The sequence below is a fragment of the Electrona antarctica genome (assembly GCF_951216825.1).
Source record: "Electrona antarctica genome assembly, chromosome: 16".
Taxonomy (NCBI): domain Eukaryota; kingdom Metazoa; phylum Chordata; class Actinopteri; order Myctophiformes; family Myctophidae; genus Electrona; species Electrona antarctica.
In genome coordinates this window covers 35,502,974-35,575,062 of record NC_136797.1, presented here as the reverse complement: position 1 = coordinate 35,575,062, position 72,089 = coordinate 35,502,974, and the positions used below count along the sequence as shown (strand labels likewise).

Here is a 72,089-nt window from a genome sequence, read left to right as displayed (position 1 = left end):
TTCAGACGTATGGAGGGCAGACGGGGTAGCCTGGCTAATAAGCCAGACCGAATCAGCCGTTGGCAAAAAAAATTGCCTGCCGGCGGATTACGGTCTGGAGAGGCTCAATTGTACGCCCATTTCCTACACCAGAGAACTGGTGTGGCCAATCGGGACACGGTATGCAATATGGGCGGGCTTTGGTACAGTGATGTTCAATGCTTGAGACCTTTGACTGACAGTAGCTCTGACCAATTGCGTCAAAGAGAAAATGTTTGAACCCGCCCCCCGGGAAACAAGATCCATACACAGCATCTCCAGACTCAAATACCACACGACAGTGTGATTTGAGTCTGGCTTATTAGCCAGGCTACAGACGGGGAGCATCTGACGTGCCTTGGTAATTCAATTTCAATTAGAGGACGGGCGATTATTTTGGACGTGCGGAAACGTTGAGGGCCGTTGACGCAAAGGCGGCGCCGGGGCGCGGCCCCGTGAAATTGTCGCGCACGGGCTCATTTCATGCACACGCCGGCGGGCGACTATAGACCTGGATTGTGGTCAGATTTTTGTTTTTGCGCGATACGCCCCACCCCCCCTCATGTGCAGACGCATCGCTGATCCAGGCCAGAACGCCTGCGTCAGTCGCTTCCCGTCTGAAATGACCGTCTTTATACTGTATGCTGGTTTCTGTTGAGTGAGAAAACAATGTTGCACATTAATCATCTGGGGATCCTCCCCCAAGACAATATATTTGGAGACCCCCAGTTTGGGAACCACTGCTTTAATCCATTGAGACCTGGAACGCATCCATGTCACGTTAGCGTTTAACCACATTAACCATTAACCCATTTTGGGGCGGGAACCCCTTTTGGTGTTTTAAACATTGTTATAATTTAGCTATTGAAAAATAGCAGATCTACAAGCTCATAGCGCGCCACCGAGTGGCGCGCTATGAACTTGTAGGTCTGCTATTTTTGAAAAATCGTTAAAATGTGCCTCAAATCTTTCCGAAAATTGTCATGATTTAGAAAACTTTTTTTTTTTAATTTCGACGTCAGGCCTGAATGGGTTAAGGCACTTAACTCTGGCCTGCAGGTGTGCTGTACTGACTCTGTAAGGTTATTGTGTTACTGAACAACATGCCTCCTCAGCAAGCCTTCCCTGGGTAAAGAAATCACACCCGTGTGTATGAAGTGAGGGGCGCTCTTATCATCGTACATCATTATGACAACATGTCGATTTGCTCAGACACATATGACGTAAATTCTTCATTCATTGTCAATGGGAATTTAATCTTTGTGTAGGCGGAAAATAGCCGATTTGCTCAGACACATATGACGTAAATCCTCCATTCATTGTCAATGGGAATTTAATGTTTGTGTAAGACGAATATAGCTGATTTGCTGAGACGATTTTAATTTCACCTGAACATGTAGGAAAAAAAACACACCCGTGTGAACTGAGTGGTGCAAGGTCTTATATAGCCTGATCAGCTGTGGTCTGACGTAATGTCAGTGACCATAGTAACCATGCTCATTTTGGGTCCCACGTACAGGTACACACACGTACAGGTACACACATAGACACAAACATAGATACAGACAAAGCTGGTTGTTGGAGTGGTTTTCACCACTCAAAAAGAGGGATGTGGGCAGGGAAACAAAACTGCCTTCTATGATGTCACTGAGCATCATGAAGGTACTGAAAGACCTATACCCACCTCAGACATCAGGAACATTATGATGTCACTGAGCATCATGAAGGTACTGAAAGACCTATACCCACCTCAGACATCAGCAACATTATGATGTCACTGAGCATCATGAAGGTACTGGAAGACCTATACCCACCTCAGACATCAGCAACATTATGATGTCACTGAGCATCATGAAGGTACTGAAAGACCCACCCACCTCAGACATCAGCAACATTATGATGTCACTGAGCATCATGAAGGTACTGAAAGACCCACCCACCTCAGACATCAGCAACATTATGATGTCACTGAGCATCATGAAGGTACTGAAAGACCTATACCCACCTCAGACATCAGCAACATTATGATGTTGATGAGCAATATGGGCAATACTGAAAAGTTTGTTTCTGTGTTGGTTATATTTGTACACCGTCAGAGTTGTTCAAGTTTTGATACTCTATTGATACTTTTACTTAAGTAAAACATTTGAATAGCTTAGTTTTTCCACGACTGCTCTCTCCTCCTGTTTCCTTCCCTCATTCCCAGAGCCTTGAATTAAGTGTCAAATGTCGTATCCACTATATCCAGCTTACTCTGTTACATCTGTTACAACTTAAACCTATAATTCTTCAGCTGACCGGCGGGAACCCATGGGTCTATACGTTTTCCCCCTCTTACATAATTATTGCATAATCTCTGCATTCCGATTCTGAAGTAGAACACAAAGTTTCTGTATAGAAACTGCGTGGGCTAGTAGCTGAACTGTTTAGTTAGAGAATTAGAGAAATATAATTAGAAATATAATTAAGTGTTATATAAATATCCTGGAAAGGATTGTTTCATCTCCCCTATACCCTCCAAACCACCACATGTGTTTGTTGAATATGGCCAGTCACAAGATAACAGCTAACATGCCCAAATAAGGATGCCAGGGTGACAGACGAACAGCTTTCCCCCCAGGTGGTCAGACTCTAAAAGTCACAGGAAATATGACCCCCACCTCTCTCTCTCTCTCACACACACACACACACACACACACACACACACACACACACACACACACACACACACCAAAAGCACTTTATGGACATTAAAAAATCAAGCAAGGTGCACTTTGCGGACTCCAGGGACTTTGGGGGGGTTTTATGGACTTTCATTTTAAGTCATAATTGTTTTTATTGTTTTATGAACCCTATTATTGACCCTTTTATCCTCGATTGACCATTTATTTAGTTTTATTTTATTTCACACACACACACACACACACACACACACACACACACACACACACACACACACACACACACACACACACACACACACACACACACACCTGGTCCTTTCAGCAGTTTGATCTTCGAGATTGATAGCTTCCCCTTTGTGATTTCAAGCCAAGTTATTCTGCACAATTTGTTTTAATTCGTATTTTACTGTAGCTATTCTGTTTGGTTGTTTTCTTGGGAATAATATGAAATTGAGTAAGAAAGGTTGGATTGTAATTGGCTTGTGGTGGACATTTTTGTCAAAATGCAGTTTTTGCCATGGACATACAGAAATGATTGGGCAATAATACCTACACATGAAGAGAGCCCTGTATGTCCATAACAATAATACCTACACATGAAGAGAGCCCTGTATGTCCATATCAATAATACCTACACATGAAGAGAGCCCAGTATGTCCATAACAATAATACCTACACATGAAGAGAGCCCTGTATGTCCATATCAATAATACCTACACATGAAGAGAGCCCTGTATGTCCATATCAGGTGTGTAATACCTACACCTGAAGAGAGCCCTGTATGTCCATATCAATAATACCTACACATGAACAGAGCCCTGTATGTCCATATCAATAATACCTACACATGAAGAGAGCCCTGTATGTCCATATCAATAATACCTACACATGAAGAGAGCCCTGTATGTCCATATCAGCCCTGTATGTCCATATCAGCCCTGTATGTCCATATCAGCCCTGTATGTCCATATCAGCCCTGTAGTCCATAACAGGTGTGTAACTCTGAGAGACGAGAGTGTACAAATGGCCCCTTACGGGCCCATTTGGTTCCATTTGTACACTCTCAGAGTTAAGGGGGTCTTTGAACATTTCAGAACCACTAGTTGGACTCCAAATGTGTCATAGTAAATCAGTGTCATACTGTACATATTCGGAAGAAAACCTGGAGACTTGACATTCACTAATTCACTAATAAGGACATTATAATGGTGTGTTAAAAATAAAATCAAACATTTGCCACGGACACATTTTGTCCATGTACGGACATATTGATGACCCCCTGATTGTAACCTTGTCCTTGTGCTCACAAGGTCTGCCTGCTCTGTGTACAGTACACTAAACCGTTTATAGCTCAAGACCCAAAAGAGACATTAGGCATTTGCCCGGGACCCAAACTATAGTGAAAAGAGCCGATCTACAAGCTCACAAGACGTCGCTTAATGCCGCTTTGTGAGCTTGTGGATCTGCTATTTTCACTACTTCTTAAACTTTATTTATTTATTTATTTATTTATTTATTTATTTATTTATTTAAATTATTTGATTTGTTTTTAAATAGGCCTACTATTTTTAATGTAGGAAATGGAAAGAATATTTACTCGCCGCCCCAAAACATGGGCTGAGCCACCAAGCACCCCGTCATTCGCCTCTCTTGCCGCGGCACTGATTTGTCTGACAACAAGGAGCAGGTGAGAGATGCCCAGGTGTCAAAACCAGGGGGAACCGGAGAGTTATGGCAGCGAGGAGCGTGGACATGAAGGTCAGACCATATGCTGACACACGTCCAAGGTGAGCACAGCACAGCATAGCTGAGCAGCTTAGTGGGACTATGAACATGTTCACTGCAGTCCAGTGTTGATTCCGTCGACTAAAACTATGGTGAAATAATAATAAGCTATGATGACTAAAACTATGGGTAAATATACTGACAATTTAGTCAACAAATCAAAACTATACTAAAGGAGGGACTGGAGGAGAGATCCAGTAGAACTAAAAGACACGTCATTTTGTGTTCGTTTGGGCTCGGGTGTTGTGCTCTGAAAGTAGCAGATCTACAAGCTCACAATGCGACGCGTTGATCTGCTATTTTCAGCAAGTGTAAAAATCAAGCATTATGACACCATCAAGGCCTATCAAAATACATTTTTGTTAACTCAACTGTAAAATTGAATTAACTTTACATGTACAGTATATGTTTGACAGACACGCCATGTCTTAAAACCTCAGTCCTTTTTCTTATGTGTGTATGTGTGTTCCAGCATGTTTGTGTGTGTGCTGGCATGTGTGTACACATGTGCGTGTGTGCATGCGTGCGTGTGTGCGTGTGTGTGTGTTGAGGGACTGATGGCAGTATAAAGGTCAGTGATGATGAAATGCCAGCGGTCATTACAGCCAGTGTAAAGGAGCCTGCAGCTCCCAGGAACACGGAGAAGTACTCACATATATCACGTATATCAATACTGCAATGTAGAAATATTATTATTATTATACAGGTAATAGTACGAGTAAAGTTCAAAATTTCTTTGAGTAAAAGTACAAAAGTATTGGTATCAAATTGTACTTAAAGTACCAAAAGTAGAAAGTGCTCATTATGCAGAATCACATGTTCAAAATGTATACAACATATTTTGAAAATAGCCAATCTACAAGGGGGTCCCCAGGAAAAGTAGTCAATATAGCATTACAATCATTTTATCTATTTCAATGTTGGCTATTCAAAAATAAAATAGCATACAAGCTCACATTGTATACATTGCTATTTATTATTGAATCTTTTGAAAGGTATCAGGTATATATATGTTTTTTACACACAAATCTTCTCCTCGGGGTCCCTGACACAAGACATTTTCAGATGGTCTGTGGCCAAATACATACTGTATCAATTTGGTGGTCCTGGACGAAGAAGTGTGTGAACTATAAAGCTGTCTTTTTCATTATTTTCACATTTCTTATTTTGAGTGTATTATGTTTATTTTACATAATCTTTTGTCTTTTGATAGTGTCCGAAATAAACAAATCATTCCGAAGGTCGCAACATATGTAAGTTGTAATTGCACTGAAGTCCCCCAGTCCCCCCTGCTCCACTCCCTGCACTGCATGGCGCCCGGTCGCTGCCCGCACAGAATACAAAACTCTGATGCTGGCATTCAAAGCAACCAAAGGTATGGCTCCCCCATATCTTGCAAGCATGATTGAACCCTACAAACCCTCCCGCGCACTCAGATCAGCCAACGCAGGGAAGCTGGAAGTACCCTCACTAAAAACGCCGGGACAACGCTCCACACGTCCCAAACTCTTCTCCCTTCTGGCCCCAAAACTGTGGAATGCACTTCCCGTTGCAATCAGAACTGCAGCATCACTCCCAATCTTCCGCTGTAGTCTGAAAACCCACCTTTTCAGACTCCATCATGGCCCATAGCACTTACCCTACCCCCTTAGATAGCACTTTTTAGACTTGGATAGCATTTTAAACAGACTTATAGCATGTCATGTAGACAGCACAATAATTGCATTGTATGTAGTCATAGCACTTCATAGTACATAATGTACAGCATAGTATAGTATATATGTATAGTTTATATGTATAGTGTCATTATATAGATATGTTCTAGTTAGCTTACGCATGTTTCATGATAAATGCATTTTATATGTGATGTATTCCTATGCTTTTTTGTTCTTTCTTAATGTAAATCGCTCTGGATTAAGAGCGTCTGCTAAATGCCTAAATTGTAAATTGTAAATTTTAGCATAGCATATATGCAAGCTTGAGAGATATTATTCATTGTGTAGTTTTGACCGTGACCTTGATTGCGACCTTGACCTTTTCGGCCCAACAGTTTATTATTTGTACAGATTGCTCCCGACAAGTCTCAGGTAATGTGTCTCCGTCCAAAAATTACTACCCATATAAATATACCTAACTATACCCACTGAGTTATAGTACACATTATTTAATATTCTAATAAAAGACAATCGTAAAAAATGTAATTAAATATGACACACAACCATATTACATGGAGGCCATCAGAGCAAATCACCCACTTATGTTTTATTATCACCAGTTATTTCAGTGTAAAAAAGAATAACGGTGTGAATGTATGAGTGCACTGTGCAGTGCTGTAAATGTATGTTGTCCAGGGATCAATTTGTTAAAAAGAAATCACACCTGTGTGAAGTGAGTGGTGCAACTCCATGTGGGGGTCCCCGGGCGGTCCCCAAGAAGTTCCAGACCCACAGGAATGCGCCCAGGGTACCGGGCCGGTTCCGGCGAGCCGCCCCGCGTCCGAAACAGTCAAGAAATTACAGAGTTACCGTGTGGGGAGTCCCCCCAGGGGGTCCCTCTACTGTACTGTACTGTACTGTCACTGTCACACACCCGAAATCATCATATATACAGTTTGTGTGTGTGTGCGCGTGCGCGTGTGCGTGTGCATGTGTGTTAGGCTGCGCAACAGTGACACTTGGTGGTGAAAACCAACCAAACACTATTTTCAGGCTCAGACAGACACAGCCAGCCAGCCAGGGACACACTATTTTTGAGTGGTTGCACCACTCAAAGATATTTTACAAATTTTGCAATCAGTGGGTAGGGATCCAATTTTGGGTGGGGGTCAAGTAAATATCCCCTTATTATTTGGTTTCCTATTTTTTCTTTTTCTTTTTTTAAACAATTCCCCGAAATTCAATTACAAAAAGACATTTCATGAATGTTTTTTTAATTCCCAAGAAATTGCATGAATTAGGAAAAAAAAAAAAGACATTTAAGAAGTAGTGAAAATAGCATGAGTCTTCCCTCCTGAACATGCATTGTTCCAACTCCATTAAGTGTCCAATGATTTATAGGCTCACAACCTGCCCGTTAATCAGCTAATTATACAGGTCAATACATTGAACAGGGGGCAGTTTGCAAGGATCAGAACACATCCATCACCTGCACTGTGTGGGTCCGGTGAGAATCAGGATATACATCCATCAACTATACACCAGTTGTTCCCAAACTTTTTCATGTCAAGGACCCCCAAAATTGACACTAATTAGCCCGCGGACCCTGAAAAGATATGCAAGGGACCCCCATAAGAGAGGATTTTTACAGCCCTAGCAGTGATTCTCAACCCGTTCAATTTCAAGGACCCCCAGTTTGACATGCATATAGGCTATAGGGATCCCCATTTAATGGTATTTCTATCTCTGAGACCCCAATTCATATTGTAAAATCAATGTTAATTTAACTCTGATAGTGTACCAATGGAACCAAATGGACCTAACGGGTCCATTTGGTTCCATTTGTACACTATCTCAGAGTTATAGACCCATAAGGGTCCATTTGGTTCCAAACTATCATTTCACTGTATGGGTCTAGTGATGAGTCTGATGACATCACCTATACCTACACTGTATGGGTCTATGATGAGTCTGATGACATCACCTACCTACACTGTATGGGTCTACGATGAGTCTGATGACATCACCTACCTACACTGTATGAGTCTGGTGATGACAATATCACCTACCACCACCTATTGATGTTGTCAATCGCCAATATTCTCCAAAAAAAAACACGCCACGGAGGGCTTTTTCAGCTCTGTTATAGCAATTTCACACCAGCAAACGAGCAATAAATGCACAGCTATGTTTCATTAATAATAATATTTTTGGTTGAGCATTTCTTGGGGGTGCTACGGGCTTCTTTGAACACCTCCAAGCGGCCCCCCTAGCGCCGCCACTGCCTGGTGGAGAACCATCTGGCTGCGTCCTATTAGCTAGACTGGTAGACCACATTTGACACAGTTTCTGCAGAACAGTAGGCCTACATATATACGATATAGTAACTGCATCGTAAAATATCGAATAAATAAAGACGGGGCAAAGCAATAATAACACAAAAACCCGTGTGAACTGAGCGATGCAGGCTGCTCAATAACACCGCTGGCTGGCTGCAGTTATAGTTATATAGTGCTCATTTTGAATGGCCCTTTTAGGCTGCTCAACAGTGCCACTTTAGGTCGTCCAGTGGTATTACAGCTGTCCGTACCCCAAACAGACCGCAAAAAGACCCGCTTATTGTGCGTATTGCATACAGTCAGACAGATGTGTTCCGCATGAGTCAAGGCACTTGTGTAAACAAGTTCCATGGCTTTTGGCCAAACGAAAGAATAAGTCTGCACACCGTTTTGAAAGCTCACAAAAACTTTATTTACCAAGGCGGGCCTCTGTGGCCTTCGTCAGACGCCTTGGTAAATAACGTTTTTGGGGAGCTTTCAAAACAGTGTGCAGACTTATTCTTTCTTTTGCAGTCTGTTCTTTTTTGTTCCAGCACCCGTTGAATTAGCCCGTGATGTGCGTGCACCTCCTGACCATTTTGGCCAAACGAGACATGAGTTTTGCCTGTTCAAAGTGCTCGTTATCGCTGCTTGCATCTACATTTATTTTACAAATGTTCACATACAAACTTCTCTTCAACTGGGATTTCAGATAATGGTCTATAGATTGTGTGTAGAACGTTTCACGCAAATTGCTCAAAAATCCATAATCCCCATTGCCATAATGAACCAATATCGTCCATGTATTGTATCATCAACCATGTATCGTGATTTGTGATACACATCGTATCGCTGATAAAACTGTATCGTCACTCCCCTAGTACATACTGTATACTCTCCATTTGCTGCAAAGCTTTGGTAACATTTTTGTGTCAGTAGGTGAGGTTATCCACATCATGTTATGGTGAACAGCATTGTCCCAAACTGCTCTGTGCGTGCGTGCGTGCGTGCGTGCGTGCGTGCGTGCGTGCGTGCGTGCGTGCGTGCATGCGAGAGAGAGAGAGAGAGAGAGAGGGGAAATTTGAAGGATAAAAGTGAGCAATCCCGTTATGATTGCTGTCCAGCAGGCAACAAATCTTGAGTGTGAATGTAACTCTGAATGTAAAAGGTCCATTCATACCGTGGGTTCCTCTGTGAACCATCCATCTGTCACACTAGCAGCACCGACCAACACCTTTACATAAACACTGCTGCTACCGCAGTCTGCCTGTCCTACATATCTGGCTTACGAAACACACCGGATGTAAACATGACCTCTCTGTGTCCTCTCTCTCTCATCATTAACACAAAAAAGACAGAAGAGATTGAAGCAAAGAATCTACTTCCTTCACCGTCTAAGATCTTTTGGTGCTATAGTAGACAGATTCTTCTTTTGTTCTTCACTTCTGTTATTATGAGTGGTATGGATGTTTGTCTGCAGCCCTAAAGTCACAACTGCTGCAACTGACAACCACTTCAGAAACTTTATACATCCATGTATGATAACATCATCCTAAGGTTAGCAAGGAATATCACCTCAAACACTAGCCATGTGTTGTATGAAGGATATAGGTTGCTACCTTCAGGAAGGAGATATGGTGTACCAGCATACAATAAGGTCAGACTACGGTCCTTTGTCCACCAGTCAACTTTGAGGCTTAATCAGGAGTTGTAGTAGCCATGGTACTATATCATATCATACTCTCTCTCCCTCTCTCTCTCTCAATTGTCTCCGCCAGGCCGAAAGGCATTGGCCGAGACTATGTTTTGCACGCTGTCCGCCTGTCCGTCCGTCATCCGTCATTCTGTCTGTGTACAGCTAATCTCTGACACCGTTGGCTTGATGGAAGCAAAACTGTTCACACACACTCCCTGGATGCCAGAGTAGAACCTCTGGCCCAATTAATTTATTTCACATGGGCCTGTGCACCAGGAGGCACATTTTTTAAAACACATTTCTACAGATTTTGTCCAAACATCACGCAAATCTGTACACAGTATCTCTATAGTCATTCAAACGGGTCGTTCAGATTTGTTATACTCCATCATACGCCAGTGTCGATTCTCTCCCTCTACTGTACATCACACCCTTGCAACCTCAATGCACTTTAGATGTGAGAGACGTTGGCATTCAATATTTCATATTATAGTTGAAACTTATACATCACCCTCTCTGTGTGTGTGTGTGTGTGTGTGTGTGTGTGTGTGTGTGTGTGTGTGTGCGCGTCCGTGCGTGCGTGCGTGCGTGTGTGTGCGTGACACCGTTTCTCAACCAGGAATCAGCCCAGCTCATATTATTATATCCAGACCTCAGTCATATGAAAACTTGACTACTGTAACTCCCTCCATACTGGCCTCCAGGCATGTGCACATACATAAGCCCCTCCAAATGATCCAGAATGCCGCAGCACGCATGGTTCCCGTACAGAGTACAAAACACTGATGTTGGCCGTACCAAAGGTACGGCGCCCACATAACTTCAAAGCCTGATCCAATCCACAACCCCTCCCACTTGCTCAGATCAGTTAACCAGGGACTGATAAACCCCCACAAGGGCCCCTGGGCAGGTAATTATGTTGGGCCCCCCATATTTTCGTGTTTTTGAGGGGCAGGTTTAATGTTTCTCTTTAGTTCAATGTTTGTTTTGTAAACGCCATAAATGTACATCATAATGTGTCATTTACGTCATATTGTCTCTTTATTGTTAATGGCGTTTAAAGTTTGTGTTTACACCGTTTGTTTTACATCACCATTACATCACCTAATCAACATGAGTTAGACTTTAATATATTAGCACCCCTCACTTCACACAGGTGTGATTTTTATCATCTTTTTGAGGGGCTCTAGTTGACAAAACTACATTTAACAAAATCAACAGCCAATGAAGGGCCTCAAACCCAGTTCCGTGTGGTCCAATTTCACCGAAGGACCCCTGAGAGACAAGGGCCCCTGGGCCACGGCCCCACTGGGCTAATTTGACCCTGCCTGAGCTAACACAGAGAAGATGTCAGAAGAACCTTCCCTAAAACATCAAACAATGCTCCACACTTACCCTAAACTCTTCTCTCTGGTGGCTCCCAAACTGTGGAACGATCAAACTCACTGCAGACTCACTCCCAATCTTCCGCCGTAATCTTCAGACTCCACTTTAGCCCGGTGCATAAGACCTTGCAGTTTTATGCAAAGGTTAAAATGTAAAGATAGCTTGTTGTGTAGACAGATGCCAGATTAATTGTTGACTATCATATATTTTGTATAGTTTCAACGTTCAGATTAGTAATTTTGTTAATATTGTTCAGACTGTTGATATAGGTTTAGTTATGATCCTAGATTACTAACGCATTTGATGTATTAACTCGTATTTACCTTGCTTACTTGTAAATCGCTCTGGATTAAGAAGAGCGTCTGCTAAATGCCTAAATTGAAATTTGTGAGTGAGAATTTAATGCACTTTGGATATAGATGTTGTATTGTGCACGGTTTACTATGCAGAGCAGCAGGCACGTTCTCCCAGGAGATAGGGCAAAGAGTGTCATTTTATTTTGTGACAGAGTTGACATATCCTGTCCTCTCTGTGTCAGCCTATTCCTAATGCTAAGGCTATTCTTGATCATGGTGCTTCAGTGTTAGAGTGGGACAATGTGTGTGAGTTGAGTGTCAGGAGCAGTTCAGTAGCGGATTGTGTTCTTGGCATGAGTTGACTCTGCAGGGCTTTTTAATACCTGTACCGGGTGTCTGTTACTGAGCAGGTGATTCTAAAATGGCTTTGGCCTCTTTTGAATTTTAATAATTCATGGGTATTGGCCTAATTCTATTCTACGTGCATTGTTTGCAGCCTTCCTCTGAACTTGTGGGAGGATCGTTCTTAATGTGGGGTCCTTTAGGGGGTTCCAAAGGGGGTTCCCCCAACTAAATGATTGATGAACCAAAGTGGACCCCGTTCGGGTCTGTAACTCTGGAGTGGAGTTATGATGCCAAAGATAAAAATCAAAAGAGGGTGCTCAACATTTAAACGTTTGAGAACCCCTGCTCTATAAGCACTTACCCGGAAAGAATCTGTCAATAAGATTTTTGCGTTGGCTATTCATAAATATTCATTAATATAGGCAAATTTTGAATTATTTTAACATAAATCTTCTCTTCCGGGGGTCCCTGGCACAAAATATTTTCAGTTGGGGGTCCATGGCCAAATATATCAGTTTAGAGATCCTTGGCACAACAAAGTTTGAGAACTACTGATTTAGAAGGCATTTATTTGTATTCGGGCTTCGGGTCTTAATGGGTTAAATAACCACCCGCTTCGAATGTGATCAACCGATAATCACCAGTAGGTTACTTATCCACCGATATTCACCAGTAGGTTACTTATCCACCGATAATCACCAGTAGGTTACTTATCCACCGATATTCACCAGTAGGTTACTTATCCACCGATAATCACCAGTAGGTTACTTATCCACCGATATTCACCAGTAGGTTACTTATCCACCGATAATCACCAGTAGGTTACTTATCAACCGATAATCACCAGTAGGTTATACTTATCCACCGATAATCACCAGTAGGTTACTTATCAACCGATAATCACCAGTAGGTTACTTATCCACCGATAATCACCAGTAGGTTACTTATCAACCGATAATCACCAGTAGGTTACTTATCAACCGATAATCACCAGTAGGTTACTTATCCACCGATATTCACCAGTAGGTTACTTATCCACCGATAATCACCAGTAGGTTACTTATCCACCGATAATCACCAGTAGGTTACTTATCCACCGATAATCACCAGTAGGTTATACTTATCCACTGATAATCACCAGTAGGTTACTTATCAACCGATATTCACCAGTAGGTTATACTTATCCACCGATATTCACCAGTAGGTTACTTATCCACCGATAATCACCAGTAGGTTACTTATCAACCGATAATCACCAGTAGGTTACTTATCCACCGATAATCACCAGTAGGTTACTTATCAACCGATATTCACCAGTAGGTTACTTATCCACCGATAATCACCAGTAGGTTACTTATCCACCGATATTCACCAGTAGGTTACTTATCAACCGATAATCACCAGTAGGTTACTTATCCACCGATAATCACCAGTAGGTTACTTATCAACCGATATTCACCAGTAGGTTACTTATCCACCGATAATCACCAGTATAGGTTACTTATCCACCGATAATCACCAGTAGGTTACTTATCCACTGATAATCACCAGTAGGTTACTTATCCACTGATAATCACCAGTAGGTTACTTATCCACCGATAATCACCAGTAGGTTACTTATCCACCGATAATCACCAGTAGGTTACTTATCCACTGATAATCACCAGTAGGTTACTTATCCACTGATAATCACCAGTAGGTTACTTATCCACTGATAATCACCAGTAGGTTACTTATCCACTGATAATCACCAGTAGGTTACTTATCCACTGATAATCACCAGTAGGTTACTTATCCACTGATAATCACCAGTAGGTTACTTATCCACTGATAATCACCAGTAGGTTACTTATCAACCGATAATCACCAGTAGGTTACTTATCCACCGATAATCACCAGTAGGTTACTTATCCACTGATAATCACCAGTAGGTTACTTATCAACCGATAATCACCAGTAGGTTACTTATCCACTGATAATCACCAGTAGGTTACTTATCCACTGATAATCACCAGTAGGTTACTTATCAACCGATAATCACCAGTAGGTTACTTATCCACCGATAATCACCAGTAGGTTACTTATCCACTGATAATCACCAGTAGGTTACTTATCAACCGATAATCACCAGTAGGTTACTTATCCACCGATAATCACCAGTAGGTTACTTATCCACCGATAATCACCAGTAGGTTACTTATCAACCGATAATCACCAGTAGGTTACTTATCAACCGATAATCACCAGTAGGTTACTTATCCACTGATAATCACCAGTAGGTTACTTATCAACCGATAATCACCAGTAGGTTACTTATCAACCGATAATCACCAGTAGGTTACTTATCCACCGATAATCACCAGTAGGTTACTTATCAACCGATAATCACCAGTAGGTTACTTATCCACTGATAATCACCAGTAGGTTACTTATCAACCGATAATCACCAGTAGGTTACTTATCCACTGATAATCACCAGTAGGTTACTTATCCACTGATAATCACCAGTAGGTTACTTATCCACTGATAATCACCAGTAGGTTACTTATCAACCGATAATCACCAGTAGGTTACTTATCCACTGATAATCACCAGTAGGTTACTTATCAACCGATAATCACCAGTAGGTTACTTATCCACTGATAATCACCAGTAGGTTACTTATCCACTGATAATCACCAGTAGGTTACTTATCCACTGATAATCACCAGTAGGTTACTTATCCACTGATAATCACCAGTAGGTTACTTATCCACTGATAATCACCAGTAGGTTACTTATCCACTGATAATCACCAGTAGGTTACTTATCCACTGATAATCACCAGTAGGTTACTTATCCACTGATAATCACCAGTAGGTTACTTATCCACTGATAATCACCAGTAGGTTACTTATCCACTGATAATCACCAGTAGGTTACTTATCAACCGATAATCACCAGTAGGTTACTTATCCACTGATAATCACCAGTAGGTTACTTATCAACCGATAATCACCAGTAGGTTACTTATCCACTGATAATCACCAGTAGGTTACTTATCCACCGATAATCACCAGTAGGTTACTTATCCACTGATAATCACCAGTAGGTTACTTATCCACTGATAATCACCAGTAGGTTACTTATCAACCGATAATCACCAGTAGGTTACTTATCCACCGATAATCACCAGTAGGTTACTTATCAACCGATAATCACCAGTAGGTTACTTATCCACTGATAATCACCAGTAGGTTACTTATCCACTGATAATCACCAGTAGGTTACTTATCCACCGATAATCACCAGTAGGTTACTTATCCACCGATAATCACCAGTAGGTTACTTATCCACCGATAATCACCAGTAGGTTACTTATCCACCGATAATCACCAGTAGGTTACTTATCCACCGATAATCACCAGTAGGTTACTTATCCACCGATAATCACCAGTAGGTTACTTATCCACCGATAATCACCAGTAGGTTACTTATCCACCGATAATCACCAGTAGGTTACTTATCCACCGATAATCACCAGTAGGTTACTTATCCACCGATAATCACCAGTAGGTTACTTATCCACCGATAATCACCAGTAGGTTACTTATCCACCGATAATCACCAGTAGGTTACTTATCCACCGATAATCACCAGTAGGTTACTTATCCACCGATAATCACCAGTAGGTTACTTATCCACCGATATTCACCAGTAGGTTACTTATCCACTGATAATCACCAGTAGGTTACTTATCCACTGATAATCACCAGTAGGTTACTTATCCACTGATAATCACCAGTAGGTTACTTATCCACTGATAATCACCAGTAGGTTACTTATCCACTGATAATCACCAGTAGGTTACTTATCCACTGATAATCACCAGTAGGTTACTTATCCACTGATAATCACCAGTAGGTTACTTATCCACTGATAATCACCAGTAGGTTACTTATCCACTGATAATCACCAGTAGGTTACTTATCCACTGATAATCACCAGTAGGTTACTTATCCACTGATAATCACCAGTAGGTTACTTATCCACTGATATTCACCAGTAGGTTACTTATCCACTGATAATCACCAGTAGGTTACTTATCCACTGATAATCACCAGTAGGTTACTTATCCACTGATAATCACCAGTAGGTTACTTATCCACTGATAATCACCAGTAGGTTACTTATCCACTGATAATCACCAGTAGGTTACTTATCCACTGATAATCACCAGTAGGTTACTTATCCACTGATAATCACCAGTAGGTTACTTATCCACTGATAATCACCAGTAGGTTACTTATCCACTGATAATCACCAGTAGGTTACTTATCCACTGATAATCACCAGTAGGTTACTTATCCACTGATATTCACCAGTAGGTTACTTATCCACTGATAATCACCAGTAGGTTACTTATCCACTGATAATCACCAGTAGGTTACTTATCCACTGATAATCACCAGTAGGTTACTTATCCACTGATAATCACCAGTAGGTTACTTATCCACTGATAATCACCAGTAGGTTACTTATCCACTGATAATCACCAGTAGGTTACTTATCCACTGATAATCACCAGTAGGTTACTTATCCACTGATAATCACCAGTAGGTTACTTATCCACTGATAATCACCAGTAGGTTACTTATCCACTGATAATCACCAGTAGGTTACTTATCCACTGATAATCACCAGTAGGTTACTTATCCACTGATAATCACCAGTAGGTTACTTATCCACTGATAATCACCAGTAGGTTACTTATCCACTGATAATCACCAGTAGGTTACTTATCCACTGATAATCACCAGTAGGTTACTTATCAACCGATAATCACCAGTAGGTTACTTATCCACTGATAATCACCAGTAGGTTACTTATCCACCGATAATCACCAGTAGGTTACTTATCCACTGATAATCACCAGTAGGTTACTTATCCACCGATAATCACCAGTAGGTTACTTATCCACTGATAATCACCAGTAGGTTACTTATCCACTGATAATCACCAGTAGGTTACTTATCCACTGATAATCACCAGTAGGTTACTTATCAACCGATAATCACCAGTAGGTTACTTATCAAGACGATCTTATCGACCTACTGCCTGGCTGTCCTCTGCAGTGGTGGCAGAAGTACTCAGATTGTGTTTACTTACAGTAGGCTAAGTAAAAGTATCATACCACAAAATACTGTTGCAAGTAAAAGTACTGTATTCAGAACTTTACTTGAGTAATGGTATAAAAATATACTTACAGTGATGCAATTTAACAATTTGTCAAACGTTTTTGAAAATAGCGTCAGTAGTGTCATAGTGTCATACATATTCTGAAGAAAACCTGGAGACTGACAATGGGGGTCTTGTGATCAAAATAAGGACATTATAATGTGTTTAAAAAAATCGAATTTGCCAGAGACAAGGACACATGCATGTCTGTGTACACTACAGACATATTGATGACCTGCATTGACCCCCCCACTGGCCTCAGGTCAGCCTACTACTAGTTACTTTACAATATTGTCTGTCTCTCTACTGATGCGACTGATGGCTGCTCAAAAGGGGCGGGGCCTGTCTCCAGTCTCTCCACACTGTCATGGAGTGTAATATAATAACCTTTTAAATATAGCAGCTCTTGACACAGATAAACTATCAAAAATAGACGCCACTTAACAACTTTCTGTTTCTGCTGGCTCCTGCCAATCTCTCTCTCTCTCTCTCTCCTCTCTCTCTCCCTCTCCCCAATTCAAATGAGCTTTATTGGCATGAGGAAAAAAATACGTTTACATTGCCAATGTGCCAAAGCAAAATTGGAAGAATCAATTTAAAAAAAAACAATGTGTGTAGTGTGTACAAATAAATATTGAATGTGAATGTGAATGAAATGAAAGGGCATTAAAACAGAGAGCTGTGTTGTTAGGCTACATTGCAACTTTGAGGAAAGACTATCTTACGAAAAATAGTTAGGCTACCGTATATACAATTATACATAGGAAATCTCTCTCTCTCTCTCTCTCTCTCTCTCTCTCTCTCTCTCTCTCTCTCTCTCTCTCTCTCTCTCTCTCTCTCTCTCTCTCTCTCTCTCTCGCTCTGTCTGAGTCACTGACTGTAAAATCTGAGTATCTCTCTCTCTCTCTCTCTCTCTCTCTCTCCTCCACCGCTTGATAACATCCGCTACGTAAACTCCGTAAGTCAAATGCGTTTTTTTTGCGCATTTTCTCGAATCTCGTCGTCCTTCCTCCGGCGTACGTCCTCCCCTCATGTAGTCATTTTGTGTCCATCCCCCCTCTCTCCTCCATCTGTCTTTTATTTCCAGCCGGCGTCTGTCTCTCTCTCTCAGCTCTGTCCTCCAGCTCTCACGGTCTTTTAATAAACGCGGTCGGTCGGTCGCCGGGTGTACAGTGCTGCTGCTTGCAACTCGGTCCCGCTGTGTCCTGATCGTCCGTCACCATATCGTATCATTCTCGCCTTCTCTTTTTGGATGCGGTTCCTGTCCTCGGTGCTGTCCTCTGCCTCCTCCACGTCCTCCGCGCTCCTCGCATTCACGCGCCGGGGATGTCAGCGGCTCGGCCCGGCTGTGCAGGGCTGCAGCTCGGCTGGCTCGTCCTCCGGCAGGATGGTGCGTCTCGCCAGCGCCCTGGGGCTCGTCATGTTCAGCGTGGCTCTGCTCATTCTGTCGCTCATCAGCTACGTGTCCATCAAGAAGGATTTCCTCTTCAGCACGTCGCCTAGGTATGCCGGAGCTGGCGGGGGCCCCAGGATGTACATGTTCCACGCGGGGTTCCGGTAGGTGGATTGGACGAAGTGGGTGTGTTTGATTGATTGATTGATGCATTCTGTGCCTTTTGGTTTACTGTAGGTCTACTTGTCTCGACTGGGGGTTCCAGGGGGTCCCCAGATACATTATGGATAGGAAGGTAACAAGATATAGGTGGGGGTACCATGCAGGGCAGGGCTTCTCAGAGTGGGTGCCGTGGTACCCTAAGCCTAAAGTGACACCAGTCCAGGGGTCAGGGGGTGCCTCAGAATACTTTGATAATATTTGGAATGAATCAGTGTCACTTCAGTTTAACCACTTAAACCCTATAGGCCTATACTTAGTAAAACCGACCTAAGTTGCATTGCACTTGGTGTGATCTTTTTCAGCTTACATCACACATTATTTTCTGCCTGTCCTAACGGAAACAAATATTCTCTCCAGTTTTCATTGTAACACACTGTATCTTTTGGGGATTTAAATATTTACATGCCGTTAATATGAGAAAAGGTGCTAATGTCATTCAGGCCAGGGTGCCGTGGATGGAAGAAGTTGTTTACGGGGGTGACCTGAGCCAGACATGTTTGAGAACCTTCACTAGGGACATCTGGCACCTGTAACTGTGTTTATCAATGTGACAGATCCTACTGGTTAAAACAAGTTTCCTTTTAGTAGTTGCACACAAGTGTGTGTGTGTGTGTGTGTGTGCGTGTGTGTGTGTGCGCGTGTGCGTGTGTGCACGTGCGCGTGTGTGCGTGTTTGTGTGTACAATCTGTACTGTAGCTCTACTGGACTGGTTACAGGCAGCGAGTTGCCATGCAACTCCTTGCAACATGCAACTATTAAATGGACCCTTATGGTTATTTAACCTGGACGTCACATTGATGATAAACCTTGACAAGCTATAGAGACCTAGCCAAAGCAGTTCTCAACAGGTACAAACAAAACAAAAACAGAATAAGAAAGAATCACTCTCTTTTGAATACCTTTTTTTTAATTGCCTATGTAACAATCACTGCTCCTTCCTTTACAGAATACCTAATTATATGACCTGACTTCGAAATAGAGAACATATAGGCTTAGGACAAATGGCGAGCATTCTGCTAGCTAGCCTTTTGCTGTGATGATTTGACTGACATATATCCAAAGAAGGCCTTAGTTTGTATTGTCGCCTGAGGGGCTCTGTCCACAAAATAAGGTTTGTTTTTAGCTACCAGCTCCACTCTGCCATGCATTTCTACGGTAAAACTCGCTAAGAGCGCTCTTCTTCCCATCAACGTGCCTTGTGTTTTGGTGCTCTCAGCAACTGGCATTTTTAGGCGGAGCGCCCTGGGTGTGTTAAGTAGAAAACAGGTTGACCTAGTATTTTTGAGGGACGCTAGCCCTGCCCCTCTAATACGTGTCATATGGCAAGTCTATGTCATTTTAATGTTTGCTTAGAGCACTTAAATGATGTTTTTCGTTTGCCAGCCAAGTCTATGGACTTTAATGTTTGTTTATGGCACTTGTTAGGATGTCATTTGTTTGCTAGCCAAGTCTATGGACTGTAATGTTTGTTTATGGCACTTGTTAGGATGTAATTTGTTTGCTAGCCAAGTCTATGGACTGTAATGTTTGTTTATGGCACTTGTTAGGATGTAATTTGTTTGCTAGCCAAGTCTATGGACTGTAATGTTTGTTTATGGCACTGAATGACAACGTAAGACGTCATGTGGCCAATGTAAATAGTGGGCGCCCTCACTTCACTCACACAAGTGTGGTTTTTCAAACCTTTATTTCCGTCTATCAGCCACTGGAGTAGTGTGGTGGTGTTTACCTGGAGTAGTGTGGTGGTGTTTACCTGGAGTAGTGTGGTGGTGTTTACCTGGAGTAGTGTGGTGGTGTTTACCTGGAGTAGTGTGGTGGTGTTTACCTTAAGAGTAGTGTGGTGGTGTTTACCTGCAGAGACAGATAGCTCTCTCGCTGTATTTTGATGTTTTCACTGTGGTTTTTTGGTAGCCCCCCAAAAACTCCCTATGTACCAAACCAAAGCACCAACATACAGCAGTGTGTTTCTGCAGGTAAACACCACCACACTACCAGTGGCTGATGACTGCAAATTCATTCAAAGTTAGAAAGTTAAAGTATACTCACAGCGCTTCACTTTGTGCCTCGCTGTGAGCTTGTACTCAGTACATCTGCTATTTTGAACATTTTTGAAAAATCTTGAAAGTGTGAGAACTCTTTGATTTAGAAGCCATTCATAGAATCGGCCTCATGTCTTAATGGGTTAAAATGCAATGGAACGCGGCCTACCCATGGGTCTACCCATGGGCCTACCCATGGGTCGGCTGTACAGGCATTTTCAAGATTTTCAACTCAGCCTTGATCCACAAACGGTTGGCCGATTTAGGTTATTTGTACAAATAGCACTGATTACACTGTGATTTGAACCAAGCGCTTCAAAACCAAGTGTTCCATGCACCTTGGAAACGCTCAGGCATTCATCATCCTGAATCATTCTGATATCCAACGCTCTCTGCCATGAAAGAAACACTTTATCTGGAGTCCACAGTCTGGACACAGAAAGGCTACTACTAGTAGCCAAGGGGGACCTGCTAGCCTACAGTAGCTACAGTAGCAGTGACTCATTTACCGCAACAGTAATTCCCCATCACACTCAATGGGTGATGGGTGACCTGTCTTGTCTGTGCTCTGTTCAGCATATACAGTCTGTACTGTACTTTAGACCAGTGGTTCTCAATCTGTGAACTTTTAAGACCTTTTATAATACTTAAAAATCACACCCGTGTGAAGTGAGGGGCACTCTCATCATCATAATTAATACATCATCTCATGCCAGCCAATGAGAATTTGCGTCCTCACCTTCATCTTCAATGTTTGTGTTTACGCGATGTTTGTGTTTACACAAACAATCAAAACCTTCTATTCATTGTCAATGGCATTTAATGTTTGTGTTTACACACAGTACACTAAAAGCTGGACATGCCCCTCAAAAAAAGAAAATAAATCTATCTGTGGTACCAAGTCAAACGAAATTGAATGCTAGTGCTTTTCAGGGCGGGGAGGGTGGAGACACCAATTCAAATATGATTATTTTAGGGGTCATGGCCTTAAACAGGTCGAGAACCACTGCCTTATGACACTGTTTTGCCAGGAAATCTGTCTTTTTTTTTTTTAAAGATATTTTTTGCGGCTTACGCCTTTTATTGTTTTTTGAAGGGACAGACAGTAGGCTGACAGGAAACGGGAGAGAGATGGGGGAAGACATGCAGTAAAGGCCGTGTCGGGCTCGGGAGTCGAACCCGCGGCACACTGCGACTGGATTACCAGTCGGGTGCCCAGACGGTTACGCCACCGCCTGGGCAGGAAATCTGTCTTGATTGTAGCCTAGTACATATAGTACTCTGATTTGTCTGTCTAAACCTGTCTAAAGATTGTTATTAGGGAGCTGTCTTTATGTCTATTACAGCAGACTGTTTAATTTCTATCTTCGGCAGGCCAAAGGCCAGGGCCGGAGATCATCCGGGCATCATGGTGGCGCTATACAAGCCCACAAAGCCCCCGTTTTGGCCTTTTGCTGTTGAACCATAGGTCGGAGACTCACAATGTTTTCTTTCCCTGGATTCCTTGGATCGTGATTTGTGATGTAACTTCCCCCATAGGCGATGTCTCTTTCTGACTCTGTAGAGTTTTCCTTTTTGCAATTTCATTGAAACACACTTTGTTACTCGTACAGATTTACATAATATTTAATGCCTGGAGGTGGTTATTGACCGAAACGTTGAGTAAATAAAGTTGTCCTTATTGTGCAAGTGTTGACGGTGTGCAAGTCATTTTAATGCATTCTACACCCGTCTCTGAGCTTATCAGGTGTGCACAAGACTTTGTTTCCTAAAAAGAAAAGTAAAATTACCATTGTACACAAGTACAGTGCTTAAGTAAATGTAGTTAGTTTCTTCCCACCATTGGAATGTAGATAAAGGTGGCTGTTTATTGGCTGTCTCAGCGCACCTCTTTGTCGATCAGTGCCAATAAAGACAGCTGTATTGAGCAGAAGATGTTGGTTTCCCCCAGGCAGCCGTCCACTCCATCCCTGACCTGTCTTATTGCTTCATCTCCTGTCCCTCTAGCTCGGCGGTTCCCAACCTGTGGGTCAGGACCCCCAAGGGAGTCCCCACATGATTTTTGGGGGGTCAGATGACAGTGAAGTGGCCATTTCTTTATATCTAAAAAACAAACAAAAATTAAATAATGGGAAAAAAGACAATTACTACAGCAAAAGTAATCAGCTAAATGTACTATAAAAACGGGTCAAACATTGACTAAATTGTCAAATAATATAAGAAAGAGGCCGCAATTGTGAAAATAGCCTAGGTCCTAAGTTCAAATATGATTATTTTGGGGTGTCGCGGCTTGAAAAGGAATGAGAACCACTAGTTTTTTTTAATCCTTTTTTTTAAAGGATAAAGTGACTGGGTAGGGATGGGACGATAATCGTCTTTATAATCATTTATTGTTGTAAAGATAACGTTCACAATAATTGTATTGCAGAGATTTTAATTCACCATGAAATTGTCCTCCGTCATACACTAGGATGAATTAGCTTTTGTTGAGCTGCAAATTCAGTGCCACTTATACCCTCTATACTTCAAGCAAAAATAGCAGATCTACAAGCTCGCAACTCGAGCTTGTAGATCGGCTTTTTTTTGTTTGAAATATAGAATAGGGATGCTGGGGTAGCTGGTGGTTCAAGTGGTTAACACCTTGGATGTCCAAGCCGGAGGTCTCCGTCCAAGTTCAAGGTCATGGTCAAGTGCCCAACACGGAGATTGATAAACAAGACGGAGATTAATGAAAACAAAACCGTTCGCATCGCTCTAGAGCCTTGGAGCGCTTGTTGTTTGTTGTGATTTTCGATGACACGTCATCGAAAATCTCCCCTGCCTGTTTAGCTGACGAAAACGAAAATCTTAAAACGATCATAACTCCCGATCTAAATCACCCCGTCTAATTCTGAAAAAAAGATCCTGTGTTAGACGGCGCTCAGCGGTCCAGTCGCTAGTCGCGATAGATTTATTATTACCTCCCGTTGTTGTCGATCGAATCTAGAGTGGTGTGGCTATTGTTAGCTGCTACACAGACATGCACACCAGCTTCCGGTGCGCCGGTAAAAGTGGTCCGTGCGCTACAAATGATGGGCACCCTGGATGAAATGGATTAAATAGTTCCGGGCTTCTAAGGTGTTAACAAAAGTGGCATTTCAAGTTTTAAGCATATTTTGATTATTGTGATATTATCGTTAATCGCTATTATTTTTCCCACAGTAATCCTGCCGTGTAACTTCCATATCGTCCCATCCCTATCTCTGGGACCCTAATCTACACTGTACAATCTTCAATATTACTCTCTTGAGTGTACAGCACACAATCAAAATTGGTTCCCTTTGTACACTCTCAGAGACTTTGTACACTCTCAGACCCTGTAAAGGTCCATGTTGGACCCCTCGTGGTCCCCGGACCACACGTTGAGCGAAGCACTACTCTCTCTATTCATGAATCGCTATTCACCCACACACTGTTTGTTTATGTGTGAGAGTCGTTAGCGGGTCATCAGCGCAACGAAAGCTAACCTTTCACCACAGGCCTCACAAATAAGAAGCAGCCCTTGTTTCAGTCTCACAGTCATGCAGGTTTGAGATTCCATTGTGGGGCTTGTACGGGTTTCATGGCCTATATGGTCCACATCATCACAGCACCGATGAAAACACAGACATCACAAACAAACAAAAAAAAAAAAAAAATCATGCAGGATTATTAACCCATTAAGACCTGAGGTCGATTCTAAAAAGAAATACAACGTATGTAGCTGTGTCAGTGGTTTTCAAACTTGTTCATGTTAAGTGTGATTTTGTAGAAAAACCTCGGTCTGACTCTAACAGGCTGGGTGGTGTGTGACAATTCAGTTGGGGTATTCCTTTGATTCCGGGCGACGGGCCCGGGAGAACAATAATGCAACATGGAGACAGTATCACGCTATACTGTAGGTTCACAAAGTTTATTACAGCGAATACATATAGTGCTGGATAGTGACGTGACAACAAGATATGAGACATAGAAATGTGACATTAATGACAATGCTGACCTCACTGGCGACATCTAACAGATGCCTCTCGTATCTATAAAGTACATGCAGGCTAGGCATGTAGTACTATCACATATCAAGTACAAATATTTCAAAGAGTTAAAAAATGTTTGCTTTAAAAAGAGATAGATTTTTGCACACATTTTCAATTTTTTTTTGAATAGCCGAACAAAGTCGCCTATAAAATAATAGTGAACGTGGTTAAAATCTAAAATGACACGGATGCCTTCCCGGTTTGAAATGGGTGAATATATATATACCGGTATATATATTTCTATTCATTTCTTGTTTTACAATTAGCTCATGCATTTGAAGGGACATTATGGGCCTGTTGTTTTTCATTAGTGACCAAGTTTATCGTCATAATGCACTCTCACACAGTACACTGTCCATTGTGTGTCCTGGCTCTAAGCCTTTAAAAACAATGGTAGATCAAAAATAGACATGCATACTGTACAAGAAGCAAGTCTAGTGTGTGTGCGTGCGTGCGTGCGTGCGTGCGGTGCAGCGCAGTGTACAGAATATCGTCTCTGTCGGGTGGAAACCTCATATGTCCAAAACTGTTACTTTTCATGGTTCAAATTCAAAAGTACCACATCGACAAGCTCAAAATGTGTCGGATCTGCTACTTTGGATGCTTTTGTGTGACTCTGTACTACTATGATCAATTAGGTTAATTTACAAAAAAAATACGGAGATAAGAGGTTTCTGCCCGACAGCAACGATATGATAAATATATATATATATATATATATATATATATAATGTCTCCCAAAAGGGGAATTAAGAGGTGAGACAATAAAAACATGCTGCTCTCATTAGAATGGATGATGACGTCACCTCGCCGCTCTATCACTGCTGAATCAGAGGTGAGCAGCAGGGCCATGCAGATGGCATTCCAAGTCAGGGGGGGGGGGGGGGGGGGTGTTCAGAGCATGCACCACGCAGCTTTCGGGAGTTTTCACAGACATTTACAATCAATCATGCTTCTCCGAGGGTCTCCTCCTGTTTCCAATCGGCTACAGCAATTCCAGTGCCGGACAAAAGCAGGGGAACTGGTTTAACTGTCTGTCGTAGACCATAACCCTCACCCCCATAGTGAGCAGATGCTTTCAAAACAGCTGATCAATAGCAGGCTGCCGTCCGCACCGGACCCCCACCAATTCACATACCAGTAAAACAGATCCGCAGATGATGCCATAGTCACAGGCACTGCACACTGCTCTCTCCCACCTGGAGGAGAGGAGCTCCTATAGTGAGAATGCTGTTTATAGATGACAATTCAGCATTCAACGCCATGGTCCCCTCCAGACTCGGGTGCCTACTGTACGGACTCAACCCCCTAGCGTGCATGCACCTCAATCCTGGACTTTGTTGTTTTGGACACCGGGTGGTGAGGATGGCTGGTTACTGCCTGGTATGGGAACTGTACAGTCCCCAACTGCAAATCTTTGCAGAGGGTTGTGCTGACAGCCCAGCACGCAAGTTTTTTATTCCTAGAATAGCCCAGGAAAGGAGCGCTCGTTTTACCACGCCGGCCACTTTTCGCCCCGCCCTACTTCACCTTCTAATACAAACTTCACCTTCTAATACAAACACAAAACCGCATTCTGACAGCTGCCTCGCTAGCCTAGTGGACTACTACGCTGACTTGTAATACCATGCTTCACCTGTTCACGCCCTGCTGCCGCCACCGTTTTTACAACCGTGGACTTTTTAATAGTTTTTGGATTAAGGTTGGTGAGGGGTGCGTTAATAGTTTTTGGATTAAGGTTGGTGAGGGGTGCGTTAATAGTTTTTGGATTAAGGTTGGTGAGGGGTACGTTAATATTTTTTGGATTAAGGTTGGTGAGGGGTACGTTAATAGTTTTTGGATTAAGGTTGGTGAGGGGTACGTTAATAGTTTTTGGATTAAGGTTGGTGAGAGGTACGTTAATAGTTTTTGGATTAAGGTTGGTGAGGGGTACGTTAATAGTTTTTGGATTAAGGTTGGTGAGGGGTACGTTAATAGTTTTTGGATTAAGGTTGGTGAGGAGTGCATTAAAAAGACTGGATTAAGGTTGGTGAGGGATGCGTTGCTCCCCTGCTTGCGGTTATGTTTAGGTTAGAGTTAGAGATAGGGTTAGTACTAGTAGGCATAAACACTTGTGTGCGGTCCAAAACACAGCCCAGCGCTTCCTACTCCACTGACAACCAATCACAGCGCTTCAAATTCCTCCAATCCCGCAGCCATCCTAGAAAATACTCACGCCCAGCACATCAGTGGAGGAAAGCTCACAAGACCTTAGTCATCCCAACCATGGACTGTTACAGTCTGCACCTTCAAGCACCCCAAAGTGTGCTAAGACCAATGTACATACTTTATTTTTGAGTGGTGTAAACCACTCCTACGACTGGCTTTGTTGTGTCTGTCTGTCTGTCTGTCTGTCTGTTCGTACCAAAAAATTAGCACGGTTGCTATGGTCACCCAGTTCACACGGGTGTGATTTCATTACGTCAGACATTACGTCAGACCACAGCTGATCAGTCTATATAAGACCTTACACCACTCGGTTCACACAGGTGTGATTTTTCTTCTTACAATTGGTTATTCTTTATTAGTTCTTTGTTACTGTTTATTATTGATGCTACAATGTTGAGGAACCAAAACTGGTGCAAAATTATACTCTTGTGTGCTCCATACTGTCTAACTTTACTTGCGATATGTACAGTGGTGGAACTTAATCTTTTGCATATACTCTAGCCATAGTAATTGTAGTTTGTGTTGTCATGATAGCAGTCGTCATACTGTGGTAGCAGCAGTAGTGGTGGTGGCTAAAGTCATGATAGCAGTCGTCATACTGTGGTAGCAGCAGTAGTGGTGGTGGCTAAAGTCATAAACATAGCGACAGTAGCAGTGTTGTTGTCACTAATACCAGCCCGTTCAAGCCTGGGGACAAGAGGGCATCTGTCACTTAATCCAACAGTCATCAACCAGCACAGTACACATTCTCATTCCTTACTGGGGTCTCTCTATCTCCCTCTCTCTCTCTCTCTCCCTCCCTCCCTCCCTCTCTGCCTGTTTTGTCTGTGTTTGAACCCTCCACTGTTCTCTCTGTGTCTATATTTGTCTCTCTCCTTTTCGGTATTTTGTGCATCTCTCTTTTTGCTCATGTGTCCCTCATTGTCTCTCTCTCTCTCTGTGTTACTGAGACATCTGCTCAAATAGTTTTTATCCCACAACCCCAGACTACAAAATGGGAGAGAACAGGATGGCTGGTGGGTGGGGGGCATTGATGAATTGATTAAAATGAATGAAGAGTGAGATTGTTACAGTTGAACAGCCATATTGCTGCCTCTCTGCAATCAACATTGTGAAATTTAACCACTTAACCCTTTAAAATCGGGAAAGCATCTGTCATTTTATTTTTTATTTTATCCACTTTTTTATTCTTTGCTTGTCATTGGAACTAAATAATATGTTTGAGATGGGGGTCATTTCACAATACATATAATGTTGGGGCCAATTGACATGAAAATGTTTGAGCACCATTTATATAACAAAAGAAAGCTGTTAGGATTTGAAGACATTTTTAGAATTCGGACTCAGGTCTTAACATACTTAGTTTATCAGGGCTCCCCAGGGCTCTATCCTAGGCCCCCTCCTTTTGTCCCTCACTCCCTTTATACTGTATGCCGTTGCCAATTAAAGAACCACTTCACCACTTTTCAATTTCTCTTCATATAATTGGTCCTCACTAATGTTCATCCACAATTATTTTTCCTACTCAGTCTGTGTCTCATAGGAGGGCTGTGGGCAGTTCAGAAACCCGTCCACCAGTGACATCATCGTTAGGCAGATTATTTTTTTAACAAGATTTATTTTAAAATATATTTAGATTAGTATTATCATGAGAACGATGGCTTCCATTTTCGCATTGCAACTTTTCAGGAATAGAAAGCCTGCAGTTTATATTAGCTTGGATTCCCCAACGATGATGTCACTGGTGGACGGGTTTCTGCACTGCCCACAGCCCTTCTATGAGACACAGACTGAGTAGAAATAAAATGTGCTATTTTATCATGAACATTAGTGAGGACCAGTTATATGAAGATAGGTTAAAAAGTGGTGAAGTGGTCCTTTAAGTATCTTTGCTGAAAACACTTTGTGAGCTTGAAGAGCTGCTATCTACGCTGTGTGTGTGCGTGCGTGCGTGCGTACGTGCGTGCGTGCGTGCGTGCGTGCCTGCGTGCGTGCGTGCGTGCCTGCGTGCGTGCGTGCCTGCGTGCGTGCGTGCGTGCGTGCGTGCGTGCGTGCGTGCGTGTGTGTTTTGGCGGTATAGTGACCACCCCATGTGTAACTCTGCTAGTAGTGTCCATGGTGTGAAAGCTGCGCTCGGTACCTAGAGCAGAATCCAGAGAGTGTGTTAATGGCTCTGAGCTCGAGGGAGATGTCCTTGGTACTGATTTACAACAGCAGCACCACGTCCATTCATTCTGCTGCCGCCTGGAATCATTTCCAGCTGTCGTCGCTGTTTGTGGCAGCAGCCCAAGGTTACAATGTGAAGCCCTGGGTGTCAGTGTAACCGAGCGTGTAGTCGTGTACAAATGTAAGCAAATGGACCCGCAGTGGACACTCGCTTGCTCAGAGTTAACAAATGGATACGGGACGGGTCCCATTTGGTTACATTTTGTTTTACACTCACTCAGAGTTACAAATGGATATGGGACAGGTCCCATTTGGCTACATTTGTATTATGTAGTTCTCATGTTTTGTGCTCATTAGGGTTGTTTTTCTAGACCACAAATGTTAAAAATGCATGGAATTTAGATAGCGTGTTTTTCAGACAGATGCCAGGTTCACTGTTTACCCGATGTCCTGGTTCAATGTGCAGATTGTTATTTCGATGACATATGCTTAGAGAGATGGTTCATTGTACATTGAAACTAGGATGTCAGGTAAACAGATTGTTATTTACAGTAGATGACATATTGCTTAGGCAGATGCTAGTGCCATGGTTCACCTGGCATCCTAGTTTCTTGAGGCACTAACGCTGTTCTCTCTGCATCCTATGCATGGGGTTATTTACCTACCTTGCTTATTGTACTGTAAGTCCCTCTGGATAAGAGCGTCTGCTAAGTACTTGAATTCAGCAATCTGGCACAAGAGGGTGTGCTTTACCGTCATTAATGGCACGCCTGCGTTGCTGCAGGGACGAACCCATTGGCGAGTTATGTAAGCAGCACAGAAGTGTAAAGTATAGTAAAGTAAAGCACACCCTCGAGTATAATATTACGATTATACAACAGTTACCCTCAACTCACGTCAAGCTCAGATCGGTGAACCAATAGGATCCACCGGCTGTTTTGGCCCGCACCCGCCCCCTCAGACCAGAAATCACACAGGCTGGGGCAGGGTGTGCTTGTTTAAGCACGGCTAGATGGCTATTTCAACCAATCAGATTGCTTCCTCGAAACGACCTGTTGTATAATAGTAAATTGTAAATGGTATGCTCTCTGAGTTACGGAGGGATAAATGAGCACTGAGGATTTTACTGTGTGTTCTTTGAGCACATTACGTGTATGCACAGACACACGTGTGTTTCTTGTGAGTGAGAGAAGACCACAGGGTGTGTGGGGGAGGGGTTGACATTTTGAAGAAAACCACTTAGGGACACGTCCATAATGTCAGCTGGCTCTGAATGTGTTCAGCTTCGGGGGATATCATGTTTAAGAATATAATCCAGTACATTTAACCCATTGAAAGGATCCCTGGCTAATAAGCATTAATTGCCCTCTATAACACAAATGTTAAATAAATAAATAAAACTTAAATATTTTATATATTTTAGAAAAAGTTCATCTTTCACAGGATGATACCTTTATAAACATGCTATCAGTATTTGTGATCGTATAGTACAAGCATAAAATGGGAAGCTTTTCAAATACAGAAGATGTCCTTATGTCCTTATGCACACCTACGGGGGCACAGGTGCGTCGGAGAAATAAACTGGAAGTGTTCTTCCAGAACAGAGTCTTCACTTTACAATTCACAATTTTATTTAAGCATATTTAAGCATTTCAAATACAAAATGTTTACAGTATAACGATACATAAAAGTGTTTTTTCTTTTGAGTTTTTGTTTTGTGTCATATTCCCCATGCCGACGTGCAGCGAGAGGCCCCCTCGAAAAAAACCAGACCTGAGGTGAATAAAGTGTGCTGATTTCCCTTTCCTCTCGAACGCTAAAACTCAAGGGAATGTGCTTCCTTCCCTTCTACCCCTTACATTCTTCTGTTTATCTTCTTTCCCTGTTGCGGCATCATGCAACAATATGATCTATTTATTTATCAATGCGCTTCTTACGATGGGCAAAGGTCTAGAGCTTTTCCGCTGCTGTTGATGACAATATATGATTTATGGCAGCGATACAATTTTTGAGCAGTAACGCCTTTTCTTTCTGAAAATGAAACGGCATCAGCTAGCTTATGCTTCAGCTATTAGGGCAGCAACCAGCGGTTTCCTCCACCATTTTTTTCTATTTGGCACTTTTTTTATATATATAATCGAATAATCGATCAGCTCGTTTTGTTTAATATTTGTATTTTTTTTATCCATCCATCCATCTTCAACCGTTTATCCGTAGTCGGGACGCGGGGCAACAGCTCCACCAGAGTGTTCCAGACTTCCCTCTCCAGAGCAACATTATTGACTTCCTCCTGGAGGATCCCGAGACGTTCCAAGGCCAGTGAGTCGATGTGTTTCCTCCAACTGCGCCTTGGTCTGCCCCGGGGTCTCCTCCCAGTGGGACGTGCTTCGAGGACCTCCCTAGGGAGACGCCCGAGAGCCATCCTAACCAGATGCCCGAACCACCTAAGCTGGCTCCTTTCCAGGCGAAGAAGCAGCGACTCTACTACGAGTCTCTCTCGTGTGACTGAACTTCTTACCCTATCTCTAAGGGAGATGCCAGCCACCCGTCGAAGAAAACAAATTTCGGCCGCTTGTATTCGCGACCTTATTCTTTCGGTCATGACCCACACTTCACGACCATAGGTGAGAGTAGGAACGGAGATTGCTCGGTAGACAGAGAGCCTTACCTTCTGCATCAGCCGGAGAATCAGAGCGGCAGGTAAGGGGCGGTATTCCAGTCGCTGTACCGCACGTAGTGACAAAAAGAGAGTTGAGCCAGAAGCCAAAACTCTCTGTCTACCAAGCAATCTTCGTTCCTACTCTAACCTATGGTCATGTATTTTTTATACATCAACGAATGTGATTCCTCACTTTGTTGTACAACAGTGTCGTGCGGTAATAGCTGACCTACAAGGTTGGCTATTTTTGCTACTTTTTGCTATGGTTTAAAAAATATATATTATCTTTTAATCCATTTAGTTTTTTAACTATATTAAATTGATTAGTTGGATTAACTGTTGCACCCCTATCAGCTATACTGGCCAAGCAAGCAACTGACAACACATCCTAGCTCACCTTTGTGTCAAAAATGAGACACAAAGCAACGTAGAGTCTGTTCAATTTATGGAGCTGATGTTTCTACATTGCACTTTGCTGGCAAGGAAGTTTAATTTAGAACGGCATGAAATATGGCTTAGTTTGGGAAAAAGTCCAGAAATAGGCTAGCTTGCTACACATTAGCCAACAATAATGCAATAAACATTAATCTTGCTTGATGTTAACTTGCTTGCTTACATGAGCAAAACAACCAGATTGCTAATAATCCGTGATTTTGACACGATGCCCTTTGTTTTTTAAAGTTTTGAAGTTACAAGATAAAGATGGTAGTCTACCCTGATAGCTGCATTCATAAAGGGCTTCCTTTTACAAATCCAGAATGTTGCTACACAACACAAGTTAAAAACATAGCCTAAGTGTTTTAAGACAGTTTTATTAGCAATTTGGTTAAGCTTCCACAGAATCACAAATGTATTAAAACCCACTAACACAAGCTATTTTGCTGGCTAAATAATCTTAATATATAAAAGTATTATTATGGACTAATCTGCGTATAGGCTACTGTATGTTTCTGGAGTGTTTCTGTAAACTACTACTATGCTGTTCCAAATGTCTTACCATCCCACCCTTGGCTAAAGCGTGAATTCCGTTTGTGTCCGAGCATAGGCATGGTAGCGCCCCGCCTGCCTGTGATTGGTCTACTGACACTGCCCGTCTTGACTGTCCTCCGAGACGCGAGGTTCCTCCGTGGCGAGATTGAGAAATAAATAATACGACAAGAGAATGACAGCTTGGCACGTGCGACAGAATGCAGCCTTGTAACTAACTTGTAAGTTTAATTTTTGTAGAAGAGGCAAACTTATTGTTTATGCCGTTTGCTTTGATTGAATACGTATGTTGTACTATGATTTGATTTGGGTAAATAAAGTGTTAGTGTTGATTATCGTGTATTAATCTAATTATAGTAAACTAATACTATTACACTAAAAAGGATAAAGATGAAGGGAAAAGATACCATTTTATAGTACAATAATGTTTCAACACAAACACTTTATTTTAGAACACACCCAAATCATATTATGGCGTGCATGTTCAATCAATTATATTATTCCTTCAAAGCAAACGGCATAAACAATATTAGTTTACTACTTGTATTATTTCCCACCACGGAGTAACCTCGCATCAGACTATCCAGGATTCCAGGCATCCAGCATATCCACCTCGGACGGAGCTCGGAGGACAGTCAAGAGCGTCGGTGTCGGTAGGCCAATCACAGGCAGGCAGGGCGTTACCATGCCTATGCTCGGACACAAACGGAATTCACCCTTGGCTAAATACTGCTGTTGTTACCAGGATGTTCCAGAGGCTGCTAGAATATATAACACAGCTGTTGCTCTGATTGCCTGCAGAACTGGTTTAAATCATGTATATAAAAAAAATATATATATATATACTATATATATATATATATAGTTGTATTTAATCCTTTAAGAAATTGCCCATGTACAATAAATGCTCACAGCGTGCCGTAGGTAGCGCGTTGCATTTGTGAGCTAGTATCGCCTATTTTCGGTGCGCGTCATGGGCACTCACGTAGCTAAGTATAAATTGAGCTTAGAGCATCCTGGTCGTGTTGTCTAAGGTCCTTCTCTCTGGGTCCATGTAGCTCTCAGTTGGCGATGAAGTACCTGGACCCGGCGTTCACGCCTCTGACCCAAGCTCTGAACGAGGGCCTGCAGGAGAGCTCTGCCAAGTGGAAGTACAACAAGACCGCCTTCGTGCGACAGAAGTGGGTTTTTTGCACGCACGCACGCACGCACGCACGCACGCACGCACGCACGCACGCACGCACGCACGCACGCACGCACGCACGCACACACACACACACACGGAACACAAACAGCACAAGGGAAACTCAACAAGTGTCTCCTTTAGGCATCATGTAACGATATATCGTATGTTGATTCCAATCGATTCAAACTGGTGACAGTTTAAATGGCGATGCAAACCGCAGAGGGCATGTGACAAAAGATAAGAAATAAAGGATCTTTGTAAGAGAAGTGATAAAAAAAATAGCTTTCAGTCATTTGCTACATATTGAACAGAGGACAAGAGAATAAAATGAAAAGAAAAGGATATACTGGATGTTTGTGAGACAGTGGTTTTCAAGCCTTTTCATATTTAGTCTGCCCATTATTTAGTCTGCATTTGATGAGATTTAGCCTCGCAGTTGCAAAACTAAAGAATAGGTCCACAACATTCCCATGCTGTATGTACCATAGGAGAGATAACAGGCTAATTCTTCTACGTATAGACTTCTTGTAAGTAATGCAGATGTTTAACAATAATTGAACTCTCAAGAGTTAAAGATCTATACGTTTATTTAACAGGGACAATACAAAAAACAATGTATTAAGTTGTAAAAACATGAAACCGTTGCGTTGTACATAGGGTTTATAGCCAAGGCTATAATTTGCAACCCCAGTCCTATAAGGGTCCATTTGGTTACCAACTCTCCATCATTTAGCTTGGGACCACCTGGAACCCCCTCAAGGATGACTGGTGGTCCCCGGACCACAGGTTGAGAATCACTGGTGTAAGAGAAATAAAAATATATATTTTTCGGCCATTTGTCTGGACAAAAAAATGTGTGTTTCGTGAAAGATCGTATCTAGTATCGTATTGTGAGTTGAGTGAATTGTTATATTCTGCTATCGCCTGTTGGGGGGAGGGCACCCGCTGACCAGCCTGCGTGGGGGCCTACTGCAACTAGTTCCGCGGCTGCACACGCACGCACGCACGCACGCACGCACGCACGCACGCACGCACGCACGCACGCGCATGCACACACAGCACACACACAGCACACTCGTAGGTTCTCTCTTGGATAATTTGCAAACGACTCAGCTGTAGGGTCTCTCTTGATTGAATGATTGAATAAAAGGCTGCCACGTAGGGTTGAGTGGTTCGGGGGAGCAGGAAATGAGGTGGGTTCTGAACAGGCGGGTTGTCAGACTGTGGCTGGAGATAAAGAGAGACTCCACTGCAGGTCTGAATGAAAGGCTGTGGGAGCCAGCCAGGTGGGAGAGGAGAGCCTATACAAACCTGTGGGCTGTGATGCTACTGCAAGCAGGCCAGCACATACCTGGCTGGCAATATAAGTTAGTGATAATAATTTGTAACCTTAACTAACTAATGTAAGGAAGAAAAAAGAGAGAATCGGTTTTCATTGTGATACCGATAAAGGAACTTAATGGGTTAAGTGTATTGTGTTTGTTCCACAGTTCCACTAATTGTGCAAATCTTTGAATAGATATATCTTTAAAAGCGAATATTTTTAACTCAAAACTGGCGGCCTTGACATGAGCACCACTGATATAGCAACACAAGTTCTTCAGAAAAAGAAGGATTTAGAAGGCAATTTGTAGAATTTAATTGAATTCTTGTGGGTATGTTTTTTGAGTGTACGTGACCCACAAATGGGTGACCCAGTACAGTGTTTGGGAACCACTGCTCTAGCAATTCTAAGGGGTCCTTGAGGGAGTTCCAGGGGGTCCCCAGCTAAATGATAGTTAGGAACCAAATGGATCCTTATGCGTCTGTAACTCAGAGAGTGTACGGGTCCATTTGGTTCCATTTGTACACTCTCAGAGTTAAGTGAACAGTGATTTTACAATTATACATTGGGGTCCCAGAGATAGAAATACCATTAAATGGGGGTCCGTAGCCTAATCCAGGGGTTCTCAACGTTTTTGGCCGGGGACCCCCGGAAATGCTTTGGCAATGTCTCGGGGCCCCCAATATAAATTGACTGCTACAATAACCTTAAACCATTTTGGGCGGGAACCCCTTTTGGTGTTTTAAGCATTGTTATAATTTAGCTATTGAAAAATAGCAGATCTACAAGCTCATAGCGCGCCACCGAGTGGCGCACTACGAGCTTGTAGGTCTGCTATTTTTGAAAAATCGTGAAAATATATATTTTTTCTTTTTTTAATAATTTTGGGACCCCCTAAAATAATTTGGCGACCCCCCGAGGGGTCGCGACCCACGGGTTGAGAACCCCTGGCCTAATCCATATTAAACGGGAGGTCCTTGAAATGAAAATGGTTGAGAAATCACTGCTAGAGCCGTGGGGGTCCTTGGTCCATATATTTTCTAATTGGAGTCCGCAGGCTAATAAGTGTCAATGTGGGGGTCCCTGACATGAAAAAAGTTTGAGAACCACTGTTCTAATACATCATGCTGTAACCATCTCTCCTCCTCTCCAGGAAGGAGATCTCGCGGTACATCGACATCCCACATAACTTCTCGCTGACACGCGGGGCGGTGCGCCTCGGCCAGCTCATGCACTACGACTACTCCAGCCACAAGTACGTGTTCTCCATTGGCGAGAACTTCCGCTCACTGCTGCCCGAGGCCTCGCCCATCCTCGGCCGGCACTACAACGTCTGCGCCGTGGTCGGCAACAGCGGCATCCTGACGGGCTCGCGCTGCGGCGCTGAGATCGAGAAGTTCGACTTCGTGTTCCGCTGCAACTTCGCACCGACCGAAATCTTCAAGAAGGACGTGGGCCGACGCACCAACATGACCACCTTCAACCCAAGGTTAGTATTAACCCATTATTAACCCATTATAATAATAATAATAATATATAATAATTTTATTTATAATGCACTTTACATTCCTCAGAATCTCAAAGTGCTACAGTAGACAAAAGCGTAAAACAGTAGGCAAAAGCATAAAATAACCTCACACGATTAAAACACACACAATTAAGCATCAAGGAAACAAAATGGTTTTGAACATGAGGGCATGGGTCAAGGAATAAAATCAGTGGATTTAGAAGAAAGCCTTGTTAAAAAGGTAGGTCTTTAGTCCTCTCTTGAAGGAGTCAATTGACTGTGGCACTCTCAAGTGTGCGGGGAGGGTATTCCACAGTTCAGGGGCAACTGCGCAGAAGGCCCTGTCACCCATGGTGTGCAGGTTGGCCGTGACGGGGTTGAGGCAGTATGTGTTTGAGGAGCGGAGGGTGAGGGTCGAGGGTTTCAGGGAGACTAATTCCTTGAGGTGGGGGGGGGGGGGGGGGGGGGCGTTTCCGTATCTTGTATTGCGTCCGGAATGCGACGGGGAGCCAGTGGAGTGAGCGGAGGATGGGTGTGATGTGCTCTCGTTTGCACACTCTCATCAGGATCTTAGCGGCGCTGTTTTGGATATACTGGAGCTTTTGAAGGCTCTTGCTAGGGATCCTGATGAGAAGTGCATTGCAGGCTAGTCCTACCTGGAGGAGACGAAGGCGTGGTCAAGTTTCTCTGAGTCAGCTAGCGTGAGTGTTGGGCGGAGCTTTGAGGTGTTTCTGAGGTGGAAAAGGGAAGTTTTGCAGATATGTCTGATGTGGGTCTCAAATTGAGGTGAGGGTCCATTTTTACTCCCAGGTTGGTGACAACCGGTGAGAGGGGGAGGTTAACACATTATTAACACATTCAAACCAACATGACCACCTTCAACCCAAGGTTAGTATTAACCTTAGAGTATATATGAATAGAGACGGCACCCAAGTTCTCCTCCCATCCACTTGCATTAAGTTGCTCTAAAGCGCATGAGGCGATTTCACTCCTCCTTCCAGGTAGGAACAGAGTGCATTCTGGGATGGATTTGCCCCAAACACATGAACGCGCTGCCGTTGACTATCATTGCACCCGTTCACGTGCGTTCACGTATGAAACGGCGTTCACGTGTCATCGTGAACGTGCACAATGATAGTCAACGGACCAGCGCGTTCATGTGTTTGGGCCCACGCTGCAATACCAAATTCGGCCACTATGTCCATTTCTCCTCAGGGTTTCCTCCGAGTGCCGTCTCTATTCATATATACTCTAAGGTATTAACCCATTTAGACCTGCGGCCGATTTAAAAAAAAAAATGCTTCTAAATCAAAAATCAGTTTTCTGAAGGTGTGTTCTGAACAATGTTTCTATGCCCCCCCCCCCCCATGCACGCAGCATCCTGGAGAAGTACTACAACAACCTGCTGACGGTGCAGGACCGCAACAACTTCTTCCTGAGCCTGAAGAAGCTGGACGGCGCCATCCTGTGGATCCCCGCCTTCTTCTTCCACACGTCGGCCACCGTCACGCGCACGCTCGTCGACTTCTTCGTGGAGCACCGAGGACAGCTGAAGGTGCAGCTAGCCTGGCCGGGCAACATCATGCGCTACATCAACAAGTAAGTAATCCAGAGAGAGAGAGAGAGAGAGGTGCGTGTGCGTTAGGGGTGTAACGATATAGTAACTATATATATATATATATATGTATATGTAAACAGCAAATATCGTATCGTTTGACTTTGTATCATATCGTTTTGCAATAGAAATAATTGGTATCGAATCGTTTTGCAATGGAAATAATCAATTTTATCAATAATGCATTGTTTTTTACCAATTTTAAGAAGAAAAAATAAAATGTAATTACTTTTCCATTCCATAATAGCTACACTTGGTCTATCGATAAATGTGTGTATTCTCTGTGTTCATGTCAAGGCGTGGGTTTGTCCATTATGTGTTAAAATACAATGTCCATCTATTTGCCAGCGAATCACTGTGTTTACTTATTTATATCCATAATAATAAATCATTCCCTTAAAAAACCTGCACTATCCACAAGTTTCACACATATGTAATTTGCTAAATAGTTACTATATCGATTACAAATCATTGAATCGTATCGTCAACCATGTATCGTGATACGTATCGTATCACTATAAAATGTATCGGTACACCCCTAGTGTGCGTGCGGGCGTGACAGCAGTGTTGATTTTCACAGCAAATTTAGATTTTAGTTTTAGTCATAATCTCCTTGAATAGTTTTCATTTAGTTTTAGTCACATTTTAGTCACCTGGAATGTTTAAGTGTCAGTCTAGTTTTAGTCGACTAAATATCACCAGTAAGACACCTGAGGGTGAGAAGCGACCTCGCCCATCCACCTGGGTGACAGCAGACTGCTGGGCGAGCACTGGTGCTTTGGCATGGGGGGTAGATCTTAATTTTCGGGCCTGTTAAGAACTATAGTTTTCGCCGGCTGCGGGGCGCAGCTGCACTAATAACTTTGGGGCAGGCCCATCTAGAGTTTAAATGGACAGGTAGGTATCAGTCAAAAGGGAGACATCGACGAGTCAGGATGGATGGGGAAGGATCAACATATGGAATGTCAGAACAGGTCAGCTCCATATATGGAGATCTAAGGGTTTGAGGTTTGAGGTCAGATGTAGAGTTGCTGGCCAATATTGATGACATCAGGGATCTCCATATATGGGCTTAATATTGATGACATCAGGGATCTCCATCCCTGATGTTGTCACGTGATGTCACATGCTATCTCACCCCGACCACCATATATGGTGCCCAACTGACGGGAAATGCGCAATTCCATAGTTAACTGCGACCTTCGTTTTCGGATTTAGTCGAGTAAATGTACTGTTGATTTAGTCGACAACATTGTGTTTTGGCGGGCCTTGATGCCATCATAATGGAAAAGCATGCAACCAAGTGTAAAATGAGTAAATTACTTGTCTCTTTTACTTCTATACTGGATCCCTTGCCCACTAGTCCCTTCCTAACATTTTTGTCTAGTTTTTATTTGTTGACAAAATTGCGTCTTAGTTTTAGTCATCATAGCTTAGTTTTAATTTAGTTTCCATTTAGTTTTTGTCAGTGAAAAAAGGTAGTTGACGAACATTTTTCATCATAGTATTAGTCAACGAAATCAACACTGGCGTGCGTGCGAGCTTGCGTGAGGATCAGTGTTGGAATGTAACTTAATACTTAAAGTAATAATACCTTTATCCAGTAACTAGTAATCACTAATTACTTTCACATTTTGGGTAGTATTACAAATATTTTCCTATTTTCCAAAGGTAACTTATTTTCACGAGCCTTGGTGCATGGTACTGTGGGCCTGAGTGTTTATTTAAAATGGTAGACTGGGTTGGGATGCAGTTGCTTTGCAGGCGGCTGATCGGTCTAGATCTAGACTCTAGAGCACATACGGAAGTGATGCACACTTGTCTGTACATGTGAATTATCGGATGCAGAAGGGCGGGCCATAAACCGTCCAGAACAAGTAAAGTAGGTAAAATAGGTAATACCGTTTTTGAGTAACTTTTCCAACACTGAGGATCCCCACTTTGGTATGCATCCTTAACTCTGACTGTGTATTGTACAAATGGAACCAAATGAACCCTTTTGGTTCCGTTTGTACGAGTTAAAGACCTGTGTAAGGGTCCGTTTGGTTCTTTCCTGGGGACCCCCCGGGAACCACCTCAAGGATCCCCGGTCGGTCGCTGGTATAAATATTTGACCTGAGAAACAATTCCTATTATTTTTAGAGAGAGAGAGAGAGAGAGAGAGAGAGAGGCTATTATACTAGATTTAATAGAAAAACAAAAAATGCCTTAATATTAGTTATTATTAGTTTATTTGTTATATATATTGTTTTCATTCCTTTACTTTGTGTTTGTGTTGTAGAATGCCTGATAACCTCATCCCAGTGGTTTTCAAGTCAAGGACATGAGGTGCATTTGGCCGCGGACATGATTTGTGTTGACATTTACCGTAAATGTTTTGACATTAAAATGTTTCAAAAACATTCAATAATGTTGTAATCTTATCTACAAGCTCACAAAGTGCCGCATGGCGCCGCATTGTGAGCTTGTAAGTTCGGCTATTTTCAAACAGCCAATGAACCCGTATATCTCTGCTGACGGGGAGAAGTCCAAAATGTAAGAAAACCTTATATTTTCAAAACAATGTGATACTGCCTCATCAAAGTTGGTATTGTGACTTTATATATTGTCAATATTTGCATGAGAGGGTAAGAGGTGGTGGAGTTAGCTGCTTTATCAGACAGTTTGAGCAGACAGCTTTTTAATACTTTTCATTAGGCCTAGTTCAGTATTTTTTAACCAACACACAGACGTAAAGGGTGTTCAATAGCATTGATTTTTTTTTCTCTTCAATGTATTTTTATTGAGGCTCTGAAATTTCACAACTGTTCAATCGCAATTCAATGTATATAGAACCACATGTTTTTTCTTTTTTCAACACAACATAGGAAAACGTACCACAATACGGACATTACAATGCACAGAAACCCCCCCCCAAAAAAACAAGACAAAACAACCACACCACAGTATTGACATGATTGAACATTACAGGTCACCAGAGTCTTTGTTATTCACTACCGTTCAATAAGGTACATTGAAGCACAGTCTAGAAGGGTCCACTGTATCTAAGACTAGCATTGATTTATGAAAAATCACACCCGTGTGAACTGAGTGGTGCAACTACACATTTATTGTTATAGTTACTGTACATTAGAACCAGGAAAGCATCTGTGTCATAAGTACTCTCCGCATGAATTCAGTCTCAACAGTGTCATTTGAAGGTAGGTCACTCAGGCGTTGAAGGAGCGGTTTCATGATGTCAGTGTCAGTGACGTCACATACTAACCATAGCAACCATGCTCGTTTCTTTGGTTGCTAACCATAGCAACCATGCTCGTTTTTTTGGTACAAACAAACAAACACGGGTACACGGGTACAAAGCCAGTTGTTGGAGTGCTCAACAAAAAAAAATATATATATACCGGTATATCACACTATTATCATTGTGCGTCATCATGCATCAGCCAATCAAATCATCACATTTCGTGGTACATACACACAGACACAAAGCTGTGTATAGGAAGGGGCACTAGCCTCTCATATGCACAGCTTTGTGTAACAAAATTAATGGTTTCCCAGTTTTAATAGGTTAAGAAGTGCATTTTATTTTTATTTTTATAGTTTTTGGCTTTTTGCCTTTATTGATAGATACTAGTGAAGATAGAGAGAGAAAGGGAGAGACACGGAGCAAAGGTTGTCATGAATGGGACTTGTCTTGAACACGTGGCATGCTGTCAGGCCAGAGCCTATATGTGGCATGCGCCTGGACCACTAGGCCAGCGGGCGCCCTGTTTTGTTGTTTTTGGTGGGGGCTGTATTAAAATCATCAGGTGGATGGCGGATGGATGTCGCAAACGTAAATTGCACTGATGTCAGACCACAACTGAAACTGTTGGGTGGGGGGACATGTCTTTCTTTTGTTGAATGTTGATGTTGAAACCGTTAGTCCTTTCTCCAGCATCTGGAACGGGACCTCCGATCTGAACACGTTGAAACTTTTAGTCCTTTGCTCTGGAGGAACGCATCCTGATTGGGTTCACGACCCAAGAAGTTCCTCAGCATTTCCTTGGCATTCTTAGAACCACCAGGCTTCAGGATGCAATTTCTGTAGTCCAAACCCACCTTAGGGTTCATGATGCCTTCCTGTTTGAAACGGCTGTAGAACATGTCCATGGCCAACACCTCACTCCACAGGTAGCCATAGTACTGGGCATCTAGAGTACTCCCTTGAGAAGGGAGCACTCCCAGACTCTCCGGATGGGTGTGAAGACGTTGGTCCAATTTAGCTAGTTCTATATTAGCCAGCAATTCCCTACGGGCGATTGCGGGATGAGACTTGATGAGTTTGTCCAGCAGGTCGTCAGGAATCGGAGCTCCCGTCTTGTAGTGTTTAGAAATTCTCTGTAGTGGTTCCTTCTCCCAAACCCAGTTTACCAACATCTGAGACGGAGCTTCTACAAAGTCCTTCTCCACGTGGAATGCACTGAACACAGCGTAGTCAACCTGAGCACAGAGGTAGTGCATGACGTGACCAAACTCATGGAAGAATGTTTTCACGTCTTGATGCGTCAGGAGGGAGGTGTTGGCTGTGGGTTTGTTGAAATTGGTCACTATGGCAGCAACAGCCTTCTGTCTACTCCCATCAGACAGCAGACAGCCGGGCTGCAGCGGGACGCAATATCCAGCGACATAATATCCACCGACATACCTCTCGGTGTACTTTCCCTCTCTGGTGAGCAGGTCGAGGTAGAACTGTCCGACGGTCTGTCCACAGGAGCGGTCAGTGACGCAGTAAAGAGTGACATCAGGATGCCATACGGGGGCGCCGTGCACCAGGCTGAACGACAGACCCAGCAGGTCCTGGAAGATGTCCAGCAGACCCTGGGTCACAACCTCCAAGGGAAAATACTCCTTCAACTGGCATGTACGCTTGGCCTTCGGACTCTCCTCGTCTCCCAGTGGCTTCAGCTTATGGGTCAGCTCGTCCAGGAAGATGGAGACCTTGTTGGCAGACCGCACCATGTTGCTCCTCAGGGCAAAGTCAGCGTAGGTTTTGAAACCCTTCGCTTCGATCCATAAGCCACCGGGACTACCCTTGTACGTCCCAGTCTTTGTAATATGACTACGTAGATTATTTATATACTTACTACTGAATTTCATCTTGTCTTGTATGTCTTGTATGCTTACCCCAAGCCGCATATGCACGTATCTCTTATCCTCTGCAGTAAGACTGTCTTCGTCCACCTTCATCGCCAGAGCAAGAATCCTCTGGTAGACGTCCTTTCTCATGCTCACGTCTATAAACTCTTGTATCTTATATGCAGCATCTGTGCTGGCGGTCCTCACCTCCTTACTGGGAGAAACGTACTTGAAGAAGCCCAAGATCTGGACCTGGGAATCGCACTCAGTTTCCATGTCAGCCAGGGCCTTCACAGTGTTGTTGAAGGTAACACCGTCCAGGTCCAGGGAGCCCACGGCATCCCACACATTCTTGTACTTGGCAATGACCTCGTCAGACTTCAGCTGGATCTGTTCAGGGCTCAGATCCCAGTGCAGGTAGTCCTCAGTGCAAGCCCGAGCAGGGCTGTTGAAATCCACCTCTCCTGTAGATTCCATGTTAGTGAAATTCAATCACAGTGTAGTCTGAGCTCTATGAGTCTGTTTGGATCTTGCACTTTGGGCACAGTTGTATATTGTAGTATGAAGGGATTTCTCTGCACCCTCCCTCTGTGTTTGGATCAAAAGGTGTGGCAGCAAGGACTTCAGTGTATCAATGCTGAATAAAGGAATGTAGTTCAGAGATACACTTTGGACAGTCTGTGACATCAAAGACAGCTTGACAGTTAAACTTCAACTGAAAATCACACCGTGTGAACTGTGAAGTGAGGGGCGCTCTTATCGTCACATGTGACGCCATCACACATCATTCCATTCTGGCCAATCACAATTTGCGTCCTCACTTTTGTCTTCAATGTTTGTGTGTGTTTACACACAAACCCTCAAAGCTGGACATAGGACTGGGGCTGGCGGCCCTAAAGAATAATGGAGTTAGGTGGTTTCCTCCCGACAGCAAGGATATAGTACTGTATGTCTAAAGTGCCTAAAATAGACTAGATAGAAATAGAACCACTTCCTTATCCATTCACATCCTTATTGGCCTTGCCTTTATTTGGTGAATGTGTGCAATCACGTCTTCTGTTTTTACGGTGCTCTGAAAGTGGCAGCCGTCTGAGGTCACCACGTCATCGGCTAGACTCATACAGAGCCGGCCTGTCTAGAAAGAAGTGAGTGGTGGTCGAGCGGGGCTGAAACCTTTCCCAAATAGGGAGCTAAGTATGTCATAGATACGTCGTTGATGACTGACGTCATGGACTGAAGTCTGAGCTCCACAACATGAAGCCATGATGTTTATTGCAGTGGTTATCAAAGTGGGGTCTGGGGACCACCATGGGCAGACGCGATGTCGGGGGGGACCATCTAGCCCCCTCAGTCAAGTTTAAAAAAATCACCCGTGTGAAGTGAGGGGCGATCTTATCATCGTACATCATCACACTTCATCTCATTCCAATGCCAATCAGAATATGCGTCTTCAATGTTTATGTTACGCAGTGTTTGTGTTTACACAAACACTGCGTAACACTCAAAATTAACACACACTCAAAATTGTCAATGGGATGTAAAGTTTGTGTAGGACAAAGTTTGTGTTAGCACACACACCAAAAGCTGGACATAGGAGGCTTTTTGAGGCTTTGTTGAGGCCTCAAAATGTAAAACAAAGAACAAAACAAAAAATACAGTTAAAAAACAAACCTTCTGGTACTTTTTAATTTCGGTTTCAAGTTTCCGGTCAGTGGTGTTGTGTGGACCAGGTGGGACTGATAGACAGACATGACATGGACTTCAGCTGGACTTTCTTCAAAAATGAAAGGGAAAAAAACCCTGTACTGGTCCTTTTGGATTCATCTGTACACTCAAGAGTTATGGGGGTCCGTGGCCTATAACGCAGTAACGCAAACAGTAAACCGGGGGTCCTTGAAATGAAAAAGTTTGAGAATCACTAGTTTCATTGGACCCATGCATGCCCTGTGTGCATAAATACCATGTAATGGTTTTGCGCGTAGTCCCCACATACAGGCCATTTATGATTTTGAATAAAACTATTTAAGCGTGAATAATGATATTTAACCCATTTTGGGCGGGAACCCCTTTTGGTGTTTCAAGCATTCTGTTATACTTTAGCTATTAAAAAATAGCAGATCTACAAGCTCATAGCGCGCCACCGAGTGGCGCGCTATGAACTTGTAGGTCTGCTATTTTTTTTTAATCGTTAAAATGTGCCTCAAATCTTTCAGAAAATTGTCATGATTTAGAAAACTTTTTTTTTTTATTTCGACGTCAGGCCTGAATGGGTTAAGCACGACGTGTCACACTGGGATGGATGTGAGTTGCGTCGAGGTTTGAGCATCGGCGTGTACGGGTCCAGTATGGCATCAGTAGGGCCATGCCTATCCCATCCATGATGTCATAGTGTACTGTATGTGTGCCTGCCTACCCTTTTAGCTGTTGGGCGCTCATGTAAATCTACGGCCTTTATAGCCATAGTAAATTTCTCTTTTTCTTCAACGTGTGTAGTGGGCGGGCGGTGGGGGGTGGGTGCACTAGCGTGGTCACCCCAGGGCAGCACACGGTGTTAATCCAGGCCAGCAGCTTTACGCTCCAATAAAACATCATCAACACATACAGTATACAGCAGTGGTTCCCAAACCTTTTAGCTCAAGACCCCAAACAGAAATTAGACGTTTGCCCCGCGGGACCCAAGCTAGTGGAAATGGCAGATCTACAAGCTCAGGCGTTGTGAGCATTGTGAGCTTGTAGATCATCCTAATTTCCCCTAATTCTACTTCAACATTTGTTTTCTTTTCACTTTTTATTCTTGAAATGACTTTGAGAAAATATGGATTTTCTTTTTTTAGTCGGACTGTTAGTATGTCTGACCAAGGTATGCACTAGCCTGGCTAATAAACCAGACTAATATCACACAACACTGTCGCGGTATATCAGTCTGGGCTGGCTCCACTTGGATTTCATTTCCCGGGGAACATTTTCTCTTTGACGCAATTGGTCAGAGCTACTGTCAGTCAAAAAACTCAAGCATTAAACGTCACTGTACCAAAGCCCGCCTATATTGCATACCGTGTCCCGATTGGTCCGACCTGTTCTCTGCTGTAGGAAAGAGGCGTGCTACTGAGCCTCGCCAGACCGTAATCCGCTGGTAGGCAACTTTTTTTTGCCAACGGCTGATTCGGTCTGGTTTATTAACCAGGCTAGGTATGCACCCCCCTGTGACCTAGCCTAAGTGAACCATTAGATTGAATTGGTTGAATTGATTGATCGATTGATTGATTGAACTTGGGAATGAAGGGAGCTGAGTGAGGTTGAACGTGGAGGCCATCTGATTGTAGTGGGTGTACGACTGTACGTGCTGTATGAATGAACTTGTTAGCAAATAAGAATGGGGGTGGAGATTGGAGTTATTTCTGACTCATACTTGGCACACAGTGTCGTGCATCAAAAAATAGCCGATCTAGGGCATCAATTTTCGGCTTTGGGATTAGGGTTTAAACATGGCAAAAATGGCAGTCACAAAATCCGAAAATCTTCATGTCCTCACAAGTATTGTGTGTGTGTGTGTGTGAGTGTGTGAGTGTGTGAGTGTGTGAGTGTGTGAGTGTGTGTGTGAGTGAGTGTGTGTGTGTGTGTGTGTGAGTGTGTGAGTGTGTGAGTGTGTGAGTGTGTGAGTGAGTGTGTGTGTGTGTGTGTGTGTGTGTGAGTGTGTGAGTGTGTGAGTGTGTGAGTGTGTGAGTGTGTGAGTGTGTGAGTGTGTGAGTGAGTGAGTGTCAGCAGCAGTAGTGCCAGAGCCCCGGTTTTGGGGATAACCCCATGTGTACCATGTGGCTGTATTGTGCTGAGCCATGGGGTAGAGACCAGTACGGTACAGAGGATTTAGACCCCAAAGCCGGATTATAGAGAAAGGGCTATTTTATGAAAGGTATGGCACAGAGTTGTAATGGAGTGTGTGTGTGTGCGCGCGCACGCGTGCGTGCATGTATGTGTGTATGTGTGTGTGTGTGTGTGTGTGCGTGCGTGCGTGCGTGTGCATGCGTGTGGCTGTCTCAGTGCAGTGTGGGTAACTGAAACGTGTGCACGTTTGTCCTCATGTGCGTGTCTGTGTGTGTGTAAAGAGGGATTTATGCCTAGTGGTTTAACATTGTGGCATTGTGAATAGACAGGTGGTACAGTAATCTGGACCAATCCCATTATATCTACCTGCTCTGGGAAGCATTACCGGGTTGTAAGCAGCTCAGGGTGGATAGAAAACCTTAAGGACGTCCCAGAGTGGCTTTTGTTCAGGCCAGTTTGGAAGGCTTTTCCTCGCTAACGCTTCGTTTATACTATTACCTTTCCGTCGTCGCGCACCGGAAATAGCTGATCTACGAGCGACGCAAAGCTCGTTGTGAGATTTCTGCTATTTAAATTCTACATTTTAAAAGGATAAGAGGACACTGAGGATTTTACTGTGTGTACATTTGAGTGGCTTGAACTGGCTGCACCTTTCTTTATGAAACAACTTCATAGGGCACGGTGGCGCGGTCAGTCGCCTCACAGCTAAAAGGTCCCGAGTTGCGTTCCTGCCGGGGACACTGCGGGCGTGTTCTCTCCTCTGCGTCATCAGCGCCTATACCCTAGGTGGGGTTGGCGAAAGGGGGTGCATATCTTTGGTCCGACGTACTAATACCTCAAATTTGTAGTACCACTGTCTGCCTATTTATGAATCTGTCTATGAATCTAAGGGGCCTGGCCCCTGACACGGTGAAAGCGTCATTGGACGCGAGCGTCACTGACCCACTTGACGCCTCCAGTGTGGCTACAGCCGCTGTAAACACTGTGCGTTTGATGCTTTCAGTGTTTCAGGGCCATAGCACGCCCCGTTGTTAATTTTTATTAGCTGCAGCTGTGTTGCTAATGCTTACATCACTGGCTCTCGAGTGAGGTCTGGCAGGGACCCTCAGGGGTCCTTGAGGGGGTTCCAGGGGGGTCCCCAGCAACGTAATATATCATCAAAGTCAGCGTAAGCACTTTTAACCAAGCTCTGCTACTGTATTTTCCAAAAGAAGGTCTTCCAATATGTTTGAAATGTTACATTTTAACAACAAAAATCTTTCATGGGGGGTGGGTCGCTGGCACAATAATTTCAGATGGGGTTCCGCAGACAAATACATAAGAATTTGGGGGTCCTTGACTTGGGAAAGTTTAGTGAACCACCGGCTTACAGTACATCACAATGATGAGTGTTATGTAGTCTGCCATGTTTTTATCCTGCTTTAGTTCTTAATCTGAACCTGAAAACTAACAACATTGTGCAATCAGCCTAGGTTTCCATCCCCCTTTTAAGTGGTTAATGACACCGACTGACTTCCATTGAAAGTGACGTGTTGCCTGTTGCTTTGTTATCTGAAGGCAGAGTAATTAAACTGGTGACATATTGGGCAGTGTTACATTTAATGTTAAATAAGGCTTTGTCTTGGCAGCGAGGCTGGAGCCAGTATGTCTGGAAGCACACACCGTTATCGTGGCTGGAGAAGCCATTCTCTCAGCATGGCCTTGTAGTTAGTTATTGTAGCAGACATGCCATTAGTTAAGGTTAAGATAGGGTTTTAATTCTGCCCGGCAACAGCACACTATCATTTTATGTTTACAGTTTCAATCGTTAAGTAGAATTGCTAGTGATGTGTCCAGTGATGTGACCAATGTCCCCCCCCCCCTGTGTGTGCGTGCGTGTGTGTGTGTGTGTGTGTGTGTGTGTGTGTGTGTGTGTGTGTGTGTGTGTGTGTGTGTGTGTGTGTGTGTGTGTGTGTGTGTGTGTGTGTGTGTGTGTGTGTGTGTGTGTGTGTGTGTGTGTGTGTGTGTGTGTGTGTGTGTGTGTGCGCGCGTGTGCGCGGGAGAGGGAGATTTCCTATAGTCAGTTTCTGTGGGCATAAGTACATTAACGTTACAAATATCCCTGACTGAGAAGAAATCATGTTTCTATGAGTTATTAGTTGGTTATTAGTTTGGAAGAAACACTAGAATAAGCTCAAAATAGTTTCACTGCTGAAGTTTTTCACTAACCTTTGAAGAATCACCCAATCCTGGACATGGAGGAGGCTGCAATTACGCTCCATAGATTTTGCATTGCACCTCGATTACCCAGAATCCCAGAGAAGCCACGTATCCTAGAGTGTCTGAGGAAAATATTGTATGTTTTAAAGTTTAAAACATACAGGGCTCCATTTTCGTCACCGCTAAACCCCTTATCCCTAAACTCACTGGCCTTTTTTTACTATTTTGAAAAACATTTTTTAATAGTTCAACTAGCCAATCTACATTGACACTCTGTGAGCTTGTAGACTGGCCATTTTAACTATTCAAAAATGTTTTGCAAAATAGTAAAAAAAGACAAAGAAGTTTAGGGATAAGGGGTTTAGCGGTGACGAAAATGGAGCCCACAATGTTTTCCTCTGACACTCTATTCGTCCATTTTTTTGGCCGATTAAACAAATAAAACACAACTCGTGTAACTCGTGCTCGGGACGGAAGGAGATCTGTATCAATTAACTTGTGAATGGGAGTCAATGTGTTAAGGTTCTTTACACCATAGTGGACATGACGTTTTGAGCCTCACGGCTCTTCATCAGACAATGAGATTCACAAACAGGCACCTGTCACGGCTGTGTCAGCTGACCAGTGACACAGCTGGTACTCATAATACCGTCAATCATTAATCAAGGATGCAAACATGCAAAGATCATCCGATCATCACGATGTGACAATGGAAATGACAGAAAGACCCAATATTCATATATCACAGGGAGATCATAATAAACAAACAAGTGATACACCCATTTTCTTTAAAAACATGATTAATTAACCAGTCAACTGGAACACATGACAGGACATCAGGTATGCACCATCATAAAAGTCAAGTGAAACAGATGACAAACACTCACAAGGAGTAGTAGTACTGCTATTACACATTTTAGAGGTGCCTCTTCTACTCTAACAATGGTGAAAAAGGATGTTTGTAGGTCATTTTATATTCAATAAAAATGGAGTTGTCCTGACATTCTATAATGATTTGTCTATCCCTCCCGCCCCCCCTCCCTGCCAGATACTGGAAGACCAAACAGCTGTCTCCGAAGCGTCTGAGCACCGGCATCCTGATGTACACGCTGGCGTCCTCCATGTGCGACCAGATCCACCTGTATGGCTTCTGGCCGTTCGGCTGGGACCCCAACACGGGCAAGGAGCTGCCCTACCACTACTACGACAAGAAGGGCACCAAGTTCACTACCAAGTGGCAGGAGTCGCACCAGCTCCCCGCCGAGTTCAAGCTGCTCTACAAGATGCACACGGAGGGACTGCTCAAACTCAGCCTCTCGCACTGCGCCCTCTAGGGTCTCCCACCCCCGCAAAGCGCTGCGCTTCTTTTACTGCTGATAGGGTTGGGCTAATAATGGGCTGATATCAAACGTCACCGTGTGTTTTGAACAAATACCTCCTCGATATTGATATTGTGATGGTAATAATTGCATTGTGACGATAATATCGCATTGTGACGATGAATATTATTCATACCGTATTGTGTCGATGAATATTGCTAATATCGTATTGTGACAACAATATCGTTTTGTGATGATCAATTTATTTTTTTCCTTTTTTTACTGTTCATAAATAGCAAAGATTGCAGGTCTACTTGCTCACAACGCATCATGATAAAACACCTTGTAAACGTGCAGATCGGCTATATGCACTATTTTTGATTACTATTAATATTTTTTTGAACAAGTATAAAATAGGGCTTAAGTGATTTAAAACCAGGAAAAGACAACACTCATACTATCGCCATATTACAATATCCCAAATCCCAGACGGTATTTTCTAGCCTCATACCGTAGTATCATGATATCGCTGTGCAGTGTACAGTATAATATCAATATATTGCCCACAGCCCTAACTGTTAATATCATAACTACTGCTGTCTGAAACGTTGGGTTCTCTCCCAGACGTTGACAATGAATGTGCTGAGAGCACAACTTGGCCCGTCACACAGACACACAGTAATGTGCTTGTAATTGGCTCCGATGCAAGTGAGAAGGCAGAAGCCAGGCATGGTTTATCTGTTCTTTTGGATTAGGTCTCCATCGGCACAGTAATGAATCACAGGGAAGTGACTATAGCAGCCTGAGCGAGAAGAGCGGGCGCTAAAGGACATGTTCCTGAAGGAACCCGCCACACTAGATTCCATTTTTTTCATTGGCGGGAAATGGGTTAAACACGGTGAAAAACAAGGACCCACCGTCTTGTAGGAAACAATTTATTGGATTAGATTAAATACATATACTTTAAATTTTAAATTAAAGTTTTAAGCAAAATTACAGCAATTTTCTAAACTAATATTACTTTGATCTCCTACATTTTATTAGAATTAGATTGCCTATTTAACGAGAACAATGTAGCTTGTAGCTACAGCTGTTTACAAAATCATAGGGGCCTATCTTGAATCAAAATAAATAGGGCTACTAGAAACCTATCTGCAGTTCTTCTCAAAGTAATGGTGTGATTCATCATTCTAGAAAGTAAATCCACCATACCCATGGAGTAAAATAAAACGGGTGATAAAATGGGGGTGATTCTACCTTTTATATTTTATTTTCTGGCCAATATGGCCTTCAAGAATCAAGTTGCAAGCCTCTTGTAATTGCAAGGTTGACGTAATTCACGGTCCCCAAGCCACCGATTGAAACGTGTCCATGAACTGCTGAACAGAGGATGTGGCGGCAGGGTGATGGGAGGCATGGATTCTCCTATTGTTTTGGTGTTTTAAGCATTATGTTATAATTTAGCTAATGAAAAATAGCAGATCTACAAGCTTGTAGCGCGCCACCGAGTGGCGCGCTACGAGCTTGTAGGTCTGCTATTTTTGAAAAACCGTGAAAATAATTTGGGGACCCCCTAAAATAATTTGGCGACCCCCCCGAGGGGTCGCGACCCACGGGTTGAGAACCCCTGGTTTAGCTGAGGATCTGCCGTGTCAGGTGCTGATCAACCCATCACAATCAGGCATTGATATGCAGTATATATGGATATGGCCTACTATTGCTATGACATTATTGGTGCTTCAGCTAGCAAATACGCTGTTCAAATAACTGTAGTTTTGCAAAGTGGTTGCAGAGTGCGGATGGCGAGGACTGGGATTCTTTTCTCTTTGGAGGGTGCCAACTCATAGCTGCAGAAACACAAGAGCAGAGGAATCCGAATGAGTTTGATATATGTGCTCAGAAACATTATGACGATACTGGAGCTTAAAGACCCAGTGAAATGAAAAACACATTGTTCACACTTTTAGACCACATCCGTGGTCATCATATGGGCATACCTAACAATGGATGTCAAAAAATGTTGTGTATTTTTATATAAAAGGTCCATAAAAATCGAATTTGAATTACTTCCTGAAAACGAAAACGTCCTGCGTGATGACGTGTCGAGGCCCACATCAATAAAATAAAGCTCACCCTTTTGATTCCCATTGCTGTATCGTCCTCCAAACACAGGTGCTTTTGATTACAAACTACTCCGTTTTTAATCTCATTCAAGATGACATCCAGACAGTGTATTACTCGGTTTATACTTAATCATCACGCTAAAATATGTATCTGAAAACATTATATGGTATAAATAAGACACATAGCAGTAATATGGTACAGCTGGCCGACTATCTGACTTGTAAACAAACGCACTCATGTGTCCTGCATTTAGCATAGCTACCGTCCCATTGCCTGAAGGGATACGACGCTCTGATTGGTTCAGAAACTTCAGAGCCAGCGTTTCAAGCTGAAACTTCAAAATAAAAAGCCCAAATTAACCATTTCACCCCGTCTTTAAGTATCTTCAGCACAGCTAGGACTCACTAGAAGTAAACATCCAGTCCATTTAGGGTCCTCCTAACTAATAATTAAGTAATTGGTGTCCATAGGGAGAAGAGGGGAGATCAATCGAGTCAGCCTGGGATCCACTCAAGGGCCAAACTGGACAGGGCTTTCATTTCACTTCCCTGCATCTTCTCTGGTTCTGAGATACACAGTATTACTACAATGTTTAAACGAACCGGGACAACCCAGGTCACATGTTTCAGTGGAACTCCACATGAAACACAGCCTGCGACCGGTTTAGTTTTTCAAACATTGGTCTGGGATGAAAAAGAAGTGTGGTGGGTTTTGTACACAGTAAAATTATTATTAAATTTGACTCAAGAGTCAAATTAACACTCAGGATTTCGCTGTGTAACAAGGGCACCTCTCAGTGAGTATAGGTATGGAGTTGGAATGGCGTTCAGCAAGGCTTCACAGCGCTATAAGGAGCAACAGTATAGTGTTTCAGAGCGACGGCAGTGCATCGAGGCTTCGCAGCGCTAATAGGGAACAACAGTATAGTGTTTCAGTGCATCGAGGCATCACAGCACTTGGGGACTACTGTCGCATTTCAATGCAGGGATGCTTTTTCTTTAGGTGTGCAGAAGGAAAGCGGAATACACACCAGCTATGTGGAGGAATTTCGTGGTACATGTAGACGGGGAGTAAAGGACGGTGGCGGTTCGATGGACATGTTTGTATTCAGGACTTGGACAAATACCCCTAAACTCAATCTATGCTACAGATTGACCTCTATGGCTTCTGGCCATTCGGCTGGGACCCCAACATGGGCAACCACTACTATGACGATAAGTACACCAAGATATTCACGAAATGGCAGGAGTAGTCCCTGCAGAGCTTAAACCGCTCAACATGATGGACACAGAGGGACTGCCCAAACGCACCCTCTGACACACTGTCTAGAACCATACACATTAAGCACTAGGCTTCCATTTGTGATATCACTGAGGAATGGCAGGAAAAATAGCACAGTAATGTGTTTGCTATGGGGATACAAAGCAGAGTATAAGAAGCCAGGTGCACAGAGATTCTTTTTAGGTGGACAAAAATAAATGTGTGTTACACCAGCTGTATAATAGTCAGAGTGAGGAATTGTGAGGCACTTGACTATATTGTGGATGAGACTACAACGGCGGTGGTCATTTGTGGACCATGTTAGATTATGGACCTGCAGACAATTCAGCAAAACTGAATTAGAAGACTGCATTTCAGCTCTGCCTGCTCCAGTCCCTTCTATTCCAGCCCTGTCATTTCCAGCTGCCCAGCAACCTTAAGATAAGTCCATTAGGGCAGTGGTTCTCAACCTTTTCAGGCCGCGACCCCCCTCAAATAACCATATTTGAACTGGTGACCCCCACACCCTGACAAGCACTTGGAATGTAGGAGATGAGGCATTCAGTTTAGTTTAAAATATTGTGAAAATAGCCTATCTAAGAGCTCACAACGCCTCGGAATTATCGCCTTTTTATTGTATTATTTTACATTTTAGTTTGTTGATTGCTTTTGATGCAGTAATGGTCTTCTCCTTTGCTTCTATGTCTTTATTTTTTCTAAGATATTAAAAACGTTAGGCTACTTAAATTGTCACTTCACTGTCATCTCACCAAAATCTGGGGACTCCCTGGGGGTCCCGACCCACCGGTTGAGAACCACTGCATTAGGGCACGGTCACGCATCATAAACTGCATACGTGTCGTAGCCAATGCAAGCTGCTTTTCTGGGGTGTAGTTAGTTTGACTTGTGTCAGAGAGTGGTTGGCTCACTGAAAGAAAACTACAAGCGAAATGGCTGCCAAGTGGGATCAATAACGGCACATCTTTCTCATTGGTTGACGGTCTGGTCCAAGTTCAATAATGTTGAACTTCAAGCTTCACACGTGACGTGTTGGACGCCACAATCGGACGCTAGCTCCACCCCTTACGATGGAAATGAACGGGCAAGCTCACGCTTCTGACGTGTAAGAAGCACATGTGTAACCGTGCCCTTTAGTTCTTCCCTCTGGTTGTGTTTCATGTTGAATCCATGCTAGACTTAAGTGCATTCTAGAACTCTACTACTGCATCTACTACTCTATAGTCTACTACTGCTGCAACCTTTTGATCCTTCCACTCACTTTTTTTAATTTTTCTTTTTCAGAAGCATTTGAACCTTTGGTTAGCTGGACTAACATATAGCCCTGTGAACGTGTTTTAACCCATTAAGACCTGCGGCCAATTCTACAAAATGCCTTCTAAATCAGCAGTTCTCACACTTTCAAGATTTTTCCAAAATGATCAAAAATAGCGGATGTACAAGCTTGTGATATCTTTGAATAGCCAACACAAAAATCTAAAATGACACAGATGCGTTCTCGGTTTTAATGGGTTAACCGTCACACTCTATAAAATGGACTAGCACTTTATGGTTAGTTATGAATTAAGGCCTTTTCACACAAAGTCTGAATTTTCTTTTTTTTTTCTGGCAACTTATCTTTTGCACACAGTGAGAAACTGCCCTGCCATGATAGTGCGTTATATTTTTAACTGGAAACATTTTGACTTCTGCAGCCTAAAGTCGAAAGGGAAACACTCGCATCCGACACATTTTTTTTCCAGGTGCTGAACAACACTGTGTGCATTGGAGAAGAAAGAAGTGAATTGTGCACACTGTATCCCAGCAGAGAATTTATTAAGCAAAACATTTTACGACCACTGTGGGTCTTCATCGGACCTGATGAACATGAATTATTTTTGTGAATGTTCCCCCCGAAATAGGGATGTTGTTGGGGTTCAAATGGTTAAAAATAATCTCCACATTTGTGTTCCGTTTCTCTTTTGGTCCAGATGCTGTAACCATATTTCAGGGATTTTCCTTTAATTTTTTTTCCCTCAGTAAAATCACTTCAGACTTGTGTGAAAGGTTGGAGTAGACGGGTTACATTAACCACATAAACCCCTAGCGTCACTCACATGCAGGTGAACATCGTCAAGTTTAGGCAAATAGCTAGATTTAGTATAGAGGGAAAGAATGAAGTAGGCCTGGTCTCGGCCTATGCAATGTGCAGTAGTTGACCTTTTGTGTCTCTTAAAGGAGTAGTTAATCACAAAATAAAAATAAATAAAGAATCTTATGACTGGGGCGGCAGTGGCTCAGGGGTAGTGTGGCCGGTAGAGCGGTCGGATGGGAACCGCAAGGTTCCCAGAGTTTGTGTCGAAGTGTCCTTGAGCAAGACTCTGAACCCCTAATTGCTCCTGATGTGCAGGCTGGTGCCTTGCATGGTTTCCTCCGCCATTGTTGTGTGTGTGTGTGTGTGTGTGTGTGTGTGTGTGTGTGTGTGTGTGTGTGTGTGTGTGTGTGTGTGTGTGTGTGTGTGTGTGTGTGTGTGTGTGTGTGTGTGTGTGTGTGTGTGTGTGTGTGTGTGTGTGTGTGTGTGTGTGTGTGTGTGTGTGTGTGTGTGTGTGTGTGTGTGTGTGTGTGTGTGTGAGAATGTAATACACAATCTATGTAAAGCGCTTTGGATAAAAGCGCTATATAAATGCACAATTTAGCATTTTATCAATTACATATATTTTTTTGTTTGTTTTTGTCACATTCCTAAGCCAATAATCAAATTATTGACTCAGGAATGCGACAAAGAAAGAAAATAAAAACGGAAAGGGAAATCCGGCTTCATTGGGTGCGTAATTGATAGAAGATACCATAAGTCATTTTTGGGTGAACTACTCCTTTAAGCCCTATATATTGTAGATGTTATTATTGTGAAAAATGGAAGGGAATAATAGTCTCTAGAAATCTTTTGAAAAACGGAAATGTATGAAAATCTTCCAAAAGGATGCCAGGGTTATTGTGGTTAAACACCATAAAGGACAAGTGCAACATTCCTCCTTGCATTTTACTGCATCTACACTGCAGACATTTGTTTTATTTTTATTTTTTTCTTATCTTGAATGTAACCCAGCAGAACCAAATGATATCGTTTTAATACAAACCTCTAGTGTCTCAGTGAAGCGGTTATCAGAGCATTACTTACAGCATACAATGAAATGGATATCTAATGTGACTATGTGAAATGGAAACAGGAATTTACAGTATGTGACTGTGTGTAAGTACGTGTTTATTTGTAGTTGAACGAAAACCTGTGATTGTTTTCATTAAATGGAAGTGTGCTAGCGGGGCTAAACATGTGTATGTGTGTGTGTGTGTGTGTGTGTGTGTGTGTGTGTGTGTGTGTGTGTGTGTGTGTGTGTGTGTGTGTGTGTGTGTGTGTGTGTGTGTGTGTGTGTGTGTGTGTGTGTGTGTGTGTGTGTGTGTGTGTGTGTGTGTGTGTGTGTGTGTGTGTGTGTGTGTGTGTGTGTGTGTGCTGTGTGTGTGTGTGTGGGGGAGGGGGGGAGGGGGGGGATGGGGGAGGGGGTGCTGCATATACAGGAACATGTTAGAAGATTTATAAAAACCATAAACATTATAATAGTTATCTTTCTTTGTTAAGTACTTGATGAAAATAAAAGGCAAAAGAGAAATGTTTAATATTCACCCATTTTTGTTTTACGATCAGAGTGTACAAATGTAACCAAATGAACCAAACATCATCCATAGAAAACCCCAGCAGATGTTTCTTTATAGTACGGAGTAAATCACAGAGGAGCTCCACAGATTGGTTGGGGTCTTCTGGCCCATACATCAGAGTGAATGGTATACTTATAAGCTCAGATCTAAAGATCGGATTGAAAGTTTAAACAATTTGTCTTGTCTCAATTCAGCCTCAGTCTACAGTGTCAATTGGCAGAGTTCACCCAGAGACATGTTGGAAGAGAATGACAACACGTTCATCTCTAGCCATGCAATCACATGGTCACTGCTTGATTCACCAGTGGTGGGATCTTTTTTTACTTAAGTAAAAATGTCCAATTTCAAATGTATATATACAAATCTTTTGAGAATAGCAGATCTACAAGCTCACAATGTGTCGCATCACGGCGAATTATAAGTTTTCATATAAATGCAGTGAAGTAAAAGTACAATTTGGATCCGAGATGTAGTGGAGTAGAAGTAAACGTATTGAAAATTGGAAATACTAAGGTAAAGTATAAATACCTCAAAAGTAAATGTAGGCCTACTTACTTGTGTTACCTTCCACCACTGCCGATATGTTGATCTAGCCGTGACGCAATCACATGGTTCATGCTTGATTCGTCAACACCGATTATGAGGTTCAGGATTCAATGTTTGGTAGTACTGTATGCACTGCATGCAGGGGTGTTTTAATCACCTGATGACAAGCCTTACTCCCCATTCTTGTTTTCATTATCTCTGAGCACACAGGCAAACATCAAATCCCGTATTCTCTGAATAGCATGCGAACCAAGCAAACAGTAGGATATATCTAAATAACATAACTTATCTGAACAAGTAACCAGCATACATCTGCATAGTATAATCTGCCAGTGAGACGCCCTGAGGCTGAGGGCGAGAAGTGACCTCGCCCTAAAGGGTAAGGACGTGTGCATGCATCCGCCTGGGTGACGGCAGACTGCTGGGCGAGCGCTGGAGCTTTGGCATGGCGGGTCAGATCAACATATGGAATGAATTCTGTACTGGCCATATGGAGTGTGTCTTGAGTGTACAGGGTTTGATAGATCAACATATGAAATGTCAGAACAGGTCAGCTCCATATATGGACATCTAAGGGTGGCAGCACGGGCAGAGTTTTGAGTGTACAGGTTTGATGAGGTCTGGCCATATGTGGAGCGTGTCTTGAGCGTACAGGGTTTGATGAGGTCAGATCAACATATGGAATGTCAGAACAGGTGTCAGCTCCATATATAGAGATCTATGGGTGGCAGCGGGGGCAATGTCTTGAGTGTACAGGGTTTGAATAGGGCCCAGGTGGGGTCGGGCCTTAATTTTCAGGCCTGTTGAGAACTCTTGTTTTCGCCGGCTGCCGGGCGTGGCTGCACTAATAACTTTGAGGCAGGGCCGCCTAGAGTTTGAATGGACAGGTATCAGTCAAAAGAGAGACATCGAAGAGGAAGGACGGGTGGGGAGGGATCAACATAAGGAATGTCAGAACAGGTCAGCTCCATATATGGATATCTAAGGGTTTGAGGTTTTAGGTCAGATGTAGAGTTGCTGGCCGGCTCCATATATGCAGATCTATAGGTGATGATCCAGTCTTCCCCATGTATGGATATCCAGGGTTTGATGAGGTCAGTGTCGTGATCTTCATATTTGGAGGCGGCCACATATGGAGCGTGTCATGAGGCGTGATGGACTGACAACCATATATGAAGGAGAAGATGGATGTGTGGATAGATAGATAGTTGGATAGATAGACAGACAGATAGACCGTATTTGCAACGGAAATTCAGTTAGCATAGCAAGTGAGGTAGACACCATTCGAAAACAATATGTCACTAATGAAAAACAAATATATATTGGATGTAAGTAAGACTCAAAATACAGTACATTACAATGATATTAGCAATTTATTTTACTACTAAACTACTATTTTAGTGATATTATTATTACTATCTTTACTAATCATACGTCAAAAATACATACAGATCAAAGCATTAGTTAATTATCAGCTCAAACATAATCTTATTTTATTCATGAATAAATAAATGGTTATATGTCGTTGGTAACAGCCGTGACTAGACTAGACTGTCGTCTTTACGGGTGTGTTGCTGTTACATGCTCTTCTGTATGTTATTGTCTTCTCATAACCATATTATTTAGCATCTGGTCGCTACAGATTTGGTTTGCTCATCAATTTGTTGCGACCAGTGAGCTGATGTGAGATGTACGACGTAGACTGTATTAGCACTCTTTTCACATACATACAGCCACTCAAAAGTGACATTAAAGCTGAGAGGGAGACCGTGTAGGAGAGACAGAAAGTAGAGTGGGGCACAGTTAAACACTTGAAGGGAATACTCTGTGGGGTCTGATCCTAGATCAGCCAAGACTGGTGTGGTTTTGCAGACGTGGGTACCAACGACCTCGCCTTTAAAGGGAACATTTCAACTAAGAAAATCCAAGAAACTCCAGTCACTCAATGTATATAATTTATTTGTAGTAGATAACAGTAGCACAATTTTAAATTTGCACCCTATGGCCATAACAATTAGGTCTGTGTGTTTACTAGGGTTTGACTGGATTGCTGGATTACTACAATGCCCATAACGCTTTGGTGCTCTCGCCCACCTTAGGGGGAGGGCTGTCTTATACTCAAGCCCCCAGGGAGGCTCTCCAGCATTGAAGCGCTGAGCCCTGCTGGTCAGAGCTGAGAATGCAGGCGGGCCCGTGCATTTAGCATGAGGATGCACTTTATGCAAGTGGATAGGAGGAGAAATCCGGTGCCGTCTCTATTAATATATATACTCTAAGGAGACAACATGTAGTCCAAGAAGGAAGTGAGACCAGTGTCCGTGACATCACGGACACTTTGAAATACTAAAATATCTAAAACCACATTATTACCGACATAAAATCCCCAGGAAAGTGTTTCTTGTCTCCCAAACATCATTAAAATAAGATCTGGTTGCAAAAGGGGTGAAGTGGCCCTTTAATGCCATTAGATATATATTATGTTTTGTATACGTAGTAGCATACATCTGTCTTTCTATGTTTAGGACAACAAAATTGGGTTGCATTCTGCAAACAAGGCCTTTGCTATTTTCAATTCAATTTCATGATGGAATAAAAATGAGATATATCACATATATCACATATCTGATAAAAGAATGATAAGATGAGGCAACATGAGCTCATGTCGGTCTCCACAGCATCCAGTAGAGTTTAGGGGTGCAACAGTTAATCGACTTAATCCATACTTTGAAAAAGATTACATTTTAAATAAAAACAATATCCGTTTTTGGGGAGAACATTTTAAATGTCCCCCTTTTTTAAATGGAAGTAGCTGCTCTACAAGCTCCCACAAACTAAACCTAACTCTGGGATCTTGTAGATCAGATATGTCTTTTTTGATTAATGAATTAATACTTGATAGAATAATCACTATAAGAAAATAATGAATAATTGCAGTTCCTAGTTGAGTTCACAGATAACTTTGCATCATGAGGCTTTCCACATGGCAAAAAGCCTGCTTTCAGGTTCAAACTGACTAATGTGATCTTGTCTATACGCCACGCGTATCTGGTTTTATCTTTTATTATCATCTCATCCCCCTGAATGCTTAGAGAAGCTTAGTCCAGTGGTTCTCAAAGTGGGGTCCGGGGACCCCCAGGAGTCCTTGAGGAGGGGGTTCCAGGGGGTCCCCAGCGAAATTAGTTAATAGCATCAAAATCGATTTAACCACTTTCACTCTAATGTACAACCCCTTTAATCCTAATACAAGTAAATAGTAATTTTTAAACATTTTAACAACACAAATAAGGCACAAAATATGTTCAGATGTGGGTCATACTACCAGGGCCGGATTTAGCCAGCTCCACTCAGGTGGGCAGACAGAATTGTAAGGGGGGGCGACTCCGCCGGCACGGGTGGGGTGTCAAACCCACATTGGGTGGGCAGGACGCACGTTTGGGTGGGCTATGCCCACCCCTGCCCCCCCAGAACCGGCCCTGCATACTACAGTATGAATTTATAAGAGTCCTTGACATGAAAACGTTTGAGAACCATATGGCCTATACAGTCTGTCCTCTCACTGCGAGTTTGAATACAACATAGCCAGGTTGCCATGTTCTGGTGAGAACAGACAACACAACAGCGATGTGCTACAGCAGCTACACCAACAGGCAGGGTGAACTCAAGTCCACACGCCTCCATCAGTTGGCTCGCAAGCTCTATGGTGCAACACACGCCTGTTGTCCATCATAGCATGCCACGTCCCCGGACTCCTGAACACAGGAGCAAACCTGTTGTCCAGGCATCCACTTCGCTATGCAGACTGGTCTCTACACCCAGAAATACACCCAGATCTGGAGCAAGTTCGGGACTCCCAGACTCCCACCTGTTCACCTCAGAAGAGAACACCAAGTGCCCGCTCTTCTTCTCAATGAGCATGGGGCCATGGGACTGGATGCCCTGGCCCATCGATGGCCCAAAACCCTGCTCTACGCCTTCCCCCCACTGACCCTCATCCCACCCACTCTAGCCAGAGTGAGGACTCAGGGTCTGACGGTGCTCCTGATAGCCCCGGGGTGGGGGGCCCGGCCCGGTCCGGCCCTAAAACAATGTTACAAAGATAAGATTTCTATTCATTGCAATGATAGAGTGATAAATGAAAATCTATTTACAGTAATCTATGCCATTGTAAATTGTAATCAAGTAATAAATATCATTGTAATCTAGTAATATTGTAAATAGAAATTAGATATCATTATAATCTAGATCAAATATTATAATATATAGAAACTGGGGCTCATTCTCATTTTACGGTGGACATGTTTGCCTGAAAAGGAATCTTTGAAATGTTTCATAGTTTTAGAAATATAGTGCTTTCAAATTTGAGAATTTTAGAATGGGGCTCAATGGCAGCTCTATATGGCACGTCAAAAAATGACTTTCTCCTAGAAACTCCATTTACATGTTTTATAATTCAGCTTACTGTGGAGACACATGCTGGAACGTTTTACTTTGAAATGTTTTGTAGTTTCTGAGTTATTTAACTTAAACGCCCAATGCATTCTCAATGGCAATAGAACAAACTTTGGCATGCTACTAGTCCTTTACACCTAGAAACCCCATTCAAACCTATTTAGGTTCATCTTACGGTGGACATGTTTGCCTGAAAAGGAATCTTTGAAATGTTTCATAGTTTTAGAAATATAGTGCTTTCAAATTTGAGAATTTTAGAATGGGGCTCAATGGCAGCTCTATGGCATGTCAAAAAATCACTTTCTCCTAGAAACTCCATTCACATGTTTTATAATTCAGCTTACTGTGGAGACATATGCTGGAACATTTTACTTTGAAATGTTTTGTAGTTTCTGAGTTATTTAACGCCCAATGCATTCTCAATGGCAATAGCACAAACTTTGGCATGCTACTATAGCATGTCGTTTTTCGTGATTTTGGAGGATTTGAAAAAAAGATGAAAATCATGAAAAAACATCATACTATAGTCCATGGTCTCGGATGGCATACTATAGCATGTCATATTGTCATGATTTTGGGACACTAACCCATTTTGGTTCATAAACATTCAAACGTCTAGAGATAAACAACAGCAAAAGAAACAATAGACAAATCACCTGTTTTATTTTTTGTATTTTATTTTTGTATCAATGTTGTTACTCAAAGGGAACAGCAGACTGCATTGTGGCAGGTATAGCAAGTAGATCAGTGACTTAGCTCACTGGCTGCATGATCTGGAGGTTGTGGGTTCAAACCCCACTCACATCTTTACTTGCCATTTCAAAGATTCCTTTTCAGGCAAACATGTCCACCGTAAGATGAACCTAAATAGGTTTGAATGGGGTTTCTAGGTGTAAGTATGTAGGACTAGTAGCATGCCAAAGTTTGTGCTATTGCCATTGAGAATGCATTGGGCGTTTAAATTAGAAAACTCAGAAACTACAAAACATTTCAAAGTAAAAAGTTCCAGCATGTGTCTGCACAGTAAGCTGAATTATACAAAGTGTGAATGGAGTTTCTAGGTGAAAGTGATTTTTTGACGTGCCACTATCTGCCATTGAGCCCCATTATACATTTCTCAAATTTGAAAGCACTATATTTCTAAAACTATGAAACATTTCAAAGATTCCTTTTCAGGCAAACATGTCCACCGTAAGATGAACCTAAATAGGTTTGAATGGGGTTTCTAGGTGTAAGTATGTAGGACTAGTAGCATGCCAAAGTTATACATTTCTCATATTTGGTTTCGGGCGGCATACTATAGCATGTCGTTTTTTCGTGATTTTGGAGGATTTGAAAAAAAGATGAAAATCATGAAAAAACGACATACTATAATCCATGGTCTCGGATGGCAAACTATAGTATGTCATATTTTCATGATTTTAGGACACTATGTCAGAGACAGGACTTGAACCTGCGGCCTCCTGATTCCCAGGCAGGCTCTGTACCCAGTGAGCCAATACTGTACTGTACTGTACTGTACTGTACTGTACTGTACTGTACTGTACTGTACTGTACTGTACTGTACTGTACTGTACTGTACTGTATTTAACTGTACTGTACTGTACTGTACTGTACTGTACTGTACTGTACTGTACTGTACTGTACTGTACTGTACTGTACTGTACTGTACTGTACTGGACTCCACTGTACTGTACTGTACTCCACTGTACTGTACTGTACTGTACTGTACTGTACTGTACTGTACTGTACTGTACTGTACTGTACTGTACTGTACTGTACTGTACTGTACTGTACTGTACTGTACTGTATTCAACTGTACTGTACTGTACTGTACTGTACTGTACTGTACTGTACTGTACTGTACTGTACTGTATTCAACTGTATTCCACTGTACTGTACTGTACTGTACTGTACTGTACTGTACTGTACTGTACTGTACTGTACTGTACTGTACTGTACTGTACTGTACTGGACTGGACTGGACTGGACTGGACTGGACTCCACTGTACTGTACTGTACTGTACTGTACTGTACTGTACTGTACTGTACTGTACTGTACTGTACTGTACTGTACTGTACTGTACCTAGAAACCCCATTCAAACCTATTTAGGTTCATCTTACGGTGGACATGTTTGCCTGAAAAGGAATCTTTGAAATGTTTCATAGTTTTAGAAATATAGTGCTTTCAAATTTGAGAATTTTAGAATGGGGCTCAATGGCAGCTCTATGGCATGTCAAAAAATCACTTTCTCCTAGAAACTCCATTCACATGTTTTATAATTCAGCTTACTGTGGAGACATATGCTGGAACATTTCACTTAGAAATGTTTTGTAGTTTCTGAGTTATTTAACTTAAACGCCCAATGCATTCTCAATGGCAATAGCACAAACTTTGGCATGCTACTAGTCCTTTACACTGTACTGTACTGTACTGTACTGTACTGTACTGTACTGTACTGTACTGTACTGTACTGTACTCCACTGTACTGTATTGCACTGTACTGTATTCCACTGTACTGTACTGTACTGTACTGTACTGTACTGTACTGTACTGTACTGTACTGTACTGTACTGTACTGTACTGTACTGTACTGTACTGTACTCCACTGTACTGTACTGTACTGTACTGTACTGTACTGTACTGTACTGTACTGTACTGTATTCCACTGTATTCCACTGTACTGTACTGTACTGTACTGTACTGTACTGTACTGTACTGTACTGTACTGTACTGTACTGTACTGTACTGTACTGTACTGTACTGTACTGTACTGGACTCCACTGTACTGTACTGTACTGTACTGTACTGTACTGTACTGTACTGTACTGTACTGTACTGTACTGTACTGTACTGTACTGTACTGTACTGTACCTAGAAACCCCATTCAAACCTATTTAGGTTCATCTTACGGTGGACATGTTTGCCTGAAAAGGAATCTTTGAAATGTTTCATAGTTTTAGAAATATAGTGCTTTCAAATTTGAGAATTTTAGAATGGGGCTCAATGGCAGCTCTATGGCATCTCAAAAAATCACTTTCTCCTAGAAACTCCATTCACATGTTTTATAATTCAGCTTACTGTGGAGACATATGCTGGAACATTTTACTTTGAAATGTTTTGTAGTTTCTGAGTTATTTAACTTAAACGCCCAATGCATTCTCAATGGCAATTGCACAAACTTTGGCATGCTACTAGTCCTTTACACCTAGAAACCCTGTTCAAACCTATTTAGTTTCATCTTAAGGTGGACATGTTTGCCTGAAAAGGAATCTTTGAAATGTTTCATAGTTTTAGAAATATAGTGCTTTCAAATTTGAGACATTTATAATGGGGCTCAATGGCAGATAGTGGCACGTCAAAAAAATCACTTTCACCTAGAAACTCCATTCACATGTTTTATAATTCAGCTTACTGTGGAGACATATGCTGGAACATTTCACTTAGAAATGTTTTGTAGTTTCTGAGTTATTTAACTTAAACGCCCAATGCATTCTCAATGGCAATAGCACAAACGTTGGCATGCTACTAGTCCTTTACACTGTACTGTACTGTACTGTACTGTACTGTACTGTACTGTACTGTACTGTACTGTACTGTACTGTACTGTACTGTACTGTACTGTATTCCACTGTACTGTACTGTACTGTACTGTACTGTACTGTATTCCACTGTATTCCACTGTACTGTACTGTACTGTACTGTACTGTACTGTACTGTACTGTACTGTACTGTACTGTACTGTACTGTACTGGACTGGACTGTACTGGACTGTACTGTACTGGACTGGACTCCACTGTACTGTACTGTACTGTACTGTACTGTACTGTACTGTACTGTACTGTACTGTACTGTACTGTACTGTACTGTACCTAGAAACCCCATTCAAACCTATTTAGGTTCATCTTACGGTGGACATGTTTGCCTGAAAAGGAATCTTTGAAATGTTTCATAGTTTTAGAAATATAGTGCTTTCAAATTTGAGAATTTTAGAATGGGGCTCAATGGCAGCTCTATGGCATCTCAAAAAATCACTTTCTCCTAGAAACTCCATTCACATGTTTTATAATTCAGCTTACTGTGGAGACATATGCTGGAACATTTTACTTTGAAATGTTTTGTAGTTTCTGAGTTATTTAACTTAAACGCCCAATGCATTCTCAATGGCAATTGCACAAACTTTGGCATGCTACTAGTCCTTTACACCTAGAAACCCCATTCAAACCTATTTAGGTTCATCTTACGGTGGACATGTTTGCCTGAAAAGGAATCTTTGAAATGTTTCATAGTTTTAGAAATATAGTGCTTTCAAATTTGAGAAATTTATAATGGGGCTCAATGGCAGATAGTGGCACGTCAAAAAATCACTTTCCCCTATAAACTCCATTCACACTTTTTATAATTAAGCTTACTGTGGAGACACATGCTGGAACTTTTTACTTTGAAATGTTTTGTAGTTTCTGAGTTATTTAACTTAAACGCCCAATGCATTCTCAATGGCAATAGCACAAACTTTGGCATGCTACTAGTCCTACATACTTACACCTGAAACCCCATTCAAACGTATTTAGGTTCATCTTACGGTGGACATGTTTGCCTGAAAAGGAATCTTTGAAATGTTTCATAGTTTTAGAAATATAGTGCTTTTAAATTTGAGAAATTCAGAATGGGGGTCAATGGCAGATTTTGGCAAGTAAAGTTTTGAGTGGGGTATGAACCCACAATCTCCAGGTCATGCAGCCAGTGTGCTAAGTCACTGATCTACTTGCTACCTGCCACAACACAGTCTGCTGTTCCCTTTGAGTACAACATTGATACAAAAATAAAATGCAAAAAATAAAATAACAGGAGATTTGTCTATTGTTTCTTTTGCTGTTGTTTATCTATAGACGTTCAAATGTTTATGAAACCACAATGAAAACCAGTCTCTGGCTCTTCTGTCATTATCTATTCTGCCTTTTAAGAACAGCATGCACAGTGGCTCACTGGGTACAGAGCCTGCCTGGGAATCAGGAGGCTGCAGGTTCAAGTCCTGCCTCTGACATAGTGTCCCAAAATCATGAAAATATGACAAACCATGGGCTATAGTATGTTGTTTTTTCATGATTTTCATCTTTTTTTCAAATCCTCCAAAATCATGAAAAACGACATGCTATAGTATGCCGTCCGAAACCATGAACTATAGTATGTCGTTTTTTCATGATTTTCATCTTTTTTTCAAATAGTCCAAAATCACGAAAAACGACATGCTATTGCATGCCGTCCGAAAAATATTATAACTTTGGCATGCTACTAGTCCTACATACTTACACCTAGAATCCCCATTCAAACCTATTTAGGTTAATCTTACGGTGGACATGTTTGCCTGAAAAGGAATCTTTGATGATAGGTGGCACGTCAAAATCACTTTCACCTAGAAACTCCATTCACACGTTTTATAATTCAGCTTACTGTGGAGACACATGCTGGAACTTTTCACTTTGAAATGTTTTGTAGTTTCTGAGTTATTTAAGTTAAACGCCCAATGCATTCCCAATGGCAATAGCAGAAACTTTGGCATGCTACTAGTCCTACATACTTACACCTAGAAACCCCATTCAAACCTATTTAGGTTCATCTTACGGTGGACATGTTTGCCTGAAAAGGAATCTTTGAAATGTTTCATAGTTTTAGAAATATAGTGCTTTTAAATTTGAGAATTTCAGAATGGGGGTCAATGGCAGATTTTGGCAAGTAAAGATTTGAGTGGGGTTTGAACCCACAATCTCCAGATCATGCAGCCAGTGTGCTAAGTCACTGATCTACTTGTTACCTGCCACAGTGCAGTCTGCTGTTCCCTTTGAGTACAACATTGATACAAAAATAAAATAAAAAAAATAAAATAACAGGAGATTTGTCTATTGTTTCTTTTGCTGTTGTTTGTCTCTAGACGTTCGAATGTTTATGAACCACAATGGAAAAAAGTCTCTAGGTCTTCTGTCATTATCTATTCGGCCTTTTAAGAACAGCATGCACAGTGGCTCACTGGGTACAGAGCCTGCCTGGGAATCAGGAGGCTGCAGGTTCAAGTCCTGTCTCTGACATAGTTTCCCAAAATCATGAAAATATGACATAATATATTATGCCGTCCCAAACCATGGACTATAGTAGGCCTATGTCGTTTTTTCATGATTTTCATATTTTTTTCAAATCCTCCAAAATCATGAAAAACGACATGCTATAGTATGCCGTCCGAATTATGAACTATAGTATGTCGTTTTTTCATGATTTTCATCTTTTTTTCAAATCCTCCAAAATCACGAAAAATGACATGATAGTATTCCGTCCAAAAAAAAGTATAACTTTGAAATGCTACTAGTCCTACATACTTACACCTAGAATCCCCATTCAAACCTATTTAGGTTCATCTTACGGTGGACATGTTTGCCTGAAAAGGAATCTTTGAAATGTTTCATAGTTTTAGAAATATAGTGCTTTTAAATTTGAGAATTTCAGAATGGGGGTCAATGGCAGATTTTGGCAAGTAAAGATTTGAGTGGGGTTTGAACCCACAATCTCCAGATCATGCAGCCAGTGTGCTAAGTCACTGATCTACTTGTTACCTGCCACAGTGCAGTCTGCTGTTCCCTTTGAGTACAACATTGATACAAAAATAAAATAAAAAAAATAAAATAACAGGAGATTTGTCTATTGTTTCTTTTGCTGTTGTTTGTCTCTAGACGTTCGAATGTTTATGAACCACAATGGAAAAAAGTCTCTAGGTCTTCTGTCATTATCTATTCGGCCTTTTAAGAACAGCATGCACAGTGGCTCACTGGGTACAGAGCCTGCCTGGGAATCAGGAGGCTGCAGGTTCAAGTCCTGTCTCTGACATAGTTTCCCAAAATCATGAAAATATGACATAATATATTATGCCGTCCCAAACCATGGACTATAGTAGGCCTATGTCGTTTTTTCATGATTTTCATATTTTTTTTAAATCCTCCAAAATCATGAAAAACGACATGCTATAGTATGCCGTCCGAATTATGAACTATAGTATGTCGTTTTTTCATGATTTTCATCTTTTTTTCAAATCCTCCAAAATCACGAAAAATGACATGATAGCATTCCGTCCAAAAAAAATTATAACTTTGAAATGCTACTAGTCCTACATACTTACACCTAGAATCCCCATTCAAACCTATTTAGGTTCATCTTACGGTGGACATGTTTGCCTGAAAAGGAATCTTTGAAATGTTTCATAGTTTTAGAAATATAGTGCATTAAATGTGAGATATTTATAATGGCAGATTGTGTCACGTCAAAAATCACTTTCACCTAGAAACTCCATTCACACGTTTTATAATTCAGCTTACTGTGGAGACACATGCTGGAACTTTTTACTTTGAAATGTTTTGTAGTTTCTGAGTTATTTAACTTAAACGCCCAATGCATTCTCAATGGCAATAGCACAAACTTTGGCATGCTACTAGTCCTACATACTTACACCTAGAAACCCCATTCAAACCTATTTAGGTTCATCTTACGGTGGACATGTTTGCCTGAAAAGGAATCTTTGAAATGTTTCATAGTTTTAGAAATATAGTGCTTTCAAATTTGAGAAATTTATAATGGGGCTCAATGGCAGATAGTGGCACGTCAAAAAATCACTTTCCCCTATAAACTCCATTCACACTTTTTATAATTAAGCTTACTGTGGAGACACATGCTGGAACTTTTTACTTTGAAATGTTTTGTAGTTTCTGAGTTATTTAACTTAAACACCCAATGCATTCTCAATGGCAATAGCACAAACTTTGGCATGCTACTAGTCCTACATACTTACACCTGAAACCCCATTCAAACGTATTTAGGTTCATCTTACGGTGGACATGTTTGCCTGAAAAGGAATCTTTGAAATGTTTCATAGTTTTAGAAATATAGTGCTTTTAAATTTGAGAAATTCAGAATGGGGGTCAATGGCAGATTTTGGCAAGTAAAGTTTTGAGTGGGGTATGAACCCACAATCTCCAGGTCATGCAGCCAGTGTGCTAAGTCACTGATCTACTTGCTACCTGCCACAACACAGTCTGCTGTTCCCTTTGAGTACAACATTGATACAAAAATAAAATGCAAAAAATAAAATAACAGGAGATTTGTCTATTGTTTCTTTTGCTGTTGTTTATCTATAGACGTTCAAATGTTTATGAAACCACAATGAAAACCAGTCTCTGGCTCTTCTGTCATTATCTATTCTGCCTTTTAAGAACAGCATGCACAGTGGCTCACTGGGTACAGAGCCTGCCTGGGAATCAGGAGGCTGCAGGTTCAAGTCCTGCCTCTGACATAGTGTCCCAAAATCATGAAAATATGACAAACCATGGACTATAGTATGTTGTTTTTTCATGATTTTCATCTTTTTTTCAAATCCTCCAAAATCATGAAAAACGACATGCTATAGTATGCCGTCCGAAACCATGAACTATAGTATGTCGTTTTTTCATGATTTTCATCTTTTTTTCAAATAGTCCAAAATCATGAAATAACTTTGGCATGCTACTAGTCCTACATACTTACACCTAGAATCCCCATTCAAACCTATTTAGGTTAATCTTACGGTGGACATGTTTGCCTGAAAAGGAATATTTGATGATAGGTGGCACGTCAAAATCACTTTCACCTAGAAACTCCATTCACACGTTTTATAATTCAGCTTACTGTGGAGACACATGCTGGAACTTTTCACTTTGAAATGTTTTGTAGTTTCTGAGTTATTTAAGTTAAACGCCCAATGCATTCCCA

The 72,089-nt window shown here is 42.2% G+C and overlaps 2 protein-coding genes across 3 annotated transcripts; one reads left to right on the top strand and one right to left on the bottom strand.

Moving 5' to 3' along the window:
- Positions 1-18,231: 18,231 nt before the first annotated feature.
- Positions 18,232-55,980, top strand: LOC306939575 (alpha-N-acetylneuraminate alpha-2,8-sialyltransferase ST8SIA3-like). Of its 2 annotated transcripts, none has more exons than XM_079524178.1 (6): positions 18,232-18,957; positions 34,185-34,307; positions 36,790-37,125; positions 38,521-38,742; positions 50,946-52,652; positions 52,853-55,980. In XM_079524178.1, exons 1-5 carry the CDS (start codon positions 18,653-18,655, stop codon positions 51,229-51,231), a joined length of 1,272 nt encoding a protein of 423 aa, XP_079380304.1. In that variant the 5' UTR covers positions 18,232-18,652; the 3' UTR covers positions 51,232-52,652; positions 52,853-55,980. The 2 variants fall into 2 exon arrangements, with proteins under 2 accessions (XP_079380304.1, XP_079380305.1); XM_079524179.1 differs by having other exon boundaries at positions 50,946-52,668; positions 52,740-55,980.
- On the bottom strand, positions 42,680-44,353 carry LOC306940266 (thimet oligopeptidase-like; the record flags this gene model as incomplete). The annotated part of the gene is made up of 1 exon (XM_079525288.1): positions 42,680-44,353. One exon carries the CDS (start codon positions 44,351-44,353, stop codon positions 42,680-42,682), a length of 1,674 nt encoding a protein of 557 aa, XP_079381414.1.
- Positions 55,981-72,089: the final 16,109 nt, after the last annotated feature.

What these genes read in the sequence shown, in the direction of transcription:
- LOC306939575 (XM_079524178.1), top strand. Translation starts at nt 18,653, where the DNA reads ATGCGGTTCCTGTCCTCGGTGCTGTCCTCTGCCTCCTCCACGTCCTCC. An exon ending in ATGTTCCACGCGGGGTTCCG is followed by an intron (nt 18,958 to 34,184) that starts GTAGGTGGATTG and finishes GGGTCCATGTAG; the next exon opens with CTCTCAGTTGGCGATGAAGT. An exon ending in ATGACCACCTTCAACCCAAG is followed by an intron (nt 37,126 to 38,520) that starts GTTAGTATTAAC and finishes CCATGCACGCAG; the next exon opens with CATCCTGGAGAAGTACTACA.